The following is a 72,089-nucleotide window of genomic DNA, read 5'->3' as shown; positions in this document are numbered from 1 at the left end:
CCCGCCTATATGATGTTACTTACTCTTCTTAGAGGCTCGTAGATAGTTGTATATGGTTAGATGTCTTGAAGCCTTGTCAGCTTATATTTTGTATGTCATTTTGATGGCCTCGTCGGCTTATGTATATTGATGTGGGCATATTCATTAATGATGGTATAAATGTGTTGCTTCCCAATGAGTTTAGCATTATTGATGTGTAGCATTCATGAGTAAGCTATGTGGTCCACCTAGATGTGAATACGAATGTACGATAAGACGTACCCGGTTGGGTTAGCACCAAGTGCCCCTCATGGCCCTCGGGCTGGGTCATGACAAAAGTGGTATCAGAATAGTTCTGTCCTATGTTGTGTCTACAAGCCATGTCACGTAGAGTCTTGTTTATGAGTGTATTGCGCGCCACGTTTATAATCGGGAGGCTGCGGGCATTTTAGGAATGAATGACCTTCTTTATTCATAAGATCGTGCGGTAGAGCTATGATATAAGGACTTCTCCTTCCTTAACCGTGTGTTATGTGTTTCAGAAATGCCTGTAAAGAGAAAGGCTACGACAGCCTAAAAGAGCAAGGCAGTGGCAGAAAAGCGGGCTGAAAAAGCACCGCCAATGGATATTGACGAGGGTGAGTCCCAGAATGCGGCTCGATCTCAGTCCGCCCATTCAGCGCCTATTTCCAAGGAGCACAAGGGAGCCTCAGTCCCAACTCCAGCACCTCCAGCTCCTCCACCGGATGCTTCGGGCCGAGATGTAAAAGAGGCCATTCATTTACTTACTCAGTTAGTTGCCGCCCAGACTCAGCGGCAAGGTACGGGGAAAGGTGACAGGGTTGTTAGTGCAAGGGACCGTGATTTTATTATCTTAAAACCTCCAAAATTTTTTGGGTCAAAGCCGGAAGAGGACCCTCAGAATTTTATTGATGGGATGTTGAGGACGCTTCGGTTAATGCATGCTTCTGACATTGAATCGATGGAGTTAGCATCCTATAGATTGAGGGATGTCGCGGTTCATTGGTATACAGTTTGGATGGCTTCACGGGGAGCCAATGCACCTCCCACGGTATGGCAAGAATTTTTGGATGCCTTCCTCCGACATTACTTGCCTCCAGAGGTTCGGCGGGCTAGAGCCGATAAATTCCTGAATCTTAGGAAAGGGAGCATGAGTGCCTTAGAGTATAGTCTCCGCTTCAATTCTTTGGCTATGTATGCTTCGGACATGGTAGATGATATGGGTAACCGAGTGCACCGATTTGTAAGAGGCCTAGGGCCATATTTGATGGATAGGTTCTTGACTGCGTCCCTTCAGGACAACATGGATATCTCACGCATTCAAGTCCATGCCCAGAATTTGGAAGAAAGCCAACAACAGCAAAGAAGTAAGCGTGAGCATGATAGAGGGTATAACAAGAGGGCTAGAATGGTCCAAAAGGGGGGGGGGGGATGTTACACCTTGGAAATTTCTCCGTGAATGTACAATGAATAGACCAACAAAGAGTATGGGTGCACGATGTTTTACTAGGAAGGGGATGAATACTTATGAGTTTTGAAAATGCGAAAGTTGCAGATTTACACTTCGGCCCAATTGGTCGTAAAATAGAATACGGCCAGTAAAGTGGTTTGCGGACCGTAAACTGCTATCGTCTTTCAACTCACAAAACTTCAACTTTATGCCAAATGTCTAAATGGTTAAATACGACTCAGAATACGGACCGTAAATCAAAATACAGCCCGATCAATGGGCAGTTTATGTGAAGTCCCTCCGGAAAAGAAAGAGATGGTTCATGAGCTCCGCCAATTAGCTAATCTTGGAGTACGGGTGATTGATTCGGGTAATGCAGGGATTGGTATCAATGACCCCACAACTTCGTCCTTGGATGTAGAAGTGAAAGAAAGGCAATATGGAGATCCTCAATTGCGTCACTACAGAGACACATCTTATGGGAAAGAGAAGTCTTCATTTAAAGTTTCTATAGATGGAATTCTTAGGTACCGAGGCAGATTATGTGTGTCAAATGTAGCAGAATTGCACAGACGAATTCTTGAAGAAACACATTGTTCTCGGTATTCTATTCATCCAGGTGCAACTAAAATGTATTATGATCTCAAGATGATGTATTAGTGGGATGGCATGAAGAGAGACATAGCCGAATTTGTAGCGCAGTGTCCAAATTGCCAACAAGTAAAAGTTGAACATCAAAAGCCAGGAGGCTTATTGCAAGCAATGGAAATCCCTACTTGGAAATGGGAAGTGATCAACATGGATTTTATCGTGGGATTACCTCGTTCCCACGGCAGGTATGATTCTATATGGGTGATTGTGGATAGATTGACGAAAGCAGCCCATTTTCTCCCAGTTAAGACTACATACTCAGCCGAAGATTACGCGAGGTTGTATCTTAAGGAAACTGTGCGCCTTCATGGTATTCCATTACCCATTATCACAGATAGGGGAGCACATTTTATAGCCAGGTTTTGGAAGTCCTTCCAAGAAGGTCTAGGCACTCAAGTGAAGCTTAGCACGACATTTCATCCGCAGACTGACGGACAGGCCGAGCGTACTATTTAGACCTTGGAAGATATGCTATGAGCATGTGTGCTAGATTTCGGTGGAAGTTGGGATGATCATTTACCTCTAATCGAATTTGCATACAATAATAGTTATCATTCCAACATTCAAATGGCTCCGTATGAAGCTTTATATGGAAGGAAATGTAGATACCCAATCGGATGGTTTGAAATAGGAGAAGCGCAACTAGTAGGCCCTGAGTTAATTCACCAAGTGGTGGAAAAAGTTAAGGTGATCCGAGATCGATTGTTAACAGCCCAATGTCGCCAAAAGTCTTATGCGGACAATCGCTGACGAGACTTGGAATTTCAAGTGGGTGATTAGGTACTTTTTAAAGTATCGCCAATGAAAGGGGTGATGAGATTTGGTAAGACAGGGAAGCTAAGCCCTAGATACATTAGACCCTATAGAATTATTCGCAAGGTGGGTCAAGTAGCCTATGAATTGGATTTGCCTTCAGAGCTTGAATCAGCCCACCTAATTTTCCACTTTTCGATGCTCCACAAGTGTATTGGGGATCCCACAAAGATTGTTCCGATAGATGATGTGCAAGAAACAGAAAAGCTAACCTATGAGGAAGTGCCTACTGCTATCCTCGACAGGCAAGTGGGAAAACTCCGAAACACAGAGGTGGTTTCAGTTAAAGTCTTGTGGCAAAACAATAACCGGGAAGAAGTGACTTAGGAAGCAGAAGAGAATATGAAGTCTAGGTATCCGCATTTATTTCGACCCCTAGGAGAGGTTCAAGATGAAGCGCCAACGATATGAGGTACGTATGCTTATTTTTCATGCTTTTGAGTCGTGTGTGTGGCCATAGATATGTCGATGTTGTGATGTATCCCTGTGAGGTGATGATATAATGGGATGTTGTGACAGGTTGGTAGTGTCAAATTACAAGGGAAACTCTGGCGAAATTTTCATAGAATCCCGAGTGCTTAACATTCGAGGACGAATGTTCCAAAAGGGGGGAAGAGTGTTACACCTCGGAAATTTCTCCGTGAACGTACAACGGGTAGACCAACGAAGTGTATGAGTGTGCGCTGTTTTACTAAGTAGGGAATGACTATTTACGAATTTTGGGTGTGCGTCGCGGACCCAGCACGGAAAAACACAACTGAAGACCCAAAAAAAACATGATAAAGTGTTGAACCCACAACGCGGACTCAGGACGGAGCGGGGAATATTTTTTCTGGTTCTGAATTTTCTTTAAGTCCAACTTCGTTGTGTTATTTTCCACTTGGTTTCAAATCAATATTTCTGAGGAAAAGAACCCTAGAAAAGTCTCTCCAACTCTAAGGTGAGTTCTCACTCAATATTGATCAGTCCCACACCATATCCATCCCCTCTTGATAGCAAATCATCTCTCTAAAACCCTAAGTTCTCGTATTCTCAAGAAGAAGAAGAAGAAGACAGGGGCATGTGGAATTCATCTAAGAGTGTGTTTGTTGAACCTTGGGAATTCCTTTTGGTAGCTTTTTAGCAGGATTAAGGTATGTCTCTCTTTTGAAAACTTATTTTGAATGAAAATCACTTTTTGAAACTATTGTTGGAAGTATAAATTTCATTCAAGGTTCTTTAATGAATAAAAAGAAAAGTAATCTTTTCATGTTTCTTTAACTCTAATTCATGTCCAAATGGTGGTTAATGTGTGTGAGGGGACAAACCCACATTAAACCTAGATTGTAACAAACCCTATACATGTATATGATATTATGAACGTTTTCCTCCATAAGAGATGCTTAATAATGATTATTAATAGTTGGTAATGATATTCTCATAGATTAATTAGGACATGGAAACCTTTCGTAAAGAAGTTAAACGTTTTCAAAACATTTATTGAAATGACTTATTCTTTCAATATGGCATAATGAACCTTAATGATAATTGATGATGTGACTACATTACAAATGAATTATGAATTGGCTTATATGCTATGAAAACTGGTTGTTATGTTTTACCTAGCTACTCAGGAGGAAGGGTAGCCACTATAGATCCTAGTGTGATAATACCTAGCCCTTCGGGCGAAAGAGTGGCCACTTCCGGGTTCGCTACTTGGGGTGTTATTATGCCTAGCTATTCAGGAGGAAGGATAGCCACCGTTGAATTTCATATTCCGGTGTGATGAGTTGTTATGATTAGGGAACCTCAAAGGTCATCCCTTCGTTATGATTGATTTTTGGGCCTGTATTGGCAAGTGTGATATTCCTATCTTTTAATAGAACTGTTGTTAATAATCATAATCAACTAAAATGGAATATTTGGATGTTGGAACTTGACAAGGACTTTATAACCTGTTTTTGATAATTGTCTTTCATTGAGATAAACAAGCTGAATAACTGTTTTCATATTGTCTCACACTATCCTCAGAACCGATTTCTTTATATGTTATTACACTTTATTTTCATATCACTTGTTGTCCCCGAGGCATTCACTGAGCATGAAGTACTCTGGCATACCATTGTTGTTTTAGATGGTATGTTAGGTAACGAAGAAGAGCAGGTTCGTGACATTCAGAACATTTAGGAGAACTTGTGGATGCTGCCGATTTGGTGAGCCCACATGCTTGTTCGCGGGACACCCCATTTATTGATTCCATTTATTTATATTAGTTTCTAGGCTATCTCCCGATGAGTTAGACGTTTATTCCTTATTCTTATAAGCTCCTTAGTACACATTTGAATGTGTGTAGAAGAAGAGTTGTTGTTTAACTCTTTCGGGCACACTATTATTTTTTGGTTGAATTATTTAAATTATAAAGTCTTCCGCTGATTTTATTCTTACATCATGACTTGTTTAAATTTATTTTATAAGTGATTATTCAACCTAGCGAGTTCAAGTGTCATTGTGCATCTTTTAGGTTCTTCCGATGTTGCTCATGACATCGTATGTCTGTCACATCTAGGGTGGGTTTTGGGGTGCGACAAGCTTGGTATTAGAGCCTAGGTTTAAATGTGTGCTAGGAGTTGTCTGTGTTTGTGAAGTTGTGTCTAGTGGAGTCTTCCTTGTGCAGCCTGATCACCTGTATGATCGAAAGACTACCAGGACATTAATAGGTGTTTCTCATTCTTCTTGATTCTAGATTGTGCTATAGAGCTTGAAATTCCTTTAGTATCAGTCTGACGTGTTCGTTACTCGTGCTTTGTGGAGATGACTTTAACTCATGTTGCAGATGTTAACCAAGTGAACAATGGTGTTATGGAGTGCACATTATTCTGATGCGTAATTTGATGGATGGTACAGAGTCGCTGAAATTGTATTGTAGGTGTTTGATATATATGGTTGTTGTAGGGTTTGGCTGTTAATAAATTGAGACAGGTATAGAAACAAAAGTAGTCCTTGTTATTGGGAGAACTCTGCTGAAATCTTGTTAGGCTGAAAGGATTAATTTAGGTGTGATATGTTTCAAGTATTGGAGGTTAGGGGGAAGGGAATAATTAAGGGTCTCTTGTAGTTAATAAAGAATTATCGAACATTGAGGTTATATTCTTATTGGGTTAAAAGATCTATACTATTTTGATGCTTAGTGGAAGAACTCTATTTTAGGCCTAAACTCGAAAACAACAGCTTGTGGAATAATAATTTAAGAAAATGATGTAGTTGATTTAGGCTTTAACTTGTTATTTTTAGCTTTAGCATGAGGTACAAGTTATGCTTGAATCATGTGTTGTTGAATTAGCCTCCTTTTCAGAGCTTATTGTCTAGATTGATATATTGTGTGTGTCACGACCCAACCCCGTAGGCCGTGACTAGTACCCGATCTGGGCACCCAAACACATCTAGCCAATGCTATCTCAAAGGTTATCAAACGCATTCAAGTATAAAGCAGAAGCCGTCAAGGCTATATTTCAAATTTAGATAATTTCCAGAAAATTTTTGGCAGAGTTTCCTTTGTTTTACAGACTATCCAAAATAACCCAGCGCACAGAAAGTACCAACAAAGGCCACACCGGCCAACAAAGCAACATATGAACATATGCGGACCGGCCGCCGCGGCGAATGGGATTGCCCCAAACACAACATATACACACATCGGTACAGAAACACCCTAACCCACAAACATGTCCACAGACCTCTAAACAGACATACAGAAACATATGACGGGACAGGGCCCCGCCATACCCAGAATTACCATACGTACAGAATGTACAGATGTCAGAAGATATATATACCAAAAGTACACGCTCCGGATCAAAGGAGCTCTCCAAAATAGCAGAATCTGAGCCCTAGACTGGCGGCGTGTCTCCAGGTGCGTCCGTACCTGCGGGCATGTAACGCAGCCCCCGAAGAACCGGGGGTCAGTACGAAAAATGTACCGAGTATGTAAAGCGGAAACATAACAAACATAATCATAGTCCAGACGGACGGATAAAATCATAATCAAATCATACAGACAGAATTAGAATCCAATCAGACAGACAGAATCAGAGTCCAATCAGACAGACAGAATCATAATAGGGCACAAGAACGTGGTCGCCACTCCTGCCTTTGGCGCCACAACATATCATATTCCAGAAGATTTCATATCTTCGAACATCTCCGTCACATAACACATCATATCATAACCACGGTAACCCCGGGGACAAATCCCACGCCGGGAAACCGGACACATCATACTTCGTAACATATACACGGTAACCGAGAATGACATATACCACAGTACCCCAGAATCGGACACATCATACTTCGAAATTCATACATGGGACCCGGCCCCCGACAAGGGACTCGGCGGCCCATCCGCACGATATAAACCGGCCCGGGATCCGGTGAAAGGAATCATAGCACATGCACGAACTGATTAATGAGAAACCACATACATACAGACTCAATCAAACTGAAGTATGCCAAGCGGCGAGTCAAATCAGAGTATTCGGATGGTATTCATAATACGCGCCTATATCCTACTTGGGAAGGCACGACAGATTATTACCAGAATCATATTTCCAGATGTCAAAACCATTTTGTAGGATTTATATAAAAATAGTCGTATCATGATCAGAATAATAGTCCAGATGTTACTTTTGAAAAACGGACAGGAATAAAGCAATTTAGGTCATACAAGAGGTATCGGGGCTCCGTGGGCCCACCTCGGACCAACTCGAGGCGACATACGTAAATTACTGATGATAGACCTTATGAGGTCATCCATAATCATTTGGAAGTATTCCGACTCCGTTTAGGAAAGTTTCGTACAAAAGTTCACTTTAAAGGCATTTTATAAGGAAATGGTTTCAATCATACTGAAGGAATTGGAGCGGATTTCCATCTCGAATTCCGAGGAACGGAGTCGTATTTAAGGCTCGCGGCCGAGCCTATCATATTCAGAACATGCCTAAGAATAAAGGGGAAGGCTTTACATACCTCGATTGCGCCTTACGCTCGCTTGGCTTCCATTCCAATTTTGTCCAAAATCTAGAAATGGTCAAGTTTACCAATTGTTAGTTTCAAACTTTTTCAATAGTCCAACTTAACATATACTTGCCTACCGAAATTACGGCAGCATTTCCTCTGTATATATGACGACCCCGAGACTTAGCTCGGCTCAATTCATTAACACAACAACCCAGAAATCACATCAATAACAACAACATGCATTACAACACACAATATGGCATCACTAGCCATCTTTCCGGCATAACGAAACATCTTTCGTTTCAACCTTACATTTCCAAACCAAACTTATTATTTTGATATTCATCACCCATCAAGGTCATTATAACATGATGCGGAGGCATACCATACCATTCTCACAAGATATACATAAGATATACAAACATACAAACTTTCCATCGAAGCCACAATTTATCCAATTCTCCTAACCTTCAACTTACAAGTTCATATTACATTTCCATCTTCCAAATTCATCAACATTAATCATAATTTGCCTCTTGATACTTTCATTTCCATCTTTACATAAACCATAACAAAGTTGCATGCTTTCCTACAACAACTTAATAACCATTTTTCCATGACAATAAAGATTATTATCTTTCCATTCATTTCACCATAACACACTTAACATACTAACAAGATTAAATTCACACTCCATCATCCACACACACCACACGGCCACATACTATATTCTCCAACTTTCACTAATTCATTCCACTTTCATTTCTAATACAATTTCTACCATAACTACACTAGATTTCAACAAAAATTCAAGTCATTATGGACATGCAATTCATGCATACACACGGCCAACTTTCAAACAACATACCCACTTTACAAACTTCCATATTTCCATACACTCTACTCAATTCTACATATTACAACATAAACCAAACTTAATAACATAAAAAAATGAATTGTTTCTCACCTTTTCTTCAAGTTTTCCACTTGCTACAAAATCACTTTCTTGCCAAAATACTTACACCATCTTGTAAAGGGTCTTGCACTTGGTAATAATTTCACAAGAATTGGATTTTTGAATCATGGATTTGGCTCCAAAAATTTTTTTCTTTCTTTTTCTTTTCTTTCCTCTTCCACCCGAAACTCTCTCTCTCTTTTTTGCTTGTGTTTTGTTCTTGGTTTCTCTTGAACCTTCTTAGGATAAATATGATTATATAATTCCACATGGAAATTAATTAATCCAAGGGCTTGGACCCTTGCTTGGCCGGTTGGGCCTTCCCCTTTGGGCCTCATTTTATTATTTTTTTGTTGAGCCCAATTTGGCTATTTATTGTAATTCATGGGACAAGTTTCCAAAATTCCGATTTTTGCCCTTGGCCTCCTTTCGTAATTTCACACCAACGTACTCATAACCTACCCATTCATATCAAGCAAGGTCCAAATGTGGCCTTATTCATTACAAGCCAATTTATCTTGCATTTTTTAAATAAGCAAAAATGTCGGACGTAACATCCTCCCCCCCTTTAAAACATTCGTCCTCGAATGTTAAATCGACCTCATAGGGCGTCATACTACTTCGGGAGAGTTATTTTTTTTATAATCGTCCTTTGTTGACTTTCCGACATGGCTCCTTCACCAACATGATGAGGTAATTCTTCACGTCACTGATTCCAATGCCCTCATAATTTATTTTCTCATACCCCACATAATCATAGGACCATATGGTATATTCTCGTAACAGACGAATGCTTTTCAGATATCATAATCGATATCATTTCTTGTTATTCCCCTCGGTTCCTTGCCACGTTATCATAATCCCACTTCATACCACGCACTTTATTCCAAACGGATTCATAATTGGAATCGGACGCATAGAAGCGTATTAAACCGACTCGTAATCAAAGTCAGGTATACCGAGCTATGGCGGACAGATTCGTGGTCAAAATACGATGTATGGGAGTGTATCGGACAGATCCGAGATCAGAGTCAGACGTGCAGAGATTTATCAGACGGATTCGTAGTCAAAATCGAACATATTCGTATTAAAGTCAGACATACGAAGATGTATCAGCCAGACGCGTGATCAAAATTAGACGTACAGAGACGTATCAGACGGATTCATATCCAGAGTCAGACATACAGAGGTGTGTCAGACAGATTCGTAATCAGAGTCAATCATACAGAGGTATGTCAGACAGAAACGTATTCAGAGTTAGACGTACAAAGATTTATTAGATAGATTCATGATTAGAATCGGACATACAGAGATTTATCAGACGGAAACATAATCGAGTTCAGAAGTACAGAGGCATAATAGGCAGAGCCTTATCAGAATCGGAAGTGCAGAAGTATAACAGATAGAATCTGGATTAAAATCAGATCACTCCTATTAAGGCTCCAGTGATTTATGAAAATTTCCCTTATTTGTAAACTTGTTCGCCAAGTTGTCATACAGATCGTCTCACGTGTCGCTTATCGACTCTTTCAAAGATTCCGCTTATTCACACTTCTTATCCTTCGTCTTTCCTACTGTCCATACTCATTTTCTTTTCCAGACATCGTCATACCAGACTGAGTTATAATATAATAGGGGTTTTTCTATTCTTTGACAACATTCGCGTCCTCACCTCCGCTTCGTTTCGTGTATTCGGTTTAGTAAAACCTTTCGCCTATCACAACATTAGTCGCCGGGACTCGGCTCTTGATCCATATGGGCACCAGACGAAAATCATACACATACATATACATTTACTAATATCTTATTCACGAACGTCTCCGACCGTTATTCAAATTCGCTCAATTTCCCGAGCGGTATTGCGCTTCTTCTTTTCGCCCATTTAGTCCGCCTCGGTCTGCGCGGCTCCTGTAAGGGCACTAGCTATTCCACACATTCTCTTTTCCTTTAGGTTACCCCAAATTTCCATTTTTATATATATCATACTTACACTTGTGAAAAATTTTGTATTACTTCCCAGGGGGGTCACCCATCCCAGAATTGCTCTGGCCTTAGCACGCTTAACCTTGAAACTTTCATGCATTTTGGCGCGTTACGGCTAATATAATTTCGTCGATTGCCCCGCACGACCTTTGTCACGTAATTTAGGGCAGATCGGGGTCTTAGTAAATTTTCATAAAATTCTCGTGGCGGGTCCCACCCCGGGCTAAACCATACAATTATCATGTTGTCTTTCCGAATCTTCAATATCTATCAAGTTGACAATTACCTTACTCTTACTAATACCCAGAAGAAGAAGGTCACATAATATGATAAAGTGTAGACCCATTCATATACATATCCCTTGAGAAAAGATCACTAACATACCTGGGTGTGCACTTGAAGACGCTCCTGGGTCCTGCCGGCCGGTCAAAGCAAATACGCGGTTCGAAGGACCGCTGTAACCAAAAGCTGCACCTCGACCTCGGCCACGACTCGCTGGTGCTGGCGCTGGTGCTCCTCGCCCTGTGGGGCGTATGGCTGCCGAAGGAGAAGACGAGCCAGCAACTGACCCGGTAAGCTGGGCTGAACCACCTGGACCACCCCTATACGGACACTCTCTCATCGTATGGCCTTGTTGGCCACAAGAAAAGCAGGCACCAGTGGCACGATAACACTCACCAGGGTGACGCCTCCTGCAATAAGGACACCGAGGTATGGATGGCCCCATCTGACTGAAACTCCTATTTACTTGCGAACTCGAAGCCATGGAATTCTGTCCCGAGAACTGTGGGGGCGTACTGTATGCTGGCTGGGACGAATACCTGTTACCCTGCCGCTGAGAAAACTCACTCTGAAATACCCATGAGTACCCGGCCGATCTGGCTCTCTTAGGCCGGCTCCCGTCATGGCCCCTATCAGGCCGACGTTCACTACGCCGGTCCTCCATGCCCTGGGCATATGCCTGCACCCGGGAAACATGCATCCCTGGCTGAGAAGCCATTGCCAAGCAACCATCGATCAAATAAGGGTCTAGCCCCATCACATACCGGTGCACCCTATCGGCCATCTCGGCTACTATAGCGGGTGCATACCTAGCCAACGAGTCGAACTCTAGGCTATACTCTCGAACACTTCTACCGTTCTGTTTCAGATGCAAGAATCGATCAACCCTGGCTCTCCGTAGCTCTGGAGGTAGAAAATGATCAAGAAAGGCCTTAGTAAACTCGGCCCATACATCGTCACCCCTGGATAGCTGCCAGGACTCATACCAGTTCGCCGCTACCTCATATAACCGATACGAGGCCAATTCAACGGACTCAGTCGGCGACGCCTTAATCAACCGTATCGTGCTCTCCATCTTTCTAATAAACTCCTGGGGGTCCTCTTCGGGTTTTGTCCCGGAGAATTCTGGAGGATTACATGTCAAGAACTCACGAGCCCTGGAGCTTTCATATCTGTCCGCACGACCACCCCCAAACCCATGCCTGCGAACCTGCTCTGTCATCAGTGTGGTCAATAACTGAACCGCATCTCGCATGGCCCTGTCCTCCGCCCCTGGCTGTGGAGCTGGAGGCTCGGGCACTCGAACCCTGGGAGCTCGCGGTGGAGCCGCCCACTGATCAGCAGCTGCTGCTGCTCCAATCTCCTCTGATAAGGGCGGTGTAACAGAGTCGGCTGACAGAGGCTCATCCTCAAGCGCTAACCGCGCACTGGCCCTGGTAACTCTCTGGGCCCGGCTGGTTTCTCCTACCTCCACCCCCGCTTTGCCCTTCTGGGCAGCTGTTGCCTTCTTCGGAGGCATCGCTGAAAACATAACAAATCGTCAGGAGGGGGTCATCCTACTAATACAGTTCTATCGCACGATCTAAGATTCAAAGAAGGGTAACATCCTAGATGCCCTGTAGCCTCCTGTTTATAGATGTGGTGCACAACACACCGATAAACAAGACTCTACTAGACACGGCCTGTAGACATACCGAGGACTAACCGCTCTGATACCACTTCTGTCACGACCCAACCCCGTAGGCCGTGACTAGTACCCGATCTGGGCACCCAAATACATCTATCCAATGCTATCTCAAAGGTTATCAAACACATTCAAGTATAAAGCAGAAGCCGTCAAGGCTATATTTCAAATTTAGATAATTTCCAGAAAAATTTTGGCAGAGTTTCCTTTGTTTTACAGACTATCCAAAATAACCCAGCGCACAGAAAGTACCAACAAAGGCCACACCGGCCAACAAAGCAACATATGAACATATGCGGACCGGCCGCCGCGGCGAATGGGATTGCCCCAAACACAACATATACACACATCCGTACAGAAAGACCCTAACCCACAAACATGTCCACAGACCTCTAAACAGACATACAGAAACATATGACGGGACAGGGCCCCGCCGTACCCAGAATTACCATACGTACAGAATGTACAGATGTCAGAAGATATATATACCAAAATTACACGCTCCGGATCAAAGGAGCTCTCCAAAATAGCAGAATCTGAGCCCTAGACTGGCGGCGTGTCTCCAGGTGCGTCCGTACCTGCGGGCATGTAACGCAGCCCCCGAAGAACCCGGGGTCAGTACGAAAAATGTACCGAGTATGTAAAGCGGAAACATAACAAACATAATCATAGTCCAGACGGACGGATAAAATCATAATCCAATCAGACTGACAGAATTAGAATCCAATCAGACAGACATAATCAGAGTCCAATCAGACAGACAGAATCATAATAGGGCACAAGAACGTGGTCGCCACTCCTGCCTTTGGCGCCACAACATATCATATTCCAGAAGATTTCATATCTTCGAACATCTCCGTCACATAACACATCATATCATAACCACGGTAACCCCGGGGATAAATCACACGCCGGGAAACCGGACACATCATACTTCGTAACATCTACACGGTAACCGAGAACGACATATACCACAGTACCCCGGAACCGGACACATCATACTTCGGAATTCATACATGGGACCCGGCCCCCGACAAGGGACTCGGCGGCCCATCCGCACGATATAAACCGGCCCGGGATCCGGTGAAAGGAATCATAGCACATGCACGAACTGATTAATGAGAAACCACATACATACAGACTCAATCAAACTGAAGTATGCCAAGCGGCGAGTCAAATCAGAGTATTCGGATGGTATTCATAATACGCGCCTATATCCTACTTGGGAAGGCACGACAGATTATTACCAGAATCATATTTCCAGATGTCAAAACCATTTTGTAGGATTTATATAAAAATAGTCGTATCATGATCAGAATAATAGTCCAGATGTTACTTTTGAAAAACGGACAGGAATAAAGCAATTTAGGTCATACAAGAGGTATCGGGGCTCCGTGGGCCCACCTCGGACCAACCCGAGGCGACATACGTAAATTACTGATGATAGACCTTATGAGGTCATCCATAATCATTTGGAAGTATTCCGACTCCGTTTAGGAAAGTTTCGTACAAAAGTTCACTTTAAAGGCATTTTATAAGGAAATGGTTTCAATCATACTGAAGGAATTGGAGCGGATTTCCGTCTCGAATTCCGAGGAACGGAGTCGTATTTAAGGCTCGCGGCCGAGCCTATCATATTCAGAACATGCCTAAAAATAAAGGGGAAGGCTTTACATACCTCGATTGCGCCTTACGCTCGCTTGGCTTCCACTCCAATTTCGTCCAAAATCTAGAAATGGTCAAGTTTACCAATTGTTAGTTTCAAACTTTTTCAATAGTCCAACTTAACACATACTTGCCTACCGAAATTTCGACAGCATTTCCTCTGTATATATGACGACCCGGAGACTTAGCTCGGCTCAATTCATTAACACAACAACCCAGAAATCACATCAATAACAACAACATGCATTACAACACACAATATGGCATCACTAGCCATCTTTCCGGCATAACGAAACATCTTTCGTTTCAACCTTACATTTCCAAACCAAACTTATTATTTTGATATTCATCACCTATCAAGGTCATTATAACATGATGCGGAGGCATACCATACCATTCTCACAAGATATACATAAGATATACAAACATACAAACTTTCCATCAAAGCCACAATTTATCCAATTCTCCTAACCTTCAACTTACAAGTTCAAATTACATTTCCATCTTCCAAATTCATCAACATTAATCATAATTTTCCTCTTGATACTTTCATTTCCATCTTTACATAAACCATAACAAAGTTGCATGCTTTCCTACAACAACTTAATAACCATTTTTCCATGACAATAAAGATTATTATCTTTCCATTCATTTCACCATAACACACTTAACATACTAACAAGATTAAATTCACACTCCATCATCCACACACACCACACGGCCACATACTAAATTCTCCAACTTTCACTAATTCATTCCACTTTCATTTCTAATACAATTTCTACCATAACTACACTAGATTTCAACAAAAATTCAAGTCATTATGGACATGCAATTCATGCATACACACGGCCAACTTTCAAACAACATACCCACTTTACAAACTTCCATATTTCCATACACTCTACTCAATTCTACATATTACAACATAAACCAAACTTAATAACATAAGAAAATGAATTGTTTCTCACCTTTTCTTCAAGTTTTCCACTTGCTACAAAATCACTTTCTTGCCAAAATACTTACACCATCTTGTAAAGGGTCTTGCACTTGGTAATAATTTCACAAGAATTGGATTTTTGAATCAAGGATTTGGCTCCAAAAAATTTTTTCTTTCTTTTTCTTTTCTTTCCTCTTCCACCCGAAACTCTCTCTCTCTTTTTTGCTTGTGTTTTGTTCTTGGTTTCTCTTGAACCTTCTTAGGATAAATATGATTATATAATTCCACATGGAAATTAATTAATCCAAGGGCTTGGACCCTTGCTTGGCCGGTTGGGCCTTCCCATTTGGGCCTCATTTTACTATTTTTTTGTTGAGCCCAATTTGGTTATTTATTGTAATTCATGGGACAAGTTTCCAAAATTCCGATTTTTGCCCTTGGCCTCCTTTCGTAATTTCACACCAACATACTCATAACCTACCCATTCATATCAAGCAAGGTCCAAATGTGGCCTTATTAATTACAAGCCAATTTATCTTGCATTTTTCAAATAAGCAAAAATGTCGGACGTAACAGTGTGCTTCCTAGTCAAAGCATATACGTGTTAAACCTTTTGAGTAGCTAACTCTTGGGAAAGTGAGATGAAGGTAGAAACCCCCTTATTCGTGTTGAGACTTGAGTGTTCTAGTAGTTATAAATCCCTGTGAAGGCTATGTTGTTCTTATTTGGGTGAAGATGTATTTTTATCTTTCCAGGGTCGTTTACTACAAAGAAAGCTCTACTTCGTGATTTCGCTCGTAGGGAGTTGGCTGGAGTCTCAGATATTGTGGTCATAGGTATTCTCACTATTTGTTCTCTTGATGTGTAGTCGTTGATCGATCCAGGTTTGAAATCCTTCGTATGTGACTTTTTACTTTACCCTTGATTTAGGTAGGGAACCTGAACAATTGTTGGCACCCTTTTTCTGTGAATACCCTTGCTAGTGTCCTTGTTATCTCTTCTAGAATATACAGAGACTACATCGTTGTAGTTAAGGGTTGTGAGATTACTTTTGATGTTTTCGGATTAGAAATTGTGAACTTTGATGTGATTTTTAGGGATAGACTAGTTTTTCGAGTGTTATGAAACTCTAGATTGTCAATAAAAAATAGTTAGGCTTGAATTTGCTGAAGGACCCGCTATAGAGTGAAAAAGTGATATTGTTAAAACCTCAGGGTAGACTTATGTCATATTTTAAGACTTGCGGGATAAACTCGAAAGGGGCGTAGTTCTATCTAGTTGTTGTAATGCTACTCAAGTCGTGTTACCTTCAATTATTCCCTACTACAGGTATGTTTGAACCTTTCGGATGTGTTTTCCTGTGAAAGTTTAGAGTGAAGTATAAATCTCACAATTGTGTTTAGGCTTGAATGATGCATTCGTTATATGGTTAGTCGTATGTTATCTGTGAGGATGTTTCACCTTGCTAGAAGAACTCTTGAAATTCTGAAATTTGAGGTTTAGTTAAGAATCCTAGGCCATGACTTTCATTCGGGGACGAATGATCCTAAAGGGGGCATAATGTAACATCCTGGAAATCCGAGTTAAGTGTGAATTTATAAAAACCAGTATTTAAGGTAATATTTTAGCCATATGAATCTATTCGGGATGCATTCGGGTGACAAAAATTCGTTTTGAAGTCAAACTAAAAAGTGGAGTTCTTAAGGGCTTCTAAATTCATCTAAATCTGAGATAGTCTGACCTTATGGCGAGTTTTAGGGTATTTGCGTTGCGAATTTGAGAATACTTATAAACTTAAAGTTGTAGGCCTCTGAAATACCTTTCCAACCATATAAAGTGGGGCTCAAACGGAGCTACATACAGGGAGTTATGATTGTTTTACTGAGCGAATATCGATTGTCAAAAAACAATATGTTGGGCGTGCGTCGCGGATCCAGCACGGAAAAACACAACTGAAGACCAAAAAAAACATGATCAAGTGTTAAACCCACGACGCGGACTCAACACGGAGCGGGGAATATTTTCTGGTTCCGAATTTTCTTTAAGTCCTACTTCGTTGTGTTTTTTTCCACTTCGTTTCAAATCAATATTTCTGAAACCCTAAGGTGAGTTCTCACTCAATATTGATCATCCCCACACCATATCCTTCCTCTCTTGATAGCAAATCATCTCTCTAAAACCCTAAGTTCTTGTATTCTCAAGAAGAAGAAGATAAGGGTGTGTGGAATTCGTCTAAGAGTTTGATTGTTGAACCTTGGGAATTCCGTTTGGTAGCTTTTTAGCGGGATTAAGGTAAGTCTCTCCTTTGAAAACTTATTTTTAATGAAAATCACTTTTTGAATCTATTGTTGGAAGTATAAATTTCATTCAAGGTTCTTTAATGAATAAAAAGAAAAGTAATATTTTCATGTTTCTTTGTTACACCTCGGAAAAATTTCATGTCGTCATGTGATAGATAGACTAATGCAAGATGAGACGAATACGATGTTTCTATAAGTAAGAAAGGTTATTTAACGATCCTAGCTAAGAATTCAAAGATGTTGGAAGTAAGAGGAGAAAGTTCCTTAAGAAGGGAAAAGTATATGTTGTGTTTTGAAAAGTTTCGTAAAGTACCAAACTAATGTTGACTTAATGATGTCCTGAAGGAGACCTGTAACTCTCCTTAGATTGGTAATAAAGTGTTAAACAAGTGTTAATAAGGTTCCATAAGGATTGGAGGTCAAATGAAACGACGGAGACTATTTCGGGGAAGTGGAGTTATACGACCACTTATACGGTCCGTATAACCCCCAGCAGGAAGATGCTTTTCATGATGGTGAACCTCGGCCACTTATACGGACCGTACAATGTTATACAGACCGTATAAGTGTCTGTATAACACCCGACGGGCTGAGTTATTTTCAAGTCTATAAATGTGATCCAACTTCATTATGTTCATTTTTCACACTTCTCCACTTTTCTCCAGGTCTCTGGAACATTTCATACATTTCATATACAAGAATTCAAGGGAAATCAAAGGCTCTTATCATTAATCCATGGGAATCAAGTATAAGGAAGCTCTTAGGGGTTGCCAGAGTCAAGAAAACTTTATGGATTGGGTTTTACTTCAAGTAAATTATTTCCATCCAAAGGTTATTCCTACTCAATCAAAGGTAAGTTTTATGATCATTTCATATTATTTTGACTATGGAGAGGCTGAAAGACTTGGGTAGAAAAAGAAAGTAGAAAATGAGGCCTAAATGTAGCTTTTATGATGTTTACGAGTAGTAATCTATATGGAGTCAAGATTCTTAGTATTATAGGGATATAACCATGTTATCGAAGGTAATAATGGTGATGAAGAAGCATTATATGAAAATATGCTAAAATGGGTATGAAATTGCTAGTATGAGTTGAACATGGGGGTGAATATTGAAGGCTTAGTGTAATGTGATTACTTGAATTGGATGTTATGAGTGTATTATGGATGTTATTGTGGTTGTTGGGAGTTGTTTTGCGATATGGTGGAAGTTGACGAAATAGGGGAAATGCTGCCCAATTTTCATTAGACTATGAATTATTCTAGTTTGAATTTAAAAGTATCATTAAGGCTTAACCATGGTATGAACCCTTCTAAATGTAGATTATTCAAGCCTCAACAGTGAACGTTAGATAGTTTAGGAAGGCAAAGAGGTATGTAAGGCTAACCCTTCCTCTGACATTACTTGCCTCCAGAGGTTCGGCGGGCTAGAGCAGATAAATTCCTGAATCTTAGGAAAGGGAGCATGAGTGCCTTAGAGTATAGTCTCTGCTTCAATTCTTTGGCTAGGTATGCTTTGGCCATGGTAGCGGATATGGGTGACCGAGTGCACCGATTTGTAAGAGGCCTAGGGCCATATTTGATGGATAGGTGCTTGACTGCGTCCCTTCAGGACAACATGGATATCTCACGCATTCAAGTCCATGCCCAGAATTTGGAAGAAAGCCAACAACAGCAAAGAAGTGAGCGTGAGCATGATAGAGGGTATAACAAGAGGGCTAGAATGTTCCAAAAGGGGGGGGGGGGGGGGGAATGTTACACCTCGAAAAAATTTTCGTGAATGTACAATGAATAGACCAACAAAGAGTATGGGTGCACGATGTTTTACTAGGAAGGGGATGAATACTTATGAGTTTTGAAAATGCGAAAGTTGCAGATTTACACTTCGGCCCAGTTGGTCGTAAAATAGATTACGGCCCGTAAAGTGGTATGCGGACCATAAACTGCTATCGTCTTTCAACTCACAAAACTTCAACTTTATGCCAAATGTCTAAATGGTTAAATACGACTCAGAATACGGACCGTAAATCGAAATACGGCCCGATCAATGGGCAGTTTATGTGAAGTCCCTCCGGAAAAGAAAGAGATGGTTCATGAGCTCTGCCAATTAGCTAATCTTGGAGTGCGGGTGATTGATTCGGGTAATGCATGGATTGGTATCAATGACCCCACAACTTCGTCCTTGGATGTAGAAGTGAAAGAACAGCAATATGGAGATCCTCAATTGCGTCACTACAGAGACACATCTTATGGGAAAGAGAAGTCTTCATTTGAAGTTTCTATAGATGGAATTCTTAGGTACCGAGGCAGATTATGTGTGCCGAATGTAGCAGAATTGCGCAGATGAATTCTTGAAGAAGCACATTGTTCTCGGTATTCTATTCATCCAGGTGCAACTAAAATGTATTATGATCTCAAGATGATGTATTGGTGGGATGGCATGAAGAGAGACATAGCCGAATTTGTAGCGTAGTGTCCAAATTGCCAACAAGTAAAAGTTGAACATCAAAAGCCAGGAGGCTTATTGCAAGCAATGGAAATCCCTACTTGGAAATGGGAAGTGATCAACATGGATTTCATCGTGGGATTACCTCGTTCCCGCGGTAGGTATGATTCTATTTGGGTGATTGTGGATAGATTGACGAAAGCAGCCCATTTTCTCCCAGTTAAGACTACATACTCAGCCGAAGATTACGCGAGGTTGTATCTTAAGGAAACTGTGCGCCTTCATGGTATTCCATTATGCATTATCCCAGATAGGGGAGCACAGTTTACAGCCAGGTTTTGGAAGTCCTTCCAAGAAGGTCTAGGCACTCAAGTGAAGCTTAGCACGGCATTTCATCCCCAGACTGACGGACAGGCCGAGTGTACTATTCAGACCTTGGAAGATATGCTATGAGCATGTGTGCTGGACTTTGGTGGAAGTTGGGATGATCATTTACCTCTAATCGAATTTGCATACAATAATAGTTATCATTCCAGCATTCAAATGGCTCCGTATGAAGCTTTATATGGAAGTAAATGTAGATACCCAATCGGATGGTTTGAAACAGGAGAAGCACAACTAGTAGGCCCTGAGTTAATTCACCAAGCGGTGGAAAAAGTTAAGGTGATCCGAGATCGATTGTTAACAGCCCCAAGTCGCCAAAAGTCTTATGCGGACAATCGCCGACGAGACTTGGAATTTCAAGTGGGTGATTGGGTACTTTTTAAAGTATCGCCAATGAAAGGGGTGATGAGATTTGTTAAGACAGTGAAGCTAAGCCCTAGATACATTAGACTCTACAGAATTATTCGCAAGGTGGGTCAAGTAGCCTATGAATTGAATTTGCCTTCGGAGCTTGAATCAGCCCACCCAGTTTTCCACTTTTCGATGCTCCGCAAGTGTATTGGGGATCCCACAAAGATTGTTCCGATAGATGATGTGCAAGTACCAGAAAATCTAACCTATGAGGAAGTGCCTATTGCTATCCTCGACAGGCAAGTGCGAAAACTCCGAAACACAGAGGTGGTTTCAGTTAAAGTATTTTGGCGAAACAATAACCGGGAATGAATGACTTGGGAAGCAGAAGAGAATATGAAGTCTAGGTATCCGCATTTATTTCGACCCCCAGGAGAGGTTCAAGATGAAGCGCCAACGATATGAGGTACGCATGCTTATTTTTCATGCTTTTGGGTCGTGTGTGTGGCCATAGATATGTCGACGTTGTGATGTATCCCTGTGAGGCGATGATATTATGGGATGTTGTGACAGGTTGGTAGTGCCAAATTACAGGGGAAACTCTGGCGAAATTTTCGTAGAATCCCGAGTGCTTAACATTCGAGAACGAATGTTCCAAAAGGGGGGAAGAGTGTTACACCTCGAAAATTTCTCCATGAACGTACAACGGGTAGACCAATGAAGTGTATGAGTGCGCGATGTTTTACTAAGTAGGGAATAACTATTTACGAATTTTGGGTGTGCGTCGCGGACCCAGCACGGAAAAACACAACTGAAGACCCAAAAAAAACATGATAAAGTGTTGAACCCACGACGCGGACCCAGGACGGAGCGGGGAATATTTTTTCTGGTTCCGAATTTTCTTTAAGTCCTACTTTGTTGTGTTATTTTCCACTTCGTTTCAAATCAATATTTCTGACGAAAAGAACCCTAGAAAAGTCTCTCCAACTCTAAGGTGAGTTCGCACTCAATATTGATCATTCCCACACCATATCCATCCCCTCTTGATAGCAAATCATCTCTCTAAAACCCTAAGTTCTCGTATTCTCAAGAAGAAGAAGAAGATAGGGGTGTGTGGAATTCATCTAAGAGTGTGATTGTTGAACCTTGGGAATTCCTTTTGGTAGCTTTTTAGCAGGATTAAGGTATGTCTCTCTTTTGAAACTTATTTTGAATGAAAATCACTTTTTGAAACTATTGTTGGAAGTATAAATTTCGTTCAAGGTTCTTTAATGAATAAAAATAAAAGTAATCTTTTCATGTTTCTTTAACTCAAATTGATGTCCAAATGGTGGTTAATGTGTGTGAGGGGACAAACCCACATTAAACCTAGATTGTAACAAACCCTATACATGTATATGATATTATGAACGTTTTCCTCCATAAGAGATGCTTAATAATGATGGTTAATGGTTGGTAATGATATTCTCATAGATTAATTAGGACATGGAAACCTTTCGTAAAGAAGTTAAACGTTTTCAAAACATTTATTGAAATAACTTATTCTTTCAATATGGCATAATGAACCTTAATGACAATTGATGATGTGACTACATTACAAATGAATTATGAATTGGCTTATATGCTATGAAAACTGGTTGTTATGTTTTACCTAGCTACTCAGGAGGAAGGGTAGCCACTATAGATCCTAGTGTGATAATGCCTAGCCCTTCGGGCGAAAGAGTGGCCACTTCTGGGTTCGCTACCTGGGGTGTTATTATGCCTAGCTATTCAGGAGGAAGGATAACCACCGTTGAATTTCATATTCCGGTGTGATGAGTTGCTATGATTAGGGAACCACAAAGGTCATCCCTTAGTTATGATTGATTTTTGTGCCTGTATTGGCAAGTGTGATATTCCTATCTTTTAATAGAACTGTTGTTAATAATCATGATCAACTAAAATGGAATATTTGGAGGTTGGAACTGGACAAGGACGTTATAACCTGTTTTTGATAATTATCTTTCATTGAGATAAACAAGTTGAATAACTGTTTTCATATTGTGTCACGCTATCCTCAGAACCCTTTTTGTTTATATGTTGTTACATTTTATTTTCATATCACTTGTTGTCCCCGAGGCATTCACTGAGCATGAAGTACTCTGGCATACCATTGTTGTTTTAGATTGTATGTTAGGTAACGAAGAAGAGCAGGTTCGTTTCATTCAGAACATTTAGGAGAACTTGTGGATGCTGCCGATTTGGTGAGCCCACATGCTTGTTCGTGGGACACCCCATTTATTGATTCCATTTATTTATATTAGTTTCTAGGCTACGTCCCGATGAGTTACACGTTTATTCCTTATTCTTCTAAGCTCCTTAGTATACATTCGAATGTGTGTAGAAGAAGAGTTGTTGTTTAACTCTTTCGGGCACACTATCATGTTTTGGTTGAATTATTTAAATTATAAAGACTTCCGCTGATTTTATTCTTACATCATGACTTTTTTAAAATTATTTTATAAGTGATAATTCAACCTAGCGGGTTCAAGTGTCATTGTGCATCTTTTAGGTTCTTCCGATGTTGCTCATGGCATCGGATGTCTGTCACATCTAGGGTGGGTTTTGGGGTGTGACAAGCTTGGTATTAGAGCCTAGGTTTAAATGTGTGCAAGGAGTTGTCTGTGTCTGTGGAGCTATGTCTAGTGGAGTCTTCCTTGTGCAGCCTGATCACCTGCATGATCGAAAGTCTACCAGGACATTAATAGGTGTTTCTCATTCTTCTTGATTCTAGATTGTGCTATAGAGCTTGAAATTCCTTTAGTATCATACTGACGTGTTCGTTACTCGTGCTCTGTGGAGATGACTTTAACTCATGTTGCAGATGTTAACTAAGTGAACAATGGTGTTATGGAGTGCACATTATTCTGATGCGTAATTTGATGGATGGTACAGAGTCGCTGAAATTGTATTGTAGGTGTTTGATATATATGGTTGTTGTAGGGTTTGGTTGTTAATAAATTGAGACAGGTATAGAAACAAAAGTAGTCCTTGTTACAGGGAGAACTCTGCTGAAATCTTGTTAGGCTAAAAGGAATAATTAATGTGTGATATGTTTCAAGTACTGGAGGTTAGGGGGAAGGGAATAATTAAGGGTCTCTTGTAGTGAATAAAGAACTATCGTACATTGAGGTTATATTCTTATTGGATTAAAAGATCTATACTATTTTGATGCTTAGTGGAAGAACTCTATTTTAGGCTTAAACTCAAAAACAACAGCTTGTGGAATAATAATTTAAGAAAATGATGTAGTTGATTTAGGCTTTAACTTGTTATTTTTAGTTTTGGCATGAGGTAAAAGTTAAGCTTGAATCATGTGGGAAAACGCTCTCTTCTCTCTCCTCAAAATTCATGCAAACCCTAATACTACAAACCCTAACCTAGCCGTAATATGGCTATTCTGGCCACTGGTCAGCCGTCGTTGGCGGCTGACCAGCCTCTCCCTCTAACCTCCTCCATCATATTCCCACCCTTACCTCAATCCAATATACTACCTTCTTCTTCATCTCAACCAAACCCTAACGTAAACTATTCTACATACCCTAATTCTTCAAAAAGCTTTGCCAATACATTAACGGGTAGAGAGGAAATATGTGCAGCAATGAAGCTGCAATGTGAACCTATACCTAGGAAGAATCTAACGTATGTTGATGGTATTCCAATGGTGAAGTGGACCGAGGCTGAAATCAAACGAATGGAGATATTGGAAGACCTCCAACGTGCAATAATTGGCAAATTTTCCCATGGGTGGCCGGAGCTGGATGAGCTACGTAGCATTATACCATCACAATGTGGATTAAAAGGTGACTGCAAGGTTGGATAATTTAGGCCAAGACATGTTTTGATCAGATGCTCTTTGATGGAAGATTTTATCAATCTTACGTCTATAGGTGCATATTATTTGAAGGCCAAAGATGGTGTTACATATCAGATGAGGCCTCTTATTTATGATTCTAAGTGCAAAGTTGATGAAGAAACATCTCAGGCAATGGCGTGGATCTCTTTTCCAAACTTATTACCTACTTTCTTTGTCAACGAATCATTGTTTACCATGGCTTCTGCTGTTGGAAAGCCTTTACAATTGGACTTGGCAACTATAAACAAAACTCGACCTAGTTGTGCTCGAGTTAAGGTCCAAGTTGATCTCCTTGCTGAATTACCTCGGTTTCTAATGTTGGAAATAGAGAATGAGGATACAAAGGACATCAGGAAGATGAAAGTCAAAATTCAATATGATTTCCTTCCAAAATACTACACCGAATGTAAGGTTCAAGGACATTCTAGAGATGAATGTAGAATCCTTCATCCTGAATTGAAGAAAACAGCAAATGTTGAGGTTACAGGATCAGATAAAGGGGTGAATGATATAGGAAATCAAGAGGCACAAGTTGTTAAAGATAAAGGCAAGCAGGAGTTGTTAAAGATAAAGAAATTATCATATGATGAAGTATGTCCCAAAAACCAATACTTCTGATAAGGGGAATGAAAGCAAAGGTGAACAAGGTGCTGCAAAGATTGATGATGATTCAGAACTACAGGTGATGGTACAAAACAAGTTTGATGTACTAAACACTGTGGAGGAAGGAGAGATACAAAATACAAGTACATTCAAAGATGAGGGGGAGACTTCTAATGTTAATGACTACAAGGATGGACAAAGTCACCAGGTGGAGACAAGGCTGAATAATGCAGATATCACTCAACCAGATACTTAGGAAGTTATGCCAGGCACTATTCAGGAAAAAGAATTTTATAGCTCCTTGGCTGATGAGGTGGAGGAAAAAGAATTGATAGTAGGAGGAAGCCAATATGATGATGGAGTACAAAGTAATACTGAGGGAGACTCTAGTAAAAGGGACAGTGTGGAAGAACCAAAACATGTTGGCACCAATGAAGCAGAAAAGGAATTGATTATAGGAGAAAACCAACAAAAAGATGGAGAACATGGTAAAACTGATGGAGAAGTAGGCACCAATACAGCAGAAAAAGGAACAGTACATAATCCAGACAAAGAGGAGGTGCAGAAACAAAATGATCATCAAGAACATGATGAGCATGTGGATATTGAGGATACAAGACTACATAGAGTAAAACAACCTTCAAAGGGTTCTCACTCAGTGATAACTCAGATTCCTGAGCAAAGAGAAGAAAAAATTAAGGAAAATGTGTAATCCATAGAGGCAACAGTAGTGGATGAGGAGCAATTGTATGTGGAGCAAGATGCAGATCCACCAGATCATTCCTCATCAGAAAAGGATATGGTGATTTCACAGACTGACCAGCATCAGGTGACATTTTGTAGAAAATCTTCCCCAGTCAAAGAATTACATGACCTGATCTCTCATAATATAGATAGTTGGGAGGTAGAGGAGGATGCCAGAGATCTACACAAAGAAGACAAGGAGGAGAATATTAAGCAAAATAAGGAAAACATTCTTAAGCAAGAAAATATATCTCCTAATAGCAAGTTTAACAATAAGGGTCAGAAGAAAGGCAAGAAGAATGCTATTGACAAGCAAATTCCACTCAGGGTGGTACCAAAGAGGAATGCTACTAAATCTAATGTTAAATGATGTTGAAGTCATTCATTTGGAACATTAGGTCAGTGAAGACACAAAAAGCCTTTCAGAGGGTTCAAATGTTAAATAGACATCACAAATTCTTTTTGATTGCTCTCATGGAACCTTTTCAATAAGTCAGGAAAATTAACCAGTATAGAAGAAGGTTGGGCATGTGCTTAGCCAATGCCAACTGTAATGGTAAAATCTGGTATTTTGTGGCTGGTAATATAGATGTAGAAGTTCTGATGGATTCCCCTCAGCAGATTACTTTGAAGCTGTTTTTACAAGATTTGAATCAGTATCTTATTACTACTTTAGTATATGCTAAATTTAGTGCTTCTGATAGGATTGAGTTATGGGAGGATATATATCATCTCTCCAATACCTTATCTTGTTCCTGGTTAATAGGAGGAGATTTCAATGTGGTGTTGAATGATGAAGAAAAAATAGGGGTAATCCTGTTCAACCCCAGGATATAGAAGACTTTGCTTTTTGCATAAACTCCTGTGAGCTTGAAGAGGTACATTTTAAGGGTAGTCCCTTCACTTGGTGGAATGGTAGAGCAGATGCAGCATGTATTTTTGAGAGATTGGATAGGATGTTGGTGAATTCATTGCTTCTGGATAACTTTGGACACATTGAAGTGGAACATCTTGCAAGAATTGGTTCAGATCATGCTCCACTTATGTGTACCTATGGGGACAAGCATCAAAATCTGGTTAGTCCTTTAAAATTTCTATCATTCTGGATAGAACATGCAACTTTCCTAGATACAGTCAGGCAGAATTGGTCCATTTGGGAGCATGATGATCCTTTCATAAACTTCAAAAGCAAGATGAAAAAGCTAAAATGAGTGTTATCCAAATTGAGTAGGGAAGTGTTTGGTGATATATTCAAGCAGTTGATCATAAGGGAGGAAATAGTGAGGTTAAAGGAACAATTGTTTGAACAAAATCCAAGCCAAGTAAATAGAGTGGTTTTGCAGAAAGCTCTGGCTGAGACTAAGAGATATTTGCATTATGAAGAGGAGTACTGGAGACAAAAATCAGGTCTGGATTGGTTTGTAGATGGAGACAAAAATACTAGATTTTTCCATAATCTAGTAAAGGGAAGAAGGAAGAAATTGCAGATTAAAAGAATTCAAAACTCATATGGTTCATGGATTGAGGATGAAGATCAAATGGCAGATTAGGCTGTGCACTTTTACTCTTAACAATTTGCAGAAGAAGAGTTAATTGGAGATGAAAATTTGTTGTCACTCATTCCTATTTTGATTGACCAAGACAGAAATGATCTTCTTTGTCAAATGCCTAGTGTTGATGAAGTCAAAAAAGTTGTTTTCAACCTTAGTGGAGCAAGTGCTAGTGGACCTGATAGTTTTCCTGGAGTGTTCTACTAGACATACTGGGACATAATTGGCTTGGATGTATACAAGATGGTGGTGGCTTTCTTCTAGGGTCATACTCTTCCAAAATCAGTCACTCACACAAATCTTGTGTTACTACCAAAGAAGGAGTTGCTTCAAAGTTACTCAGACTTAAGACCTATAAGTTTAAGTAACTTTATCAACAAAGTGATGTCAAGAGTTGTTCATGATAGATTGGAGATTGTGTTACCACAGTAAATTTCTATTAATCAAGCAGGTTTTGTTCAAGGGAGGAGCATTATTGAGAATGTGCTGTTGCCACAAGAAATAGTGACAGACATCAGAAAAAAGGGCAAACCAGCAAATGTAGTGATCAAATTAGACATGGCAAAAGCCTATGATAGAGTATCTTGGTCATATTTGATAAAGGTACTTAGCAGAATGGGATTTGCTAGTCAATTTATTGACATTATTTGGAGGTTGATTGCAAATAACGTGTCACGACCAAACTAGGGGCCGCGATGGGTACCCGGAACTAGATACCGAGCACCGCTCACTCTACTACTCATTTTACTCATTTAGTGATCTTTTGCCAGTTTTACGCATGAAAGTATAGGAAACATAATTTGTATCAAAACATAAGTACTTTATATACATATGTCTCTCGGCCATCAAAATATATACATAATAATAGCATCTTTTGAGACCACCTGACCCACACTACGTATCTACGAGCCTCTACTGTCATAATGAATACATAGACGGAACAAGACTCCGTCGTGCCCAAAATATATATACATATATACCAAAGAGAAACCATAAGCACCTCCGAACAATGGAGTGCTCCCAACATCTGACAGCTCCGAAGTATCTGGATCAAGCTCGCCTCCCTGTCTACCTGTGGGCATGAACACATCGTCCAAAGAAGGGACGTCAGTACGAATATTGTACTGAGTATGAGAGGCATGAACAATGAAAAAAGGCATCAATAATATAATGAGAGCATCAATATAAAGCATATGGATCTGACCGATAATCATAAATGGAATAATGCATGCTATCTTACTCATACTTATCATCGTAACATGTATGCATCATATGCAAGCTGCCCGCCCATGTCGGAACGGTGTGATAATCAATAATATAAGCCTGCGTCATGGCCTCCCGCGTCCGGGGTACCATCTCATGCCACCCACTAGCGGTGTCTGCCCACGCCCGAAGGTCGTGGTGTATTCGTATCGCCGCCCGCCGAAGCAGTGTCTGCCTTCTGGGTTAGCTTCGTTAATGGGGCTGAAATAGATGAAAAACCCTCTACGAATCTTCGATAATAACCTACCAAACCCAGAAAACTACGAACTTCTGTAGGCGTCGTAGGCCTTGGCCAAGTCTTCACAGCTTCTATTTTCTGAGTGTCGACTCGAATGCCATCATCTGAAATAACATGGCCTAGAAATGTCACAGAATTTAGCCAAAACTCGCACTTTGAGAACTTCGCATATAATTCTCGGTCTCGGAGAATGCCAAGAACAATTCTTAGGTGGTCTTCATGTTCTGACACTGTACGAGAATATACCAGAATATCGTCGATAAATACTATCACGAAGAGATCCAAAAATGGCCTGAACACATTATTCATTAAATTCATGAACACCGCCGGGGCATTTCTCAATCCAAACGACATCACTCGGAACTCGTAGTGACCATATCTTGTCCTGAAGGCAGTCTTAGGAATATCTGCTTCTCTAATTCTCACCTGATGATAACCCGATCTCAGATCTATCTTGGAAAACCACTTAGCGCCCTGTAACTGATCAAACAAATCATCGATTCTGGGAAGAGGATATTTATTCTTTATTGTCACCTTATTCAGCTGCCTGTAGTCGATACACATTCGTAGAGATCCGTCTTTCTTCTTTACGAACAAGACTGGCGCTCCCCACGGCGATGAACTGGGTCTTATAAACCCCTTCTCAAGTAAATCTTTTAGTTGTGCTTTTAGCTCTTTCAGTTCTGCCGGAGCCATTCGATAAGGGGGAATAGAAATAGGCTCGGTGCTGGTAATACATCGATAGCAAAGTCGATTTCTCTTTCTGGAGGAAGACCTGGAAGTTCATCTGGAAATTCATTTACTACCGGGACAGATTGGAAAACTAGTGGCCTTGCCTCCGTATCATGAACCTGAACTAGATGATAAATATAGCCCTTGGCTATCATCTTTCTCGCCTTGAGGTAGGAAATAAACCTACCCTTAGGGGATGCTGTATTACCCTTCCATTCAAGTACGGGCTCTCCCGGAAACTGGAATCGAACCATTTTCGTTCGGCAATCAACATTTGCGTAACACGACGCTAACCAATCCATACCCATTATTACGTCGAAGTCTATCATTTCCAGTTCAATGAAATCGGCCCTTGTTTGTCGGTCACATATAACGACTACGCAATTCTTTTATACTTGCCTCGCTATTACGGGATCACCAACTGGGGCGAACACCTCGAAAGGTTTAATCGGCTCGGGTTCCACCTCGATACAATTAGCAACATACGGGGTAACATAAGAAAAAGTAGAACCCGGATCAATCAAAGCATATTCCTCACGGGAAAATATAGTCAAGGTACCTGTGACAACATCGGGGGAGGATTCAAGATCCTGTCGCCCTGCCAAAGCATATAGGTGGGGCTAAATAGCTCCTGAAGTAGATTCTCCCCCTCTGCCTCTACCTGCTGTAGTCTGAGAAGTCTGTGCTGTCGGACACACTGAAGAAGAACCCGTTGCTGAACCTGTGGGCTGAGTCCCTGCTCTATCTCTCACCGAAGGGCAATCCCTCATCATGTGACCAACTTTCCCGCAGGCATAACAAGCATCGGTACCCTGACGACACTGTCCGGAATGTAATTTACCGCACTGGCTACACCGCGGTACTAGGGGTCTCCTCTGGCTAAAATCTCCCTTGAACTGAAAATCGGAGGCCCTCGAACTCTGGCCTTGTCCCGACTGAAAAGAATGATTGGACCTCCTGTCTGAGAACCTGGGAGGCGCACTGGTCACTGACTGACCTGAGTGCCTAGAGTGCGTCTGCCTCGGTCCCCCTCTATGCTCGCTACTCGCTCCCATTGATCTAGCCCTCTTACCTTGTTTCCTATCACCGTCACGCTCACTCCTTTGCTGTTGTTGTCGTTCCTCAAGATTTTGAGCGTGAGCCTGTATCCGGGAAATATCCATCCAATCTTGCAAAGAGGCCGTCAAACAATCTCTAAACAAGTGGGGTCCTAAACCACTCACAAATCTGTAGACTCTATCTCCCATGTCGGCCACCATAGTTAGAGCGTATCTGGCCAACGAATTGAACTGCATACTATACTCTCGAGCACTCATGCTTCCTTTCTTTAAATTCAAGAACCGGTCCGCTCTAGCTCGGTGGACCTTAGGCGGCAAGTAATGACGAATAAAGGCATCCACAAATTCTTGCCAAACGGGAGGTGGTGCATTCTCTCCTCTTGATATCATCCAATTTTTGTACCATAGCACCGCCACATCGCAGAGTCTATAAGAGGCCAACTCTACCTATTCGGTCTCAGAAGCATGCACAAGTTTCAGCGTCCTCAACATCTCATCAACAAAGCCTTGGGGGTCCTCATCCGGCTTTGACCCAAAAAATTCCGGAGGATTTAAAGTCAAGAAATCACGGGCTCTCGTACTGGCAGAACGGTCACTCGGGCCCGCATTCGGCCGCTGTGCCTGGGCGGCAACCAATTGTATCAGTAGGTGTATGGCCTCGGTCACTTGTTGACCCGAAGCAACTGGTGGAGGAATTGGGACTGAGGCTCCTCCCTGCCCTCCTACATTAGGCGAGGCCTCATTCTGTGATTCACTTTCCTCTACATTCGCCGGAGGCTCCCTTTCTGCCCGCTTCTTCGTCGTAGCTTTGTCTTTCTGGGCAGCTGTAGCTTTTCCTTTCGGCGGCATTCTGAAATCACAACGCACTTTTAGGGAAGGATAAAATCCTATGCATGGCTCTATCGCACGATCTAGTAAAAAGAAAGATGGTCATTTTCCTAAATGCCCTGTAGCCTCTCGTTTATTGATGTGGCGCGCAACACACCATAAACAAGACTCTACTAGACAGGCTCGTAGACACTTCCTAGGACGAACCTGGCTCTAATACCACTTCTGTCACGACCCAACTAGGGGCCGCGACGGGTACCCGGAACTAGATACCGAGCACCACTCACTCTACTACTCATTTTACTCATTTAATGATCTTTTGCCAGTTTTACGCATGAAAGTATAGGAAACATAATTTGTATCAAAACATAAGTACTTTATATACATATGTCTCTCGGCATCAAAATAATATATACATAATAATAGCATCTTTTGAGACCACCTGACCCACACTACGTATCTACGAGCCTCTACTGTCATAATGAATACATAGACGGAACAAGACTCCGTCATGCCCAAAATATATATACATATATACCAAAGAGAAATCATAAGCACCTCCGAACAATGGAGTGCTCCCAACAGCTGACAGCTCCTAAGTATCTGGATTAAGCTCGCCTCCCTGTCTACCTGTGGGCATGAACACAACGTCCAAAGAAGGGACGTCAGTATGAATATTGTACTGAGTATGAGAGGCATGAACAATGAAGAAAGGCATCAATAATATAATGAGAGCATCAATATAAAGCATATGGATCTGACCGATAATCATAAATGGAATAATGCATGCTGTCTTACGCATACTTATCATCGTAACATGTATGCATCATATGCAAGTTGCCCGCCCATGTCGGAACGGTGTGATAATCAATAATATAAGACCGCGTCCAGGCCTCCCGCGTCCGGGGTACCATCTCATGCCACCCACTAGTGGTGTCTGCCCACGCCCGAAGGTCGTGGTGTATCCGTATCGCCGCCCGCCGAAGCGGTGTCTGCCCGGCCAACTAGGCCCGGTATGCAATGCGCATGGCATGCTTATCATAAAATAATCATAATAATTTACTCATTGTAAAATACTTATCTTATCATAGCACATGCGTAAGGTTTGAGAATAACCTTACTCTATCGGGGTGATGTAAGGTCGTGACCCCCCGATTACTTTATGGAGCAATTACGGACATTCTGCCTCACCTTGAAAGGACTAGTACATAAGGTGAGTGTAGGCAAGGACTAACATCATCATCATCCTAGCATCATCATATCGTATAACTTATCTCATATAGGCATTTAACTTTTTGGAATGTAGGAGCTCATGGAAAGATGGAAATTCAGGCTATAAGATTCATGCCATTGGAAAGAGGGGACTAGACTCACATACCTTGCCGTTTAGCTAAGTTGTTGTCCACTTATTCTCCTTCGATACCACGTCGTCACCTTCATGAGAGAATTTGTATTACATTAGTTAATTAACTACAAGAACGGATCGCTAGTTCTAGGAAAATTTGGGTTGTACTTCCTTCGTTTATACTACTTTTCCCATGTTCTATATCTACCCCCAACATTCACAATGCTATTCGCAATATCGCAATCAAAATCATCATTTATGCACCATTAGCAAAATCCACCATTTTCCTCCAATTTTCCCATATTTCTCCCTATAGCTCACCTTAGTTCTTTCGTGCATTTACTACTTGTTTCATGTTATAAACATCATTTATATCGTATTTTTACTCACAACACTTCAACATTCATGATTCAATTCCAATACCATTCATTTATGTCACTATTCACTCAATAATGACCCATTCCTATGTTCTTCTACATTTTAAGTATCTAAGCCTTCCAATACCTTGAATCACGTGGAATAGTCATGAAACATACCTTAACTGATGATTGAACAGGCCTTGAGTTGAAATACTTCACTTAGCCAAAACCCTAGTTCCACCCCTTTAAGGATTTCTTGACTTAGATGATCCTTTGATGTGTTTTTACACTTGTTTTCATGAATTTAGTGGTGTTGATCTTGATGTTCCCTTTGATTCTCTTGAATTCTTATGGAGGAAATATTTGGAGAGTTCTAGAGCATTCTTGAGTTGTATGGAAGAAAAATGAAATGAAATGAAGCCTATGTTCCTTTTAATAATCACAAAACTGATCTTTAATGAAAAATTATCGGGATGAACAGTGGTTGTAAACCACAGTTTACGGACTGTATTGTGGTTTACGGTCCGTCCTCCGCGATCGTTTTTAAGCATTTCAAAAACAGAAAGTTTGGCTAAGGGACATGGCAGTTTACGACCGAGGTTTACGATCCGTAAACCAGTTTACGGGCCGTCCTCCAAGTCGTGTTTAGCCATTTCATCACTTGGCAGAAACTTTGAGATTTTAGAAGGCTGGAGGACGATTGCACTATACGGTCCGTAAATCACTTTACGGGTCGTATAGTGCCCTTTACGACCACTGAGCTGAAAATTCTCCGCCACTTCCATATTTCCAAAAATTCATAATTTGTCATTCCTGACTTAACAAAACATCATGCACCCAAGCCTTTTGTTGTTCTACTCATCACACAAGTACGGAAAAATTTCCAAGTTGTAACATAACTGGTATTCCATCCTCTTCAATGGTCAGGCCAAGGGATTTTTTCATTCAACTAGGGGTGTTAAACAAGGTGATCCACTTTCACCTGCATTGTTTATTTTATCAGCAGAGGTGTTATCAAGAGCTTTAAATGCAGAATTTGACAATGCTGAGTATGTGGACTATGGCATGCCTAAATGGAGTCAAAATATCAATCATCTGGCATATGCAGATGATACTATAATATTTGCATCTGCAGAAGGAGAGTCACTGAAGAGAATCATGAAGATACTGTTGGAGTATGAGGCAATCTCTGGTCAACTGATCAATAAAGGCAAGAGTGCCTTTTATATGCATGACAAGATTTCTGGTGCACTATCTCAGCAGGTGGAGCAGATTACTAGCTTTAAAAGGGATCAATTTCCATTAACATACTTGGGATGTCCTATATTTCATTCAAGGAGGAAAAAGGGATACTACAATGATCTTATAAAGAAGGTGAAAAACAAGCTGCAAAATTGGAAAGGCAAGCTGCTCTCCTTTGGTGGAAAAGCAGTTCTTATCAATAGTGTGATTCAGAGTATTCCAATATATATGCTGTCAGCTGTTGTTCCCACAAAATACACCATTAATGAGCTTCATAAAAACTTTGCAAGGTTTTACTGGAGTACTAAGGAAGAAGGTAAAAGCAGGCACTGGTCCTCTTGGGACAAGATTTGTTGCCAAAAGAAGAAGGAGGATTAGGATTCAGATCTCTAGATGATATGTCTAAGGCCCTTTTTGCCAAACTATGGTGAAAATTTAGAACATCAAATACATTATGGTCAGCCTTTATGTGGAATAAATATTGCAAGAAGAAGAAGCCTATAGAAGTGCAGTGGAAAGGTGGATCACAAGTGTGGAAACGAATGCTAGAGGCAAGAGACCAGGTGGATTATCAGATATGGTGGGAACCTAAAAATGGAGCATGTGATGTATGGGAAGATAATTGGACTAAACTTGGTCCACTCAAACAGGTAATACCACCAGATTTTTAGATTGACACTAGCATTGAGGAAGTATCACACTTTATGAATGCAGATGGCTGGGATGCACAAAAATTGCATGCCAAACTGCCAAGTAATGTGTGTGATCATATCCTACAACAATTGAGCATAGTGGAGCATTCAAAAGAGAAAGATAAAGCATGGTGGATGGCTAGCACTACAGGAGACTTCACCATAGGGAGTGCTTGGAATATGCTCAGGAGAAAGGCTCAAACAGCAGATAACTTTTCAAAGTTGTGGCACAAAGGAGTTCCATTCAAAATATCATTCTTCCTTTGGAGGTTGTGGAAGTTCAAATTACCAGTGGATGATGTACTAAAGAGAATGAACATAAGCATTGTATCTAGATGTAGATGTTGTTTGAATTCTCAGCAGGAGGAGACTATTCAACATCTATTCCTTACAGGTGAGTTTATAGCAGAAATTTGGCAGCATTACAATGCGGCTGTGGGGATAGTTGTGCCAAGGATCCAGATTCATCAGACAATAGTACAATGGTGGTATATGCAAGCTCCTAAAAAACTCAAAGCAGTCATGCAGGCTGCACCTGCATTCATATGCTGGCAACTATGGAAGAGGAGAAATACTATCATGCATGGGGGTAAGATGAATAAAATAAAGGTCATAAATGGGATCAACTATAATCTGCAGCAACTTGTGAAGAAATTATATCCTTGGTTGAGACAAGTTCCACATGAATGGCCTCAACTGGTGAAATACTTGGAGGATTACAGGCCTAGAATAGCATATAAGATGGTGCAATGGCAATTTCCTGATGCTGGCTGGTTCAAGTGCAATACAGATGGGGCCTCTAGGGGTAATCCAGGATTGCGTTCAGCTGCATTCTACATTAGAGATGAGGTTGGAAACCTGATATATGCTGGGGCAAGAAGAATAGCTTATACAACTAACATCACAGCAGAATCTGTAGCTATATTGGATGGAATTGAATGTTGTATTAAAAATGATCTGGTGCCTGTAATGAATGAATCATATTCTTTATCCATGATAAACATTATTCGAGGGAGATGGGAGATCCCATGGAAGATTAGTATGGAAGTTAATAAGATCAACTTTCGGAGGAATAAGGGCCAAGTGCAGTTTGCTCATATCCTAAAGGAAGGCAATGCACTTACTGATTTTTTAGCTAACCTGGTTTTTGATTTTGCAGGTACAATTAACTTTCATTCTTTTGCTGAATTGCCAACAGGTGCAAAGAAGATTCTCAATGCTGATAAAATGATGCTGCCTAATTTCAGAACAAAGATATACAGAAATAGAGAACCAGACTGATCACATGAAGCTGATCATGCAAACAAGTGAAGACACAAGTTGGAGTTACACAAACAAAAGGCTCATGATAACAGCTTCATAGGATTGTTGTAGTCCTGGTTGGATGACTAAGGTTATCCTTGTTAGTGTGTGGTATTAACAGGAATGTTCATCCAACTAACAGGATTTCTTTAGTTACCTAGTCCAGTTACATACATTCCACATGACTGATTGTGTAAACTTGATTATAAGGACAGCATAAGGTCAGCATAAAGACAACATAAGGACAGTAACTAGGAGGAACTTCATACTACACTGCTTCTTGAAGGATCTTCAGTGAGATTTGATACCATAGCACCTGGTGAGAGCTTGAGGTGACTGATAATGGCATCAATCCAAAGAAGGAGTGTTCTTGTTTGCAGTTTTTCATTGTTACACTTGGCTGCTCAAACAAGGACTAGGCTTTTCTTTCATTTCCTAGGATAGAGTAGTATAGATTTTTTTCCCTTCATTTCTTTCCATTATATTTCTCTTTTTTCTGTAAATACTATTATTCATTTTAATAAATTCCATCAGCATCAGGCTGATTGGATTTGATTAAAAAAAAAAAAAACTTGAATCATGTGTTGTTAAATTAGCCTCCTTGTTAGAGTATATTGTCTATATTGATATATTGTGTGCTTCCTAGTCAAAGAATATACGTGTTAAACCTTTTGAGTAGCTAACTCTTGGGAAAGTGAGATAAAGGTAGAAACCCCCTTATTCGTGTTGAGACTTGAGTGTTCTAGTAGTTATAAATCCCTGTGACGGCTATGTTGTTCTTATTTGGGTGAAGATGTATTTTTATCTTTCCAGGGTCGTTTAGTACAAAGAAAGCTCTACTTCGTGATTTGGCTCGTAGGGAGTTGGCTGGAGTCTCAGATGTTGTGGTCACAGGTATTCTCACTATTTGTTCTCTTGATGTGTAGCCGTTGATCGATCCAGGTTTGAAATCCTTCTTATGTGACTTTTTACTTTACCCTTGATTTAGGTAGGGAACCTGAACAATTTTTGGCACCCTTTTTCTGTGAATACCCTTGCTAGTGTCCTTGTTATCTCTTCTAGAATATATAGAGACTGCATCGTTGTAGTTAAGGGTTGTGAGATTACTTTTGATGTGTTCGGATTAGAAATTGTGAACTTTGATGTGATTTTTGGGGATAAACTAGTTTTTCAAGTGTTATGAAACTCTAGATTGTCAATAAAAAATAGTTAGGCTTGAATTTGCTGAAGGACCCATTATAGAGTGAAAAAGTGATATTGTTAAAACCTCAGGGTAGACTTATGTCATATTTTAAGACTTGCGGGATAAACTCGAAAGGGGCGTAGTTCTATCTAGTTGTTGTAATGCTACTCAAGTCGTGTTACCTTCAATTATTCCCTACTACAGGTATGTTTGAACCTTTCGGATGTGTTTTCCTGTGAAAGTTTAGAGTGAAGTATAAATCTCACAATTGTGTTTAGGCTTGAATGATGCATTCGTTATATGGTTAGTCGTATGTTATCTGTGAGGATGTTTCACCTTGCTAGAAGAACTCTTGAAATTCTGAAATTTGAGGTTTAGTTAAGAATCCTAGGCCATGACTTTCATTCGGGGACGAATGATCCTAAACGGGGCATAATGTAACATCCTGGAAATCCGAGTTAAGTGTGAATTTATAAAAACCAGTATTTAAGGTAATATTTTAGCCATATGAATTTATTCGGGATGCATTCGGGTGACAAAAATTCGTTTTGAAGTCAAACTAAAAAGTGGAGTTCTTAAGGGCTTCTAAATTCATCTAAATCTGAGATAGTCTGACCTTATGGCGAGTTTTAGGGTATTTGCGTTGCGAATTTGAGAATACTTATAAACTTAAAGTTGTAGGCCTCTGAAATACCTTTCCAACCATATAAAGTGGGGCTCAAACGGAGCTACATAAAGGGAGTTATGATTGTTTTACTGAGCGAATATCGATTGTCAAAAAACAAAGTGTTGGGCGTGCGTCGCGGACCCAGCACGGAAAAACACAACTGAAGACCAAAAAAAACATGATCAAGTGTTGAACCCACGACGCGGACTCAGCATGGAGCGGGGAATATTTTCTGGTTCTGAATTTTCTTTAAGTCATACTTCGTTGTGTTATTTTCCACTTCGTTTCAAATCAATATTTCTGAAACCCTAAGGCGAGTTCTCACTCAATATTGATCATTCCCACACCATATCCTTCCTCTCTTAATAGCAAATCATCTCTCTAAAACCCTAAGTTCTTGTATTCTCAAAGAGAAGAAGATAAGGGCGTGTGGAATTCGTTTAAGAGTGTAATTGTTGAACCTTGGGAATTCTGTTTGGTAGCTTTTTAGCGGGATTAAGGTAAGTCTCTCTTTTGAAATCTTATTTTGAATGAAAATCACTTTTTGAAACTATTGTTGGAAGTATAAATTTCATTCAAGGTTCTTTAATGAATAAAACGAAAAGTAATCTTTTCATGTTTCGTTGTTACACCTTGGAAAAATTTCATGTCGTCATGTGATAGATAGACTAATGCAAGATGAGACGAATACGATGTTTCTATAAGTAAGAAAGGTTATTTAACGATCCTAGCTAAGATTTCAAAGATGTTGGAAGTAAGAGGAGAGAGTTCCTTAAGAAGGGCAAAGTATATGTTGTGTTTTGAAAAGTTTCGTAAAGTACAGAACTAATGTTGACTTAATGATGTCCTAAAGGAGACCTGTAACTCTCCTTAGATTGGTAATAAAGTGCTAAACAAGTGTTAATAAGGTTCCATAAGGATTGGAGGTCAAACGAAACGACGGAAACCATTTCAGGGAAGTGGAGTTATACGACCACTTATACGGTCCGTATAACCCCCAGCAGGAAGATGTTTTTCATGATGGTGAACCACGGCCACTTATACGGACCGTACAATGTTATACAAACCGTATAAGTGCCTGTATAACACCCGACGAGCTGAGTTATTTTCAAGTCTATAAATGTGATCCCACTTCATTATTTTCATTTTTCACACTTCTCCACTTCTCTCCAGGTCTCTAGAACATTCCATACATTTCATATACAAGAATTCAAGGGAAATCAAAGGCTCTTATCATTAATCCATGGGAATCAAGTATAAGGAAGCTCTTAAGGGTTGCTAGAGTCAAGAAAACTTTATGGATTGGGTTTTACTTCAAGTGAATTATTTCCATCCAAAGGTTATTCCTACTCAACCAAAGGTAAGGTTTATGATCATTTCATGTTATTTTGGACTATGGAGAGGCTGAAAGACTTGGGTAGAAGAATAAAGTAGAAAATGAGGCCTAAATGTAGCTTTTATGATGTTTACGAGTAGTAATCTATATGGATTCATGATTCTTAGTATGATATGGATATAACCATGTTATGGAAGGTAACAATGGTGATGAATAAGCATTATATGAAAATGTGCTAAAATGGGTATGAAGTTGCTAGTATGAGTTGAACATGGGGGTGAATATTGAAGGCTTAGTGTAATGTGATTACTTGAATTGGATGTTATGAGTGTATTATGGATGTTATTGTGGTTGTTGGGAGTTGTTTTGCGATATGGTGGAATTTGACGAAATAGGGGAAATGCTGCCCAATTTTCATTAGACTATGAATTATTCTAGTTCGAATTTAAAAGTATCATTAAGGCTTAACCATGGTATGAACCCTTCTAAATGTAGATTATTCAAGCCTTAACAGTGAACGTTAGATAGTTTAGGAAGGCAAAGAGGTATGTAAGGCTAACCCTTCTTTCAGTAAGGCATGGTTCCTTGGCCATATATATATATATATATATATATATATATATATATATATATATATATATCCTTTCATGAGTTCTATAATGTCCTCCAAATGATTCTATCTCTAAAGCTACTAAATCTCATGATCCACAATACTTTCATGATTTCCGTTGCATCCTTTATGTGATAGCTGATCCTCCAAGGATAGACGTAACCAAAAATGATAATGGTAATGATGTTGATGATACTTATGGACTCTTAAGTATACGTGTCTAAGTACGTATGACTATGATGTAACACTGAGCTTATATGGCCGGGTATGATATCTATTGTGCGCACACCACTGCAGTTGGGTACGGATACCACTGAGCCTTGGTAGGGCCAGGTATGTATAATCACCGAGCCTTGTCATAAGTCGGGTATGTGAAACCACCGAACCTTCATGGTCGGGTATGCTACGGATATGAATATGTATATGAATACGGATAAGAATATGGATACGGATATAGATATATGTATATGTTTGTATGTATGTACACAAGCACGTATTAGAAATGGAAGGTCCCGGTGAAAGGCAAGTAAGTTCTAATGATGATGGCGTTACTATCTCCCGATTCTCCCATCTTATGTTGTTTATTATACTAGCTCTTATGTTCCTATTATGATGTTGATTATGTTTTACATACTCAGTACAATATTCGTACTGACGTCCTGTCGTTTGTGGACGCTGCGTCATGCCCGCAGGTGACCAGAGAGATAGGCTTGATGCATAGCTTTTTTTTATTCAGGGACTACTTGGGGGGGCTCCATTTCATCCGGAGCTACAGCCTTTGGTATTATTCTTTTGTGTACATACATGGGCACGGCGGGGTGCTGTCCCGCCTATATGATGTTACATACTCTTCTTAGAGGCTCGTAGATAGTTGTATATGGTCAGATGTCTTGAAGCCTTGTCGGCTTATATTTTGTATGTCATTTTGATGGCCTTGTCGGCTTATGTATATTGATGTGGGCATATTCATTAATGATGGTATAAATGTGTTGCTTCCCAATGAGTTTAGCATTATTGATGTGTAGCATTCATGAGTAAGCTATGTGGTCCACCTAGATGTGAATACGAATGTACGATAAGAGGTACCCGGTTGGGTTAGCACCAAGTGCCCCTCAAGTCGGGTCATGACAAAGGTGGTATCAGAATAGTTCTGTCCTATGGTGTGTCTACGAGCCGTGTCCAGTAGAGTTTTGTTTATGGGTGTGTTGCGTGCCACGTTTATAAACGGGAGGCTGCGGGCATTTTAGGAATGAATGACCTTCTTTCTTCATAAGATCGTGCGGTAGAGCTATGATATAAGGACTTCTCCTTCCTTAACCGTGTGTTATGTGTTTCAGAAATGCCTGTAAAGAGAAAGGCTACGGCAGCCTAAAAGAGTAAGGCAGTGGCAGAAAAGCGGGCTGAAAGAGCACCGCCAATGGATATTGAGGAGGGTGAGTCCCAGAATGCGGCTCGATCTCAGCCCTCCCATTCAGCGCCTATTTCCGAGGAGCACGAGGGAGCCTCAGTCCCAACTCCAGCTCCTCCACTGGATTCTTCAGGCCAAGATGTAAAAGAGGCCATTCACTTACTTACTCAGTTAGTTGCCGCCCAGACGCAGTGGCAAGGTACGGGGAAAGGTGACAGGGTTGTTAGTGCAAGGGCCCGTGATTTTATTAGCTTGAAACCTCCAAATTTTTTTGGGTCAAAGCCGGAAGAGGACCCTCAGAATTTTATTGATGGGATGTTGAGGACGCTTCGGTTAATGCATGCTTCTGACATTGAATCGATGGAGTTAGGATCCTATAGATTGAGGGATGTCGCGGTTCATTGGTATACAGTTTGGATGGCTTCACGGGGAGCCAATGCACCTCCCCCGGTATGGCAAGAATTTGTGGATGCCTTCCTCCGACATTACTTGCCTCCAGCGGTTCGGCGGGCTAGAGTCGATAAATTCCAGAATCTTAGGAAAGGGAGCATGAGTGCCTTAGAGTATTGTCTCCGCTGCAATTCTTTGGCTAGGTATGCTTCGGCCATGGTAGCGAATATGGGTGACCGAGTGCACCGATATTTAAGAGGCCTAGGGCCATATTTGATGGATAGGTGCTTGACTGCGTCCCTTCAGGACAACATGGATATCTCACGCATTCAAGTCCATGCCCAGAATATGGAAGAAAGCAACCAACAGCAAAGAAGTGAGCGTGAGCATGATAGAGGGTATAACAAGAGGGCTAGAATGTTCCAAAAGGGGGGGGGGGGGGGGGAATGTTACACCTCGGAAATTTCTCCGTGAATGTTCAATGAATAGACCAACAAAGAGTATGGGTGCACGATGTTTTACTAAGAAGGGGATGAAAACTTATGAGTTTTGAAAATGCGAAAGTTGCAGATTTACACTTTCAGCCCAGTTGGTCGTAAAATAGAATACGACCCGTAAAGTGGTTTACGGACCATAAACTGTTATCGTCTTTCAACTCACAAAACTTCAACTTTATGCCAAATGTCTAAATGGTTAAATACGACTCAGAATACGGACCGTAAATCGAAATACGACCCGATCAATGGGCAGTTTATGTGAAGTCCCTCCGGAAAAGAAAGAGATGGTTCATGAGCTCCGCCAATTAGCTAATCTTGAGGTGCGGGTGATTGATTCGGTTAATGCAGGGATTGGTATCAATGACTCCACAACTTCGTCCTTAGATGTAGAAGTGAAAGAACGGCAATATGGAGATCCTCAATTGCGTCACTACAGAGACACATCTTATGGGAAAGAGAAGTCTTCATTCGAAGTTTCTATAGATGGAATTCTTAGGTACCGAGGCAGATTATGTGTGCCGAATGTAGCAAAATTGCGCAGACTAATTCTTGAAGAAGCACATTGTTCTCGGTATTCTATTCATCCAGGTGCAACTAAAATGTATCATGATCTCAAGATGATGTATTGGTGGGATGGCATGAAGAGAGACATAGCCGAATTTGTAGCGTAGTGTCCAAATTGCCAACAAGTAAAAGTTGAGCATCAAAATCCAGGAGGCTTATTGCAAGCAATGGAAATCCCTACTTGGAAATAGGAAGTGATCAACATGGATTTCATCGTGGGATTACCTCGTTCCCACGGCAAGTATGATTCTATATGGGTGATTGTGGATAGATTGACAAAAGCAGCCCATTTTCTCCCAGTTAAGACTACATACTCAGCCGAAGATTACGCGAGGTTGTATCTTAAGGAAACTGTGCACCTTCATGGTATTCCATTATGCATTATCACAGATAGGGGAGCACAGTTTACAGCCAGGTTTTGGAAGTCCTTCCAAGAAGGTCTAGGCACTCAAGTGAAGCTTAGCACGGCATTTCATCCGCAGACTGACGGACAAGCCGAGCGTACTATTTAGACCTTGGAAGATATGCTACGAGCATGTGTGCTGGATTTCAGTGGAAGTTGGGATGATCATTTACCTCTAATCGAATTTTCATACAATAATAGTTATCATTCCAGCATTCAAATAGCTCCGTATGAAGCTTTATATGGATGGAAATGTAGATCCCCAATCGTATGGTTTGAAACAGGAGAAGCACAACTTTTAGGCCCTGCGTTAATTCACCAAGTGGTGGAAAAAGTTAAGGTGATCCGAGATCAATTGTTAACAGCCCAAAGTCGCCAAAAGTCTTATGCGGACAATCGCCGACAAGACTTGGAATTTCATGTGGGTGATTGGGTATTTTTTAAAGTATCGCCAACGAAAGGGGTAATGAGATTTGGTAAGAAAGGGAAGATAAGCCCTAGACACATTAGACCCTACAGAATTATTCGCAAGGTGGGTCAAGTAGCCTATGAATTGGATTTGCCTTCGGAGCTTGAATCAGCCCACTCAGTTTTCCATGTTTCGATGCTCCGCAAGTGTATTGGGGATCCCACAAAGATTGTTCCAATAGATGATGCGCAAGTAACAGAAAAGCTAACCTATGAGGAAGGGCCTATTGCTATCCTCGACAGTCAAGTGCGAAAACTCCGAAACACAGAGGTGGTTTCAGTTAAAGTCTTGTGGCGAAACAATAACCGGGAAGAAATGACTTGGGAAGCAGAAGAGAATATGAAGTCTAGGTATCCGCATTTATTTCGACCCCCGGGAGAGGTTCAAGATGAAGCGCCAACGATATGAGCTACGTATGCTTATTTTTCATGCTTTTGGGTCGTGTGTGTGGCCATAGATATGTCGATGTTGTGATGTATCCCTGTGAGGCGATGATATTATGGGATGTTGTGACAGGTTGGTAGTGCCAAATTACAGGGGAAACTCTGGCGAAATTTTCGTAGAATCCCGAGTGCTTAACATTCGAGGACGAATGTTCCAAAAGGGGGGAAGAGTGTTACACCTCGGAAATTTCTCCGTGAACGTACAACGGGTAGACCAACGAAGTGTATGAGTGTGCGATGTTTTACTAAGTAGGGAATGACTATTTACGAATTTTGGAAATGAGAAAAGTTACAGATTTGCACTTCGACCCAGTGGGTCGCAAAATAGAATACGGCCCGTAAAGTGGTTTACGGACCGTAAACTACCACCGTCCTTCAACATTCCAAAAACTTCAACTTTCTGCCAAATGACGAAATGGTTAAATACGACTCAGAATACTGACCGTAAATTTAAATACGGCCCGTAAACTGCAATCGTAAACCACCATGACTCCAATATACCTTTCTGTTTCTGATATGCTTAAATACGGTCAAGAAGGACGGACCGTAAATCAGAATACGGCCTGTAAACTAGGTTTACGACCACTGTGCATCCCGACTACTGTTCATAAAAATCAGATTTTGTGATTAATATAAGGGACCCTTTTCATTCATTTCCATTTCATTTCTCATCTACACAACTCAAGAGAACTCTAGAACATTCCAAACATTTCATCCACACGAATTTAAGGGAAATTAGTGGTCAACTACATGAAATCCATGGAACCAAGGGTGTGAAGCTCATCAAAGTTCATCTACACCAAGAAATTGCAAAGGAAGTGAAATAGGGTTTTTGGCATAAAAGAGTGGTGTTGCTCAAGGCTTGTTCCAACACTACCCAAGGTAAGTTTTATGACCTTCTCATGGTGATTGAAGCATTAATACATTGAAACACTTGGATTATAGAAGAGTGTAGTAAATGGGTCATAAAATGTGAATAGTGCCATAGTTGAATGATAGTTGGATTGCATTATGAATGTTGATGAGTTGGGAGTATAAATATGTTATAAATGACGTGTAGACCATGAAATAGGTGTGATGTATGAGAAAATGTGATGATTAGCTAAAGCCAATAAATGTGGAGAAATTGGAGAAAAATGGTGGAATGTGGTAAATGTAGATAAATGATGATTGTTGAATACAATATTGTGAATGTTGTTGTAAGCGTTTGGGAGTTAATATAGAATATAGTAAAAGTAGTATGAACAAAGGAAGTGCCTCCCAATTTTCCCTAGAAATAGTAGCGCGTTCTTATAGTCGATTAACTAACGAAAAGGCGAATTCTCTTTTGAAGGTAGAAACGCGATATCGAAGGAGAGCAAGCGAATGATAGCTTAGTTAAACGTCAAAGGTATGTGAGGCTAGTCCCTTCTTTCTAATGGCATGAATCTCATAGCATAATTTTCCTCCTCTTCATGAGTCCCTATATTCCGGAAAGCTAAAAGCCTATATCTATGAATGGTAATATAAGATACGAGATACGATATGATGATCTTAAAATGGCATGATGTTATTTATTGCTCACACTCACCTTATATGTTAGTTCCTTCAAGGTAAGGCACGATGTCGATATAACACCGCGCCTAGTTGGCCGGGCAGTCACCGCTAAGACAGGCAGCTATACGATACACCATGGCCAAATGGTATGGGCAAACACCACTAGTGGGCGGCATGAGATGATACCCCGGACGCGAGAGGCCTGGACGCAGGCTAATGTTATGATTATCACACCGATCCGATATGGACGGGCAGCTTATACATTACTACACCGCACCTATATTGGCGGGCAGCTTATACATTATGCATACATGATATGATGACGAGTATGAGTGAGACAGCATGACTTAATTCTTTTATACATGACAGTTAGATATAGATGTTCCATGTTGAAATTTCCTTTATGTCATTGTTCTATTTCATTGTTTTTGCCTCTCATACTCAATACAATATTCGTACTGACGTCCGTTTTCTTTGGATGCTGTGATCATGCACACAGGTAGACAGGGAGGAGAGCTCGACCCAGACCAGCAGTAGCCGTCAGCTAATTGAAAGAACTCCTTTGTTCCGAGGTGCTTATGACGATTCCTTGTGTATATTCATGTATATGTATTTTTGCGCATGACGGGGTCCTGTCCCGTCCTTATGCTTAGCACTCCAATAGAGGCTCGTAGATGCGCAGTGTGGGTTAGATGGTCTCACGAGATGCTATTATATGTATATATATTATTTTGATGGCCGAGAGGAAAATGTATTTAAAAAGTATTTATGTTTCCATATAAAATATGATTTTCCTACAATTTTGAGTATAAAGCTGATAAAACACCATTAAATGAGCAAGATAAGTAATAGCACGAGTGGTGCTCGATGGCTAGCCCTGGGTACCCGTCACGGCCCCTAGCTGGGTCGTGACAATCATCACATACATCATCACGTACATCGTCACATCGTACTCTGCATCATTACCCGCGTCCGGGTAATCCTCATATGCCGCCCAGTAGTGTTGATCATGCCCGGCCCTCTAGGTGCGGTGTAAACATAGCAGCCCGCATTAGCGGTGACATGCCCGGCCATATAGGCGCGGTGGAATCATACGCAGCCCGCATTCGCGGTGACATGCCCGGCCAAATAGGCACGGTGGAATCTTATCATCACAAAATCAATCATAACACATCACTATTACACATCTCATAACATAGCATCATCTTATCATTTCTTGGTATCTTATACATATCATCATCGTATTACAAACTAGCATTGTTAATCATCTTATAGACATATTATATATTAGCATTAAGAACATACGTTAAGCTTTAAGGGAAACCACACTATGTCGGGGTGACGTAAGGTCATGAACCCCCGATTATATTATGAACGTTTATGAGTATCGTGCCTTGCCTTGAAGGAAAAAGAGCATAAGGCGAGTGTTAACAAAGATAACATCATTAGGCTTATAGGAACATCATGCCACAATTTCTTGAATCGCTATACTCTAGCTCATTATCATCACCACCATATTCGTATGTAATTCAATATATTGAAGGACTCATAGGCTTCGTTTTGTAGAAGGATTATATAAGACTTGAAGGATTCATGCCTTTTGAAAGAAAAGATAAGCCTCACATACCTTTGTCGTTTAACTATGCTATTGTTTGCTTGATTTCTCTCTACCTTAAAGAGAGAATTCATACCATCGTTAGTCAATCGACGAGAAGAACGCGCTACTATTTCTAAGGAGAATTGGGCAGCATTTCCTTTGTTTCTACTACTTTTCCCACGTTTCATTTCAACTACCAAATATTCTCAACAACACTCACAATATCGTATCAACAATCATCACTTATCTACACTTACCACATTCCACCATTTTTTTCTCCCATTTCTCCACATGTATGGGTTTAGCTCATCATCACATTTTCTCATACATCACACCTATTTCATGGTCTACACGTCATTTATAACATATTTATACTCCTAACTCATCAACATTCATAATTCAATCCAACCATCATTCAACTATGGCACTATTCACATTTTATGACCCATTTACTACACTATTCTATAATCCAAGTGTTTCAACGTATAAATACTTCAATCATCATGAGAAAGTCATAAAACTTACCTTAGATGTGGTAGGAACGAGCCTTGAGTAGCAATACTCTTCTATACCAAAAACCCTACTTCACTTCCTTTGCAATTTCTTGGTGTAGATGAACTTTGATGAGTTTCACACTCTTGATTTCATGGATTTATTGTTGTTGATCTTGATTTTCCGTTGCTTCTCTTGTGGATGAATATTAGAGAGTATTCTAGATGTTTCTTGAAGTGTTGAGTAAAAATTAAATGAATGGAATGAAAAAGGTTCCCTTATACTTAACTTAAAATCTGATTTTTATGAACAGTTGTCGAAGTGCACAGTGGCCGTAAACCCAGTTTACGGGCCGTATTTTGGTTTACGGTCCGTCCTTCACGACCGTATTTAAGCATAACAGAACCAGAAAGGTTTGCTGGAGTCATGGTGGTTTACGGTCACAGTTTACGGGCCGTATTTAGATTTATGGTCCGTATTCTGAGTCGTATTTAACCATTTAGACATTTGGCAGAAAGTTGAAGTTTTATGCGTTGAAAGATGATAGCAGTTCATGGTCCGTAAACCACTTTACCGGTCGTATTCTATTTTACAACCAACTGGGCCGAAGTGCAAATCTGCAACTTTCGCATTTTCAAAACTTATAAGTATTCATCCCCTTCTTAGTAAAACATCGTGCACCCATACTCTTTGTTGGTCTATTTATTGTACATTCACGGAGAAATTTCCGAGGTGTAACAAGGCCGAACCAACGGTTGTAAGGACAACAACCTGTTTTAATCTCGAGAAGAGATTACTTTTGTTCAAACTTAAGGGAGCATCCTTTGCTGTATTTTTTCAAAGTTTGTCCTCCTCCCTTCCTTTTTTTTTTTTATATGTTTTTGTAAAAGAAACTATGTCTGACCTGACATCCCAAGGAGGGATACGTAGGAACCCTTATCAGGCCTAGTCTATGAAAGCTTTTGGGTAGTATAGGCTTAGAAAAAAAAATCTATGTAAACCGAACTATGGAGGGGCCTGATTTCCTGCAGAGGGATACGTAGGCAGTCTACGTAAGACTCGGTCCCTATATTATATGAATATATATTTTCCCATAGCTATTTAAACGCAAGCAGGCATCAAGAAGACTGTCCAAGCAAGTCGACAATAGACTATCAAACCAAGATCCACAATGACTTAAAGAGCCAAAATACCTGAAACCTCGGTAGACAGGATTAATCAAACATTTGAATCAAATATATGATTTTTATGTGCTACGTGCTTACATGCCAAATATGTGCGATATCTTGCATTATTTTGTATTGTCTAACATACTAACGTCATTTTCCTTTGAGTTGTTCTTTTCTTATAGAAAAAGGTTGATTTGTGTTCGTTCCACACTAGCATACTTCACCAGATCCAAAGCTACAATAGCATCCCTTTCCCAACAAGACAACGGCAAAACAAAAATGACTGGTACTTCATAAAATGAACAAAACCGAAATGCGCTTGTCGTTAAGGAGTCACCCCCATCAAACCTGCAAGAATCCCCACACTCTGAAGATGTCATCAGAATGTTGGTTGAGAAAGTTGCAGACCTTCAAGAGAAGGTCACGAAAGCATAAATGGCTAGTGCTGCCAAAGAAACACGTACTGAGGCAAGGAGGCCTCCACCACCTTTCCATCTCTAAGCTCACCATTACCCGACCATTTTCCCACTCACCCCGCTAGAACAATACCGCACCCTGCTAACCCAAGCTCATCTTACCACACCCCACCACCACTCAACACTGTCCAATTCCTGGAACCGTCTACTCAGTTCCATCATACCAAGCACCTCAGCCCACTCACACCCACGCTATTGTGCGTCAAACCATCGTCTCTTTACCCATAGCAAAGACTACCCCCACAGCCAAAAATCACCCCACACACCCAGTCGTTTCTTTCCATACCCCTGTTATGCCAAGTGTGTTTTCCCCAGATCATCAAGAACTTGATCATTATGAAAAGATGGAAAAATCCTGGAGAGCCGAGCACTATAAGACCGACAAAGAAATTAAGTGCAAGGTAGCGAAAATGCTTGCACAATCAACAAGAACCCCGAAAAGCAACAGGGTTGAGCTATGATGATCTTTGTCTTCATCCAGGCTTGGATCTGCCCGAGGGCTTTAAAGTGCCTAAATTTGAAATGTTCAATGGGCCAGGCAACCCCAAGGCCCATCTACGAGCCTATTGCGACCAACTCGTTGGAGTGAGAAATAACCCAGCGCTGATCATGAAGCTTTTCAGCCGAAGCTTAACCGGAGAAGCTTCCGAATGGTTCACCGCACAAGATATGCGTCAATGGGCCTCCTGGGAAGACATGGTGGAGTCCTTCATGGAAAGATTTCATTTCAATGTGGAAATAGTACCAGACCGGTACTACTTGGAAAAGGTAAAACAAAAATCCACTGAGAACAATCGTGAATATGCAAACAGGTGGAGAACCAAAGTTGCTCGGGTACAACCGCCAATGAGCGAGGAGGAACTAGTCGTCGTTTTCATAGGGTCCCAAGAAACGAATTTCTATGATCGAATGTTGTTAATGTCGGGAAGGCCTTTATCCGAACTGGTAAAAATGGAAGAAGCCATAGAAGATGGCCTCAAATCGAGGAGGATTATACGCATGGTCAGCAAAGTCATTGGACAAAGTACTAAGGGACAGGCTAGGAAGAAGAAAGAGAACGTGGAAAATGTTTCCCAAACCCCTAGCCTAAAGCCCAAAAGAAAGGAAGAATTCCAATCTCCTATTGAAGTCTACCAATCGCCACCCCCAAATGCCTATCTACCCGCACAATACAATCCAGTGCCTGTCTTTTATGCACAACCCAATTTCCAATCACCACCATAAAATTATCCAGCTCCACAAACTACTTTCCAATCACCGCCACCGAACTATCAAGCTCCATAGCCAAATTACCAAACTCCTACACCAGCTTACCGAGCCCCACAAAACAACCCACCTGCAAATTACCAAAATCAACCACCACTAAATGCCTACAATTTACCATGTCCTAATTTTGAAAAGAAGCCTGCTTGTATATTTACCCATTACTAGAGACCCAAATTGATTTGTTCAAGAAATTAAATGCTACAAGAATGATTCAAACGGTCCCACCAAAGGTTGTTAACCCCGAAAATAGATTTTTTTGAGAAGATTAAATATAGGCCTATCATTTTGGGGGAAACAAACACAGTACTGAAGATTGCATCAATCTAAAGCACAAAATACATGATTTGATTGACATAGAGGAGATCATTCTTCAGACGGCAGCACCAAATGTGACTACCAATCCCTTACCAAGTAACGGCAACAACATAATTCACATGATAGAGAGAGAAGAAGATTGGGCCACAGGCAAGCTCGTGATTTGAGACCCAGTTCAAGCACTTGAACATAAGTGGTGTCGCTCATAATACAGGAATGTCCACAGTTTAAAGCATTAATCCCCGCACTAGTTGTGGCACATGTGTCCAAAGATGTGATAATGGCGCCTAGAAAAAAGTTTGTTATGCAAGTGGCAGCCGTCCATGGGATGACACGATCTGGGAGGTGCTACACTCTCGAGGATTTAGCCCAAGGGGCCCTTAGGAGAGAAGGAAACCAAAAGAGGCCCATTACTGAGGGCGAGGCCAAAGACTTCTGGTGTCGGATGCAGCCGAAAGAATACTCCATTATGGAGCATTTGAAGAAAACCCCAGCCCAAATATCTGTGTTAGCATTATTGCTAACACAGATATTTCCTAAGCATAACATTATTGCTAAGCTCACCTCAACATCGACTAACTTTGATGAGGGTGTTAGAAGAAACCCATGTCCCCGCAGGGACAAGCAGCGAAGACTTGGCCGAGATGGTCGCCAATGTCATGGAAGAGTACCAGATTGCTTTAACCAGCAAAGAATTTCCCAAAGAGGGAGCGACGTATGACAAAGTATTGCATATCACTGTCATGTGCCGAAAGAAGGTGGTGACCTGAGTTTTGATCGATAACAGAGCAGGTCTCAACATTTGTCCCGAATCCACTCTCAGCTAGTTGGGCTACCATCCCAGGAAAGTTTAATAAAGTCGCATGAACATTAAGGCATTCGATGGGACTCAGTGTGACCCCATGGGGGAGGGAGGTTGACCTTCACGTCTAAATGGGGCCCGCAGAATTCGTTACTGAATTCCAACTCATGAAGATAGCCACCAATTACAATTTGCTACTAGGGAGGCCATGGATCTACATGGCAGGAGTTGTGCCGTCATCACTTCATCATGCGGTAAAATTTATGTGGGAAGGCCACGAAGTTGTAACTCACGGGGAGGGTAGTAGTAATAATTACCTAAACAACTCGGTGCTGGTCATCCAAGCGGTCCACAAGGAAACAGATTTCCACGGGGTGGAACTAGTAGGGGCTTCCCATAAGGAAGATTCCGCAGAGATTCTCATGCCTGCGATTTACAAAATGATTGCTGCAACTATTCTCCAAAATGGATTTAAACCCGGACGAGATCTAGGAAGGGATTTATAGGGATCACAGAGCCAATCCCCATTCCTCAAAATAATTATCATTTCGGGTTGGGATACGTCCCAAATGATGGTAAAGTCTCAGAAGATGCTAGAAAGAAGAAGGGCTCTGCAAAGCTGTTGTTACACCCCGTATCTTCGAAGAAGCACTTATCAAATTTGAAACATAAGTACGTTGAGTTATGGTTAAGTAAAACAACTTTGGAATATAAGGAGCTAGCATTATGAAGTATATCTAATGAGTGACGGATGTATATAAGGTATACCGTAAGGTTTTATAAGGAAATGAGTGGAAGAAATGGAGTGGTACGACTTTGGAGAAAGGATGGGTGAAGTTTTATGTGAATATTTTGGTCCAACTTGGGGGACAAATATCTCTTCGCATATGAAGTGTTTTGAAGTGAAACCAAAGCCTAAAATGAAGTTCGTCGAGTCTAACTTCCAGCGCAATAAACCGCTCGTCGATAGGACATTGGAGTAGAGAATTAGGGACGTTACAAGTTCGGCTGACAGAGTAGAAATGCGTGCTACAATGAACCCGACCCGAATTGGACCCCTATATAAAGGGTAATAACCCCCTTTTTATGTCAGATTTGCCCAGAAAATTCAAGAAATTAGAAGAGAGAGAGAGAGGGAATAAAAAAAGTGAGCAATTTTCAAGTAGCGGAGTAGAGGTTTAGGTCCGGGTAATGCATGGTTGTGATTCTAGTATTGTTTTGTGGTGGATTTTAGCGTGGATATTGAAGATATTGCTGTCTTAACAAGAAAAAAGGAATGAATCTTTCTCTTTTGGTATTATTGAAGGCTTATTTACGGAGACAAAGTCGTTAAATAATTGTGTAGTAAGTTGGTTAGTTATGGAAGTTGAAAAACAGCGTGTGGGAGGTTTTATGGTACATATTGGTGTTGGAAATGATGTTATTGATGTTGGTATTGTTGTTGTTGTTGTTAGTTGCTGAATTGAGATTCCGGGCTAGGCATATAAACAAGGGAGATTCTGCCCGATTTTCAGCAGGATTTAAAATAGTTTGACTTGAGAGCTTAGCACAAATATACTACGATGAGTCTAACGATTGTGTGAATCCTCTTAAATGTAGACTTGAGATCTTGGACGAATAAGTGTAGATAATTGGAGACTGAACAGGTATGTTAAGGCTCGTCCCTTTCTTTCAAAGGCATGATTCCTATGGTATGATTCCATAAGTGTTTCCATAACCTCCTTGATTTCAAAAGCTAGAAGTTTATGATTCTTAAAGCTTCTTATGATGATAAAAATGAGAATGTTTTTATGAGGGTTATGTGAGGATAATTTTACGCTTAAAGGTCTCAAATATGATTTCAACGGTGCTACGAAAATGTTAAGCTATTTCATGATTTTCTCGATTTATTTCATTGTTGTTGATCTCACCTTATAAATTGTTCCTCCAAGGTGGGATAGAGCGATAGTTTTCATTTGAACTCCTATGTATGCCATGAGTATAATATATGTAAATCGCTATTTTATGACATTACAGAGAGCTTTATTATTTCATTTTGATTATGCACTGCACTCATTTTCATTCTTCATGTATATATATAAGGCACAGTTGATAGGGGGTGTGCTGTGGCCTTTGTTGTGATGTGTATATATATGGCACAGTTGACAGGGGGTGTGCTGTAGCCTTTGTTGTGATGTGTATATATATGGCACAGTTGACAGGGGGTGTGCTGTGGCCTTTGTTGTGATGTGTATATATGTGGCACAGTTGATAGGGGGTGTGCTGTGGCCTTTGTTATGATGTGTATATATATGTCACAGTTGACAGGGGGTGCGCTGTGGCCTTTGTTGTGATGTGTATATGTATGGCACAGTTGACAGGGGTGACGCTATGGCCTTTGTTATGATGTGTATATATATATATATGGCACAGTTGACAGAGGGTGACGCTATGGCCTTTGCTGTGATATTTCTATGGATATATGTGTTTCTTTGATACAGCTATACTGATGCATTTATTTTGCCCATTCATTGACGTCTCAAATGTTTTCCAGGTTTTTATGTATATGTTGATTTCATGCCTTACATACTAAGTACACTATTCGTACTGATCCTCTTTCTTCGGGGGCTGCGTTTCATGCCCGCAGGTACAGACACTCAGTTTGGTGATCCTCCGGCTTAGGACTTCTGCCTAGCCGCTTGGAGAGCTCCATTGTTCCGGAGCTTGAGTTATTTTGGTACCGATCCTTTTGACGTAGACTTTGTTATACTCTTAGAGGTCTGTAGACATATGATGGTTGTGTATATACGGTTTGATCAGCTATATCGATGTAGTTCGTCTTGGATGTTCCCGTGTATAGTGGCAGCCTTGTCGGCTTGCATATTTGTTATGTTTTGGTTAACTGTGACTTCTCAGGAGACAGGTTCTTTCTGATGTATGATATGATGAGTTCACAGCATACCTTTACAGAGTGCCATATTGTTTTCAGTTTCAGTCTGATTATATCTAGCGGGTCGTATACGGGTGCCCAGCTCGGGCACTAGTCATGGCCCATCGGTTTGGGTCGTGACAAAAGTGGTATCAAAGCAGTTCATCCTCGGAGTGTCTACAGACCGTGTCTAGTAGAGTCTTGTTTATCGTTGTGTTGTGTGCACCACACCTATTAACAGGAAACTACATGACATTTAGGATGTCATCTTTCTTGCTGATCGTAGATCATGCAGTAGAGCCAATGATAGGAAAGCTCATTCTTGGTACGATATTTGTTAAATTGCAGGATTTTATTGGAGAAGAGGATAAGTTCAGTTAATGAGAGCATAAGTGAAGCTCCGAAGGGGGGACATGAGACTTGTATCACCCGTTGACTCTGGATCGAGGATGTCAAGAGGTATAAGAAAGAGCATCAGTTATTCCATTGAGACGGACCCATCGGAGGATGTGGCTCCAGTAGGAGGAGACCCGACTGAGAAATCATATGACAAAGACCCGTTTAAGGGTTCACGAAACTCCTGTGGACGAAGACGTAACTGAGGAAGTACAGAGTTTGGCACATCTATATTTTCCCTACGTTGCAGCATTATGTTAGGCCAGACTAGTAGACGGTGGGAAGGCAAGGACGAAGAGCATACTTCACTCTATAACCCACCAGATCAGGCTAAGGACCGGTCGGCTACAGGTATACGAGTTCTTGTTGGAATTTCCTATGTGCGTATGTAATTACTTCAGGGTAATACTGAATAGTGATGAGCGGAAATCCTAAAGGGGATCAGTGACTTAAGTATTTACAAGTAACTACGATTAAGGTGTTGTTGCCACCATTGGAAATCTTGAAAGCTAGGATGAAAAGTAGTCATACATGCAGATTGAAGGTGATTATTGAGGATTTCAAAGGCCAAAATAGCATTTGCTTAGTCGGAAGAGTAAGACATCCTTTTAATCCGGAGGGAGATACATTAGGAGAATTTATTGGGGCCCGTTACAACTTTAAATGGTTCTAGGGAAATTGATAAAGGTCACGCAGTAGGGTGGATGTGATCGTACCAGCACTAACGCATCGGATCCCATTAGCACTCCAAGGTTAAGCGTGCTGGGGTGAGAGTAATACAAGGATGGGTGACCACTTGGGAAGTATATTAAGAGTCCAACGAATTCAGACATAAGAGACAGATGAGAAGCTAGAGTAGCCTAAGGAAAATTGGAGTATGCGGAGTGGTTAGAAACCCTAAAAGGTCGCGAAGGATGAGGCGAACTAGACCGGCAAAGAGAAAGAAGGTGTATCACAGCTCTAAAATTAGGATGAGTTCGAATAGTATTGGGAAGTAATTTGTAAGCGAGGCGTTCGTAAACATATATATATATATATATATATATATATATATATATATATATATGTGTGTGTGTGTGTGTATGTGTGTGTGTGTGTGTGTGTGTGTATGACATCCCATATGTGGCTGCGCCAACCGGTATGTGTGTCCCAGCAACGGACGTTACGGTATCCTGAAGACATCAATCGAACAGGGTGGTGAAGTTCAAGTGATAGATGTTACAAGGTAAGTTGATGATACTTTCACTACAGGTTAGAGTTGGAAAGCCTCAATGCGATAATATCAGGGAAAGGAAGAAAGTGAATATATAGAAAGTAAAGAGATTAGAATGTCTTGGGAAAAGGGAAAAGTGTAAGAAACGAGGGTAAGTGAAGCTTCCAAGAGGGACGACGGGTAAGGCAAGGGACTATTTGGATAAAATTCGAAGGTAGGCATGTGAAAGGGATAAAGTATGATAGTGTGAAACAAAAGATGAATGTGTGGGGTTAGAAAACAGACTTCGATAAGTGGGACTAAAGGATAGTAATCACAAATAGGGATGTGAAGTAAGAGAGAGAATGATCAGGCCTTGCAATGATACTAAGAGATTTTCAGCTCTCGAGAGGTATATAAAGGGATAAATGTGTAGTTATACTGACACGGTTGCCTCAGAAACGGAGAAGCTTCCCTAGAAGATGATTTAAAAATAGAATGGATATGCACGTTTAAAGGAATATTTTACGAACTTCTGGGTCAATACTATAAAATAACAAGTTGAGAAGGGCACTTGGGGAGGAAGGAACTCAAGGAAGGTTTGAGGATGAAAGCAGGAAAGGTACACTAATGGGCTGGTCAAAAGGAGAGGAGAGAAGAAGAAGGGAAGAAAAGGAAAATTGAGCAATCACCCAGGGCAAGCGAGAGGATAATCAACTAACAAAGCTAACCGGGAGGTAGTACATCAATGACATGGGATGAGGATAACGAATACCGAGATTTAATTATAAAGGAAATAGAAGGATGTATGGGAAATATTCATGAGTATGGACTAACCTTGGCGGCAGGAAGGAGAAGAGAAAAGAGGGTATATTTGCAAGGAATTCATGACACGGACAAGAAGTGGCAAAACACTGGAAGAACTACAACGCATAGGTGGGATGCAAATAAGTAGTCAAGGAAAATTTCGGATAAGTGAGCTAAGTGAATAAAAGGATTGATAGTGGAAGGGGAAGAGTGTAGCATATTAACCCTCAATGATATATTGTAGACGTAGAGTGAAACCGGAAACTCAGAGTAAGAAGAATTTCAATGATAATAGTTGTGGAGGAAGACGAGGGATAAAAAGAGCAAAGTGTGACCAAACGTTTTGTAAAATGTTTTGATGGATTCCAATGTTCCCATTAACCCGTTGATTCGGGAAATGTTCAGTCATAAAAGGTAGAAGTACAAAGGCCTTAAAGAAGGCAGCGAGAATGGATCTGTAACTTATAAGTGCTTCGTTCAAATGAAAAGCCCTCGATTAGCAGAAAGGAAAATAAGTCAAGCTATATGACGAGAGAATTTTGGTATTATAAGAGACCAAAGTAGTTAGAGGATCGTTATGATTGGCCGATGACTACTGATATTCGGGAGTTACTAGTGTATAAGAACACCCTTAAAAGGGGGGAAGAGCAGATCTAGTCCTGAAATGAGGTATGACTTTGTTAAAATTCCAAAGAAATAAAGAGGTTAGCTTAAGGAGACCAAAATTCGGGACGTTATGGCATATCAATAATGCATTAAGAGGGGGCAGGAACGAATTAAAGATAAGCATACCACAAAGCAGGTATGAAAAGGAATTAAAATGGATCAAGCGAATACTTGATGCGGACGTGAGATATCATATTTCTAGACCAGGGAAATTTGTGCTGCACCTAAATAGGTAGCGACGCATCCTAAAGAGTAATAAAGAGAGTAAGAACGCTCTGCAAGCTAACTACCAAGAGAATGACGAAATGGATGACGAGTACAAAGGACGCCTTGGGTTACGAAGGAAGAAAATCTTGATATTAAAGGAAAAATATGAGAATCTTGACAAAGAGAGTAACTATAAGCAGTGTGGCGATCTCTAAAGAGAGGAAGAACGATGTGGGTATAGATAGAAAGGCCTGCCATCACTAGAAATTAGAAAGAATATCACGGTTCACTAACTATGTGGAGCATAAGGGTATGTATTATAGAATTATATGAATCATCAGCGTAAGGTTATGCCCTGCATATGGGAATGGACACACTGGAAAGCCAACAAGGAATGACAGCTAACTAAGTAATCACTGGAATGAGGAAGTCATGGGTAAGTATACCATACCGATGTTGGAAAGAAGCTGTTTTTTGGCAAGAGCTCTATTGTGAGCTATAGACCAGTTCGAACTATGATTAATGGTTCATCGCAATATATAATCCTGCTACGAGAAATAATAAAGATGGTGATGGGACATTAGGTACCGTTAAGAGATTGTATTGAGGATATGCTTATAACTGATCATGAAAAGGAATTAAGACGGGTGGTTGAAGAAACGTAACCGTTAAGAATATGGATTTGTCAGTAGCAGAGTACCGCAGAACAAGCAACGGGACATTAGTATAAGAAACTTTATGATGAATCAGAAAGCTTGGATGATGAATTACGAGGGGATAATCTAGCACATATCTAAGCTCAACAAGTACAATTAGGGATAGCCAAGATAGCATCAGAGGATTCAACAAAAGAAGGTGTTGTATTTGAGCAAGGGAGTTATCCGTTAATAAATAAATGAGGAACGAAGAGGAAGGATGCTCGCAGGATGGCAAGTAGCTATGGCGTGGCTAGTTAAACCACAGGAATGAAGACAGCATGAGAACGAAATACTAGTTGACTTGTGATCATATACATGAGGATTGAAGACTGCACGACTCACAAATGAATTTGATAAGGAGCTACGAAAGAGCAGGACGAAACTGACCAAATTATAGTATAAGAATATGGTAATCGAACAAAAATTCAATAACGATATTGAAGATTGACGCACTACAACATTTAAGGACGAATGTTTTTAAGGAGGGAAGGATTTTACACCCCGTATCTTCGAAGAAGCACTTATCAAATTTGAAACATACGTACATTGATGTATGGTTAAGTAAAACCACTTTGGAATATAAGGAGCAAGTATTATGAAGTATATTTAATGCGTGAAAGATGTATATAAGGTATACCGGAAGGTTTTATAAGGAAATGAGTGGAAGAAATGGAGTGGTACGACTTTGGAGAAAGGATGGGTGAAGTTTTGTGTGAAAATTTTGGTCCAACTTGGGGGACAAATATCTCTTCGCATATGAAGTGTTTTGAAGTGAAACCAAAGCCTAAAATGAAGTTCGTCGAGTCTAGTTTCCAACGCAATAAACCGCTCGTCGATAGGTAATCGGAGAAGAGAATTAAGGACGTTACAAGTTCGACTGACAGAGTAGAAACGCGTGCTACAGTTCTGCTACAGTGAACCCGACCCGAATTGGACCCCTATATAAAGGGTAATAACCCCCTTTTTACGTTAAATTTTCCCAGAAAATTCAAGAAATTAGAAGAGAGAGAGTGAGGGAATAAAAAAGTGAGCAATTTTCAAGTAGCGGAGTAGTGGTTTAGGTCCGGGTAACGCATGGTTGTGATTCTAGTATTATTTTGCAGTGGATTTTAGCGTGGATATTGAAGATATTGCTGTCTTAACAAAAAAAAAAGGTATGAATCTTTGTCTTTTGGTATTATTTAAAGCTTATTTACGGAGATAAAGTCATTAAATAATTGTGTAGTAAGTTGGTTAGTTACGGAAGTTGAAAAACAGCGTGTGGGGTTTTTTATGGTACATATTGGTGTTGGAAATGATGTTATTGATGTTGGTATTGTTGTTGTTGTTGTTGGTTGCTGAATTGAGATTCCGGTCTAGGCATATAAACAGGGGAGATGCTGCCCGATTTTCAGCAGGATATATAAAATAGTTTGACTTGAGAGCTTAGGACAAATACATTACGATGAGTCTAACGATTGTGTGACTCCTCTTAAATGTAGACTTGTGATCTCGGACAAATAAGTGTAGATAATTGGAGACTGAACAGGTATGTTAAGGCTCGTCCCTTTCTTTCAAAGGCATGATTCCTATGGTATGATTCCATAAGTGTTTTCATAACCTCCTTGATTTCAAAAGCTAGAAGTTTGTGACTCTTAAAGCTTCTTATGATGCTAAAAATGAGAATGTTTTATGAGGGTTACGTGAGGATAATTTTACGCTTAAAGGTCTCAAATATGATTTCAACGATGATATGAAAATGTTAAGCTATTTCATGATTTTCTCGATTTATTTCATTGTTGTTGATCTCACCTTATAAATTGTTCCTCCGAGGTGGGATAGAGCGATAGTTTTCATTAGAACTCCTATGCATGCCATGAGTTTAATATATGTATATGGCTATTTTGTGACATTATAGAGAGCTCTATTATTTCATTTTGATTATGCACTGCACTCATTTTCATTCTTCATGTATATATAAGGCATAGTTGACAGGGGTGTGCTGTGGCCTTTGCTGTGATGTGTATATATATGGCACAGTTTACAGGGGGTGTGCTGTGGCCTTTGTTGTGATGTGTATATATATATGGCACAGTTGACAGGGGGCCCTGTGGCCTTTGTTGTGATGTGTATATGTATGGCACAGTTGACAAGGGGTGACGCTATGGCCTTTGTTATGATGTGTGTATATATATATATATATATATATATATATATATATATATATATATATATATATATATATATATATATATATATATATGGCACAGTTGACTGGGGGTGACGCTATGGCCTTTGCTGTGATATTTCTATGGATATATGTGTTTCTTTGATATAGCTATACTGATGCATTTATTTTGCCCATTCATTGACGTCTCAAATGTTTTCCAGGTTTTTATTTATATGTTGATTTCATGCCTTACATACTAAGTACCCTATTCCTACCGTTCCCCTATCTTCGGGGGCTGCGTTTCATGCCCGCAGGTACAGACACTCAGTTTGGTAATCCTCCGGCTTAGGACTTCTGCCTAGCCGCTTGGAGAGCTCCATTGTTCCTGAGCTTAAGTTATTTTGGTACCGATCCTTTTGACGTAGACTTTGTTATACTCTTAGAGGTTTGTAGACATATGAGGGTTGTGTATATACGGTTTGGTCAGCTATATCGATGTAGTTCATCTTGGATGTTCCCGTGTATAGTGGTAGCCTTGTCGGCTTGCATATTTGTTATGTTTTGGTTAATTGTGACTTCTCAGGAGACGGTTCTTTCTGATGTATGGTATGATGAGTTCACAGCATGCTTTTACAGAGTGCCATATTGTTTTCAATTTCAGTTTGATTATATCTAGCGAGTTGTATACGGGTGCCCAGCTTGGGCACTAGTCATGGCCCATCGATTTGGGTCGTGACAGCTGTGCAAGGCAATTCCGAATCTGTACCAGTCATTTCCAGCAAAAATGTCCTTGCCGGATGATGGAAGTGCTGAAGAAGGGTCAGGGATGCTAATTCAAGAAGAAGACTACCTGGTGGTGTTGGAGGAACACACTGAGGCGCCCACAATCCGCGATACTGATCCGGGCGAGCAACTATCCAACTGGACCTCTACCCCGCTCTTGGCTCTTCAGTAGAGAAATGATGAATTTATGCTTTAAAATTGGTGAGAATCAGTCGAGGCCCGATTACTCACCATTTTCATTTTTGTTACCTCATGATGTTTTAAAAAATGGAAATGAATCGACGATTGATCTGAGTCAGGACCACAATCTGTACTTTTCATTACAATTGAATTAATGAAAGCCTTAAATTAGGGAAAATAACTCCTCTTTTAGTTTAACTTGCATATATGTTTCACGCTAATCTTACTTTTCTTTGACTTTTCAGTAATAAAAAAAAAAAAAAACAACTCTAAATGTCATGACATGTTGCGAAAGGAGTCAATCAAGTGATGTAGGAGAGGAAGAGTACGAGGAGTACAACGAGAAAATGATGCTACCTGAGGGTCTCGTAAAGGAAGTAGAGCAATTTGAAAACGAGCAAAAGGCGAACTTGGATGAAATAGAAGCAATCAACCTAAGAGATGAGGAAAATATCAAGGAGACTACGATAAGTGCATATCTGGAAGCACCTCAGAAGGAGAAGCTGATAAATCTGCTAAGAGAATACGTGGACATTTTTGCATAGTCGTATGCTAACATGCTGGGATTAAGCACCAGCATAGTGGCCCATAGACTACCCATCAATGCGGGTTTCATGCCAGTCAAATAGAAAACTAGGCAATTTAAGCCAGGTCTTAGCATCCGCATCAAAGATGAGGTAGAAAAACAGATTACGTCTGGAGTAGTGGAAGTAACCTCATACCCTACGTGGTGGGCCAACATAGTGCCGGTACCGAAGAAGGATGGGAATATCAGAATATACATGGACTACCGAGATCTCAATCGGGCTAGTCCCAAGGACAATTTCCCGCTCCCAAACATCCACATACTTATTGATAACTGCACAAAACACGAGTTACAATCATTCATGGATTGTTTCCCAGGATATCATCACAGATTCTAATAAGCGAAGAGGGCGCGAAAAAGACAACCTTCATCACTCCATGGGAGGTGTATCACTACAGAGTAATGTCGTTCGGTCTCAAAAATGTCGGCACTACTTACATGGGGGCTATGACCACTATCTTTCATGACATGATCCACAAGAAAATTGAAGTATACGTGGACGATGTCATCATCAAATCAAGAGAAACCTTAGAGGACCCTATGTATCTGCGAAAGTTCTTTGACAGACTCTGAAAATTCAATCTAAAATTGAACCCGGCAAAATATGCGTTTGGAGTACCTGGCGAAAAATTGTTGGGATTCATAGTCAGCCAAAGGGGCATAGAAATAGACCCATCAAATATCAAAATCATTCTGGAACTACTACCTCCAAAGACTAAGAAAGAGGTTATGAGTTTCCTGGGAAGGTTAAATTACATTGGCGATTCATAGCCCAGTCCACCATCATTGTGGAACCCATACTGTAATTGCTAAAAATAGACGCGCCCACAAAATAGACTGAGAAGTGTCGAAAAGCTTTCGAGACCATCAAGAAATACTAGTCCAATCCGCCAGTTTTGGTACCTCCTAGACTTGGGAGTCCACTCTTGCTATACCTGTCAGTATCAGAAAATGCTTTTGGATACGTGTTAGGACAACATGACGAGACAGGCAAAAAGGAGTGTGCAATTTACTACCTGAGCAAGAAATTCACTGCCTGCGAAGCAAGGTACATGCTGGTGGAAAAGACATGTTGTGCTTTAACATAGGGAGCTCAGAAGCTGAGAAATTACCTATCATCATACACAAGTCACCTCATATCCAAGATGGATCCCTTGAACTACATCTTTCGCCAGCCTATGCCTATATGTAATTGGCAAAATAGCATATGCTATTGAGCGAATTTGATATCATATACATAGCACAGAAGGACGTCAAAGGATAACCGTTGGCCGCTTACTAGCTGAAAGTCTAGTGGATAGAGATTTGACCCACTTCGAACATAATTCCCAGATGAAGAAGTATTGACAATCGAAGAAGACATAGCTGAGCCATATTCAAGGTGGATATTATTCTTTGATGGCGCGATAAATTATAGAGGTTCAGGAGTCAGAGCGGTCCTGATATCGGAAACCAGGCAACATTACCCGATGGCTGCAAAACTCAAGTTTTGATGCACCAACAATATGGAGGAATACGAAGCCTATATTTTAAGCCTCAGAATGGCGCTGGATATGGACATCCATGAGTTATTGATCAAAGGCAATTTAGATTTGTTAATCCATCAAGTACAAGGCGAATGGACCACGAAGAATGCCAAGATCTTACCTTATGTAAGCCTCGCACAGAAGTTATGCAAGAAGTTCAAAAAGATTGAATTCAAGCACACGTTGAGAGCCAAAAACAAGTTCGCCGATGCTTTGGCCACCATAGCATCAAGGATTTAGCACTCCAAAAGCAGTCACATTGACCCACTGGAAATAAGACTGAAGGATGAACACGCCTACTATTCCCATATGGAAGCAGAACCTGACGACAAGTCGTGGTACACTGACATCAAGACATACCTGGAAAAAGGAAAGTATCCCGAAGATACCATAAGCAATCAAAGAAAGACTATTCGAAGAATGGCCAATGGGTTCTTTCTAAACAAGGAAATTCTCTACAAGGGAACACCGGACTTAGGTTTGCTCTGATGTGTGGATGCCACCGAATCCACAAAACAGTTGGAAGAAATATATGCTGGAACTTGTGGGCCTCACATGAACAGTTTCGTTCTAGCCTAGAAAATCCTTCGAGCAGGTTACTACTAGATGACAATGGAAGGTGACTGCTGGAATTCATGCAAAGGTGCCACCAATGCAAAATCCACAGATATCTAATCAGAGTCCCGCCAAGCAAACTAAATTTTATGAGCTCACCCAAGCCGTTCGTTGTCTGGGGCATGGATGTCATTGGGCCCATCGATCCCGCCGCCTCGAATGGACATCGATTCATTTTGGTTGCCATAGATTACTTCACCAAATGGGTGGAAGCCACATCGCACAAGTCGCTGACAAAGAAGGTGGTAGCCAACTTTGTGCGAAACAACATCATATGCGGTTTCGGCATACCTGAGTTCTTCATAACGGACAATGGAGAAAACCTGAACAGTCACATGATGAAGGACATCTGTGAACAGTTCCGAATCACCCATCGAAATTCAACGGCCCACCGGCCACAAATGAATGGAGCTGTAGAAGCAACCAATAAGAATATCAAGAGGATATTAAGGAAGATGACGGACAACTACAAAAGCTGGCACGAACAATTGCCTTATGCTTTGCTATTGTACCGGACAACAGCCCAAACTTCAACAGAGGCAACTCCGTACTTACTTGCTTATGGTATTGAAGCAGTCATACCTGTTGAAGTCGAAATACCATAGTTAAGAATCATTCAAGAAGCAGAGCTGGACAATGCAAAGTGGGTCCGAAACCGATATGAGCAACTGGCTCTGAACGATGAAAAAAAGATGGTATCCATATGTCACAGTCATTTGTACTGACAAAGAATGGCACACGCTTTCAACAACCAAGTAAGAGCTCGACTTTTCAAATAGGGCAAATGATACTCAAAATTGTGTTCCCACATCAAGACGAGTATAAAGGAAAATTCACTCCCGACTGGCAAGGTCCATGTGTGATCCGCAAGGTACTCTTCGGAGGAGCAGTGATACTAGCATAAATGGATGGCCAAGAGTGGCCCAAGGCAATCCACTCAGATGCAATCAAGAGGTACTAAGCGTGAAGACACACTTTTCAGTTATATTAGTTAGTTAGTTATTTACTTGTAATAGCTATTTCTTTGCTTGTAATCGTTTTGTAATAGATAGAAAAAACAAAATGATTTCCTTGTAATATGAACTACGCAATGGCCTGACTTCCCCATAGTGGGATATGCAGGCAATCCATTTGGGACCCGTTCGAATTATTAGTAAAAACCAAAACTCAACTATTTTATTTCGAACTACATTCGACCAGATGAGCTAGGTCGTACCAAACGAAAAACCCAAGAAACCCCTGGGAAGCCACAGATGAGATTTCGAAGAGAGTTTGGAATCGGCAAAAGAACTTACCCCACATACCTAACTGGGGCAGAATTGTTAAGGAGACCTCAAAAATTCCTTCAACAAGCCCGACCCAGGAGGCAGCCGATCCAGAGCGTCAAACTGGGGCAGAAGCCAAATCAACTTAAGAGTTAACCAACTCAACACCCTAAACTATGGCAGAAATTTTGAGAGGACCTCAAAATTTCCTATATTAAGATTTGACGCGAGAGTTCGCGGGAGTAAGGTTTAAACCAGGGCAGAATTTTTGAGAGGGTCTGAAAAATTCCACACGAAGGAATTGAAGCTTCAGCCGTCCGACGTAACAGAGAGTGGAAGGGTCCTCATTCAGATACACATGTCATGACAATAAACTTAAACAGTTTTCAAAAAATATATCTTTTCAAAAGTAAAATTTGAAACAAATTACGATCAATGATTTATGAAAATGATTTTGATGATAAGATAAATTCATCTTTCATTATCGAGTCCAAGAGGATCGGGCCCAAGAAAGAAAATAAAGCCGGTGAGGCCAAGACGCAACCGAAGACAACAACATGGATCAACTTTATAGGAAACTAACATTTTTCTGATGCAGGTCTCCAGTGTCGTCACGAGGACAACCATTTTTGCTAACTCTGTCTTGTTTGCAACAGGTAAAAGACAAATTCACCGAAAAATATCGGAGCCACAGCCGAGAAAAGGTTATAAAAAACAAAATGCCACAAGGGCAAATATCCAGCCGAGAGGGTTACCAAAGGACGAAAATGCCATAAGGGCAAATATTTAGCCACAAAGGCTACAAAATGACCAAGAACGCCATAAGGGAAAATATCTAGCCGGGAGGGCTACCAAAGGATGAAAATGCCATAAGGGAAAATATCTAGCCACAAGGGCTATAAAATGACCAAAATGCCACAAGGGCAAACATCAGGCCTAAAGGACCACAATCAATATAAAGGACAATAGAAGACGATTTAGCCAAAAAGGCCATATCTGTCATTTGCATTTGCCGCGAGGGCCATTCATATGAAACTGTCGCGAGGGCCATTCATTCAAACTGTCTTTAGGGCCATTCATTCAAAATGCTGTAAGGGCCATTCACACAAAACTGTCATGCGGGCCATTCATTGAAACTGTCGTGAGGGCCATTCATATAAAACTGTCGCGAGGGCCATCCATTCAAAACTGTCGCGAGGGCCCTGCATTCAAAACTGTCGTGAGGCTCATTCATATCAAACCGTCATGAGGGTTGTTCATTCAAATGGCTGTGAAGGCCATTCATACAAAACTGCTGTAAGGACCATTCATTCAAACTGCCGTAAGGGCCATTCATACAAAACTGACGTGAGGGCCATTCATACAAAACTGCCATGAGGGCCATTCATTCAACATGTCGTGAGAGCCATTCATTCAAACTGTTGTGAGGGCCATCCATACAAAACTGTCGTGAGGGCCATATCAAACCGCCATAAGGGTCATTCATATCAAACCGCCGTGAGGGCTATTCATATCAAACTGCTGTGAGGTCCATTCATTCAAATGTCGTGAGGGCTATTCAGAATAAACTGCCGAGAGGGCCATTTCATGCAAACGAAGACCGGAGGAATTCCAACAAAGCAACGATACCAAGAGGGTCGTTTATTTTCAAAAAATAGCCAAGAGGGCCATCAAAACCACGCAAGGTGGTAAAACCAGATATGCGGGGCCAAGATGGTCATTTAGACTTAAGCAGCGCCAAGAAGGTCGCAGTCCAAAGACAATGCCAAATAGGTACAATAAAAAAACACACCAAGATGGCGAAAAATAGAAACAGGACAAAGAGGTCCACAATAACGTTACCCAGCAGACGAAAGCAGGTTAGCAGCTGCCAAGGAGAAGAGCAGGCTGATCAAAACAGACCCAGATGCATGCAGAGCAAACGTGAAAATTTTTCTTACGCAGTCGATCGAAATAGGGTGTCTATGAGAGTCAAGCTCTCTGGCCAGGAATTGGAAGATCGCTCCACCTCATGGTCAGCCACACAACTTGTTTGTTTAATTTGCTTGCTTTCTTTTTAAAATACCCGCAACAGGTCGGGCACACATGGGCACACATAAAGGCATTCCCGTATAAGGGATACCCTTTTCCTCCTATCGAGTCGAACTAAAAGTGACTTGATTCCCAAGACTAGGGATATGTAGGCGGACTCAATACTAGAGAGTGAGTAACGCTCCAACAAGATCACCTCGTAGTTTTTCGATTTCATCATCGGGAAAATCCGAAAACTAGTTTAAATTTGCATTTAGAAGTATAATTGAGTTGAACTACAAATGGCCTGAATTCTCATATAACCTGAGATATGAAGGAAACCCAGAAACCAGGGTCCGGACATATATTTGAAAATCACATAAAAAAGAGAGGTATTTTTAAATTGGTCAGCCAAAAATCTGGTTTGTCGAATTTCGATGATTAGGGATGGGCCCACAGTTCCCAAACACCGAAGGGGCAGTTGTTGACACCTAATTTTTTACCACCAATAATTTATTTTAATTACCCAGGGTTCTCAGATTTTAAACAGATTGAAATATGTATTTTTTATAAATCAAAATGCTTTTACAAAATAATTTCGATAATATTTTTCCATTTTTATTTGGCAACCTAACTTCAAATATATATTGTAAGTCATTTAAAAATAATTTATATATTTTACTATTGATGTTAAAGTATTTGTCAAGCTCAATCAGAGAATAACTTAAAACAACTATCCAATTAATTGTTAAAATTATCAAGTATCAATTGACAAGTATATTACTCCGTTTAATTCAAGAAACTTCATTAATTAAATAAATAATAATTTTATCTCTCAAAATTTTAATCTCTGCACAATCAATTTGCATTTTTAGATTAATCACAATTAATTAAAGGTTTAATTGTGGTTATATTTATAAATTATTTGTTATGTGATTAATTGCGGCTACAATTGAAATAACCAATTGATTAGCTAATTATGGCCATAATTGAAATAGCCAATGTTACACCTCGGAAATTTTCCCGTGAACGCACCACGAATAGACTAATGAAGAATACGGGTATATGGTGTTTTAATCATAAGGGAATGACGTTTGACGACCCTAAGTAAGATTTCAAAGGTAATAGAAATAAGGGATAAGTTTATGCTCCACAATGACTAATTATAGGTTCTGAAGACTTGAAAGTCGCAGATTTGCACTTTGGCCCAGTCGACCGTAAAGTGAAATACGAACCGTAAAGTGGTATACGGACCGTAAACCACCATGTCGTATTTCAACTCACAAAACTTCAAATTTCTGTCAAATGTTTAAATGGTTAAATACGACCTGGAATACGGACCGTAAATTGAAATACGGCCCGTAAACTGCGATCATAAATCACCATGATCCCCAGCATACCTTTCTGGTTTTGATATGCTTAAATACGACCACGAAATACGGCCCGTAAACTAGATACGGACCGTAAACCATTGTGCACTTCAGCTACTGTTCATTCCGGATCAGATTTTAAGTCATTAAAAGGAGACCTAAGCTTATCCAATTCATTTCATTTCCACGATATTTCTCTCTAGAAACCTCTAGAATGCTCTCTACTCTTCATCACAAGAAAACCAAAGGAAATCCATGATCAATAACACCAAATCCATGAAATAAAGTGTATGAAACCTACCTAAAGTTCACCTCTCTCAAGAAAACCCAAAGGAAGTAAAGTAGGGTTTTGATGCTAGAGGAGTAATTCCATTCAAGACTTGTTCAACCATCATCTAATGTAAGTTTCATGACTAAACCATATTGTTTAAGGTATTGGAAGGTTAAGATACTTGAATTGTAGAAAGACATAGGAAATGGGTCATTAATGAGTGAAGAGTGTCATGGTTGGATGGTAGTTGGGTTGAATCATGAATGTTGGTGTGTTGTGATTATAAATGCGTTATAAATGACATTTAGACCATGAAATAAGTATTATATACGAGGAAACGCGATAGTAAGATATAACCATAAAGGTGGAGAAATGGAGGAGAAATGGTGCATTGTGGTCAATGTATACAAATGACGATTGTTGATTTCAATATTGTGAATGCTGTTGTGAACATGTGGGAGTTGATATAGAATATGGGAAAGTAGTATAAACAAAGTAAGTATTGCCCAATTTCCCCTAGAATTAGTAACGCGTTTTTATGATCGAATTAACTAACGATAGTGCGAATTCTCTTTTGAAGGTAGAAACGTGACATTGAAGGAGAACAAGCAAGCGATAGCTTAGTTAAACGTCAAAGGTATGTGAGGCTAATCCTTTCTTTCTAATGGCATGAATCTCATAGCATGATTTTCCTTCCTCCTCATGAGTTCCTATATGCCAGAAAGCTACAAGCATATGTCTATGAATAGCTATATAAGATAAAAGATATGACATGATGTTATTTATTGCTTACACTCACTTTATGTGTTAATTCCTTCAAGGTGAGACGGAATGTCAATGATTACTCCATAATGAAATCGGGGGAATCACGACCTTACGTCACCCCGATAAAGCAAAGTTGTCCTTAAAGCCTTATGCATGTATTATGATAAGCATGTTATGATAAGTATATTATGATGAGCATGCATGATGATGATATAACACCGCGCCTATTTGGCCGGGCAGTCACCGCTAAGGCGGGCAGCTATACGATACACCATGGCCAAATGGCATGGAAAGACACCACTAGTGGGCGGCATGAGATGATACCCCGGATGCGGGAGGCCTGGACGCATGCTAATGTTATGATTATCACACCGATCCAATATGGGCAGACAGCTTATATATTACTACACCGTACCTATATGGGCGGGCAGCTTATACATTATGCATACATGACATGATGATGATTATGAGTAAGCCAGCATACATTATTTCTTTTACACTTGATAGTTAGATACAGTTATTCCATATTGATACTTCTTGTATATCATTGCCTTATTTCCTTGTTTATGCCTCTCATACTCGGTACAATGTTCGTACTGACATCCGTTTTCTTTGGACGCTATGTTCATGCCTACAGGTAAACAGGGAGGAGAGCTCGACCCAGATCCGTATTAGCTGTCAGCTGATTGAAAGCACTCCCTTGTTCGGAGGTGCTCATGATGATCCTTTTTGCGTATAGTCATATATATGTAATTTTGGGCATGACGGGGTCTTGTCCCGTCCTTATGTGTAGCACTCCAGTAGAGGCTCGTAGATGCGCAACGTGGGTTAGATGGTCTCACGAGATGCTATTAGATGTATATATTATTTTGATGGCCGAGAGGCACATGTATATAAAAGTATTTATGTTTCCATATAAAATATGATTTTCCTACAATTTTAGTATAAAGTTGATAAAAGAGCATCAAATGAGTAAGATGAGTAGTAGAACGAGTGGTGCTCGGTGGCTAGCCCCGGGTACCCGTCACGGCCCCTTGCTGGGTCGTGACAAAAGTGGTATCAGAGCGGTTCAGTCCTAGGAAGTGTCTACGAGTCGTGTCTAGTAGAGTCTTGTTTATGGTGTGTTGCGCGCCACATCAATAAACAAGAGGCTACAGGGCATTTAGGAAAAATGACCATCCTTCTTCCTATGAGATCGTGCGATAGATCCACGTATAAGATTTTATCCTCCCTAATAGTGTGTTATGATTTCAGAATGCGGCCAAAGGGAAAGGTTACAGCCACCCAGATGGGCAAGACTACGGCAAAGAGGCGGGTAGAAAGAGA

The 72,089-nt window shown here is 40.6% G+C and overlaps 2 protein-coding genes across 2 annotated transcripts; both read left to right on the top strand.

Moving 5' to 3' along the window:
* The first annotated feature begins 25,655 nt into the window (after positions 1 to 25,655).
* On the top strand, positions 25,656 to 26,507 carry LOC132637532 (uncharacterized). The gene is made up of 2 exons (XM_060354608.1): positions 25,656 to 26,040; positions 26,113 to 26,507. The coding sequence occupies exons 1-2, from the start codon at positions 25,656 to 25,658 to the stop codon at positions 26,505 to 26,507; spliced, it is 780 nt and encodes a 259-aa protein (XP_060210591.1).
* Positions 26,508 to 36,729: 10,222 nt separating this feature from the next.
* LOC132637530 (uncharacterized) lies at positions 36,730 to 51,210 on the top strand. The gene is made up of 3 exons (XM_060354607.1): positions 36,730 to 36,763; positions 37,560 to 37,640; positions 50,468 to 51,210. The coding sequence occupies exons 1-3, from the start codon at positions 36,730 to 36,732 to the stop codon at positions 51,208 to 51,210; spliced, it is 858 nt and encodes a 285-aa protein (XP_060210590.1).
* Positions 51,211 to 72,089: the final 20,879 nt, after the last annotated feature.

Source organism: Lycium barbarum, chromosome 4 (genome assembly GCF_019175385.1).
Source record: "Lycium barbarum isolate Lr01 chromosome 4, ASM1917538v2, whole genome shotgun sequence".
Classification (NCBI taxonomy): Eukaryota; Viridiplantae; Streptophyta; class Magnoliopsida; order Solanales; family Solanaceae; genus Lycium; species Lycium barbarum.
Note: the sequence above shows the minus strand (reverse complement) of the source record. Positions and strands in the feature narration are given on the sequence as shown.

Coding starts and splice junctions, on each gene's coding strand:
- LOC132637530 (XM_060354607.1), top strand. CDS start 36,730: ATGAAGCTGATCATGCAAACAAGTGAAGACACAA. Junction 36,764..37,559: donor GCAAACAAGTGAAGACACAA/GTTGGAGTTACA, acceptor TTATCTTTCCAG/GGTCGTTTAGTACAAAGAAA. Junction 37,641..50,467: donor CTCAGATGTTGTGGTCACAG/GTATTCTCACTA, acceptor GTCTTCATCCAG/GCTTGGATCTGCCCGAGGGC.
- LOC132637532 (XM_060354608.1), top strand. CDS start 25,656: ATGCCAGGCACTATTCAGGAAAAAGAATTTTATAGCTCCTTGGCTGAT. Junction 26,041..26,112: donor AGTAAAACAACCTTCAAAGG/GTTCTCACTCAG, acceptor TGTAATCCATAG/AGGCAACAGTAGTGGATGAG.